The sequence below is a fragment of the Lathyrus oleraceus genome, chromosome 5 (genome assembly GCF_024323335.1).
Source record: "Lathyrus oleraceus cultivar Zhongwan6 chromosome 5, CAAS_Psat_ZW6_1.0, whole genome shotgun sequence".
Lineage (NCBI taxonomy): Eukaryota > Viridiplantae > Streptophyta > Magnoliopsida > Fabales > Fabaceae > Lathyrus > Lathyrus oleraceus.
Genome location: NC_066583.1, coordinates 143,243,345 through 143,315,433, shown reverse-complemented (window position 1 = coordinate 143,315,433; position 72,089 = coordinate 143,243,345). Strand labels below are relative to the sequence as shown.

The window sequence follows — 72,089 nt, the reverse complement described above, 5'->3', positions numbered from 1 at the left end:
CATAAAAGCTAAGCCTAATTCATCATCTATTTTCTGGATCAAAGGAAATAAGTTTCTAGATCTAAACTTTAATTCAACATAACTTCTTCATCTTTCATCCAAATTTCATGAAATTTATATTAGAATAACCAGTGATGAAAGCTCTACAAGTTTATGTACATAAAATCAAGATTTATGAGATTCAAATTTCCAACCTCTTGAAGAGCAGTGGATGAAAACAGTGTGTTCAAGCTTCCTAAACCTCCAAATCTCCTTCTCCACTCTTGTTATGAAGCTTGATGTAGAAATGGATGCTTGCCACGACCTAGATCTTGCTTAATTTGCACTTGCCATTGATGTGTTCATGTGTTGAAGGTGCACAAATCTTCACCGATTTCTTCAAAAAATGTATGGATCTTGCTCAAAACTCCATGATGATGAAGGATCTACCAAGAAAATGTGTGTTTGTGTGGAGAAAATTTGAATTCCAATGAGAGAAATTTGGAGGGAAAAAATTTCCTAGATCTAGAACTTGTGTAAAATGAAAATTCTGTTATGATTAAGGCTTTATACTATTCACTAATCATGCTGAAAAATTAATTAAGCAATGATTAATTAGAAGTTAATGAGAATGAGATGTTTTAGCAAATTTGGAAAAGTGTGGTGCATGGCCTAATTTGGATGTGAATAGTAACATGCAATGATCCATTTTCACTCAAAATCACCTAATGAACACAATGGGATTGGAATTAGGCTTGTAGCTTGCACCAAATTTAAATTCCCCAATTTCCCTCCAAAATGGACTTGAATTAACACATGGCCATGTGAACTTTTTTCATGCAATGCAATGCTTGATTTGGAAAATATAGGTCAAGACAAGAAATTTGCAAAAAGAGTGGCTTCATTTGGAGTTTTGAGTCAAAAGTTATGCCACTTTGAAATCTCATGCACACTTGGCAATCATTTGACCATATCTTCTCAACCATTCATCAGATGCTCATAATCTTGGACTTTATGGAAATGGGAGAGAAATATCTTCAACTTTCATGTTGGACAAAATTTCATTTGAAGCTTCTTTGATGATGTATAATCAAGTTGAATTTGAACCAAAAACTTTCCATTTTTGGAAACTTTCAATTACAGGTCACTTTCCATTTTTGGAAACTTTTGATCTGGCCTCAAATTCTTCAAGATATGTGTTTGCAATGACAAATGAACCTCTTTGTGACATGAATGAAGTGTCTCAAACAATTTCTGCACCTCCTAGCCCTCAGTTGACTTTCAGTTGACTTTTTGGTTGACAGATGATCTAGAAATGCTCTGATTAGCTTGAGACTCCACCTTTTGAGGAAATGGCTCAGAAATGAAACCCTAGCTCTTGTAAGCTCCTTGAGATAACCATATGATCCTCAACCCAAGAAATAACCTCATCTCTTTGAAAAACCCTGACTGGCAGACCGGCACTGATTAGGGTTGACAAGAGGTCAAAACCCTAATCCAAAGGAACTGGAGCATGCACAATGAAGCCCTGGCAGATGACATAACCATGATAATGGGGACATATCCTTGCAAACAAGATAGTGCTCAAACTCCTTGAAGGACCAAGAAAACCCTAATTGAAGCACAAACCCTCAGATGGTTGATGATCAATTTAAAGAAACCCTCAGGCTTGAACTATACAACTTCTCCATCTCTGACAAGACCTTAGAGGATGACTTGTTTATTTTCACATGATATGCAATATGCAAATGCCTAATGTCCTAAAACATGAAATGCAATATGCTAAGCTAGTCCCAAGAGAGGAGGGCAAATTTTGAGGTGTTACATGGTTTTGATGATGATGATGTTTTTTTTTATTATAAGTTATTCATATGCCATGTGCATGGATGATAATGATTGAATGAATGAATGATTTGGAATATGAATGATTGTGTGGGAATCTTTAAACATGAATGAATGGAAAATCTCAATGTGAAATGAAGAAAATATGAAATGCAAATTTAAAAATGTGACAAATGTAAAAATATGAAATAGTAAAATATGCGCATGAATGAAGAAGTATGTATGGAATTTCTTTGGATTATGAATGAATGTTTATTGAATTATATTGAATGGAATTGGATATATTGAATGAAGGTTTGAAAGTTTGAATGAATTGTATGGTTATGGTTGTAGTTTGAACTTGATTGAAGTGATTGTAAAGAATAAGAATGGTTGTAACTTGGTTTATGGAAATGGATATTTGGTTATAAAAATGGATATGGATCTTAGAAATAATCCAAGACTAATCAAAATGTCAATTTAAAATAAAAAACCAATAAAACCAATTAAAATCAAATTAATCTATAATTTGTTAAAATTACTTTGATATCAACTCTAACATTTATTTGGAAGTTAAAATCAATTAGAGTTTGAATCATTAGTAAAAACACAATTAAGATTAAATTGAAATTTGGAATTAGACTTAATTTGAAATTAAAATCAAATTGAAAATTAAAAAGTCAAATAATTAGAATCCATTTTATAATCAAGAACACCATGATCAAAAAGCTTAGATAATAATCAATGTTTATAAAAAATAAATACTGATTTGGGAATGGACGGTTGCCTTTGGTCATGAATGTATGCAAATGAACTTTAGGCCAAGTGCCAAATGAAAAATGAAAAATGAAAAAAAATTCAGGACCAAAATCGGGATATGACAGTTGCCCCTATTTAAGTATCTTCAACTAGAGAATATGAAGCAGGGCACTCTTCATATGATCATAGTGGGAGATAGTTAAATACTAAGAAGACCCGAATTTTGATCCTGAAATGCAAATGATAGGATATGATATGCATGGATACAAGACTTTCTTTTTTGTAATTTTTATCTACTAGGGATATGGTGAACCCTTAACAGGAGATGCTACTAGGAAGACCAATCTGTGGGGAATGCTGATGGTCCACAGAAAGACAGACAAATGGTAAAAAAACAACTTTACTGGGGAAAACAAACCTGCTGGAGAATCAGACACACACTGGGGAGTACTCAAAGTGAAATTTGATAAACGATACTTAGAATACAAGGGATTTCGGTAGTAAGTTCACATATGACTTACTAAACCCGAATAAAGGAAAAAATGCTACAAAAGGTTCATATATGACCTGACAATACTGGCATAAAGCACAACAACAGGTTCATATATGACCTGACAATGTTGGGGAATATCAAGAAGTTCTGACAGCAGGTTCAGATATGACCTAACAAACTCAGCAAAATACAAGAAGAGTGTATCAACAGGTTCATATATGACCTGACACTGGAATAAGGTTCAACAACAGGTTCATATATAACCTGAATAGTATTGAACAACATAGTGAAAAACTCTTCAAAACAGGTTCATATATGACCTGACACTGGAATAAGGTTCAACAACAGGTTCATATATGACCTGAATAGTATTAAACAATGGGTTCATATATGACCTGACAATGGAATAAAAGCTCAACAACAGGTTCATATATGACCTGAATAGTATTGAAAAACAGGTTCATATATGACCTGACAATGGAATAAAGCTCAACAACAGGTTCATATATGACCTGAATAGTATTGAACAACAGGTTCATATATGACCTAACAATGGAATAAAGCTCAACAACAGGTTCATATATGACCTGAATAGTATTGAACAACAGATTCATATATGACCTAACAATGGAATAAAGCTCAATAACAGGTTCATATATGACCTGAATAGTATTGAACAACAGGTTCATATATGACCTAACAATGGAATAAAGCTCAATAACAGGTTCATATATGACCTGAATAGTATTGAACAACAGGTTCATATATGACCTGACAATGGAATAAAGCTCAACAACAGGTTCATATATGACCTGAATAGTATTGAATAACAGGTTCATATATGACCTGACAATGGAATAAAGCTCAATAACAGGTTCATATATGACCTGAATAGTATTGAACAACAGGTTCATATATGACCTGATAATGGAATAAAGCTCAATAACAGGTTCATATATGACCTGAATAGTATTGAACAACAGGTTCATATATGACCTGACAATGGAATAAAGCTCAACAACAGGTTCATATATGACCTGAATAGTATTGAACAACAGGTTCATATATGACCTGACAATGGAATAAAGTTCAATAACAGGTTCATATATGACCTGCATAGCACTGAACAACAATTGGATTTGAAAATGACTGCGAAAATCGGATGTTGGTTTAAGGGCACCAAATACAAACTGGAATCAAAGGTCAAGGATATAGGATCGACAACAAGACCTGGGTTAATGCAAAATGAGCACGAAGAACATTTCGGCTATGCATGATTTGGATTTTTTATGCATGATATATGAATGATCATGATATGCAATGCTGACAATAGGCAGACTGGGAGTTCGTATGGCTTGTTATGGAAGCTCATGATTCCTTAACACCGAGAACTCAACCAAATATTTTATGATAGATGTTGTCAAAGGATAATTCTATCCGGCTTGACAACCACAACTTAGCCAATGGGATCCTTTTGGAGGATTAATGAATCATGCTATCATAATTTACGGGCACTCGTCTTAAACTCAAAAGTTGTTGACATATGGCAGAATTCGTTTGGTCAATTGATCAGTACCTAAACATGTTTAGACTGTTGAAGTCTAGATGCTTTACTCAAGTCCCTGAGCATGAGTTAGTCGAGATAGCCGCGGGCGATTTAGATTATTCTATCAGAAAGAAATTAGATACCCAATATCTGAGGGATATGACGCAATTAGCTGATAGAGTTCAACACAATGAACGTCTGAAAGCTGAAAAGACAAAAACTGGTCGATACCATAAGAAATAAAAAGTGTCCTACATCACAGTTGAGGAATACTCTTCTGACGATGACGAGTTGGTCGACGAAAGCGAGGTCAACGTGGATGAACTCAAGCCTGGACCTCCTTACATGTGTAAAGTTTTAAAACCATCGACTGGGAAAAATGCCATAGAAGCAAAAAAAAACAGATAAATACGTTGCAAAGACTTACACGTTTAATGTATTTAAGTGCGACGAGATATTTGATATATTGGTTAAAGATGGTCAAATCGTTGTTCCTCAGGGTTTAAAGGATCCCCCTCTAGAACAGAAAAAGAAAAGGGGATTCTGTAAGTTTCATTATTTTCTTGGTCATAAAACTTATCAATGTGTTCTTTTCAAGGACTTGGTGCAAAAAGCATTGAAAGAATGAAGACTTTAATTTGGCGAAAGGCCAAAGATGCAAGTGGACTTTGATCCTTTGAAGGTTGAAGAAACCTTGTATTCTAAACCTCTTGAATGCATGATGGTGGAGACTACTGATGGTCTCATGGAGTCTTTGGATGTTGTGTCTGTAGCTGAGTCTTTCGAAGTACTAATTGTTGAAACTACTGATGATTTCGATAAGAGAGCTGAAGATGGACTGGAATCAACTTATCCCCAAGCATGCGAAAACCTGACAGATTTCCAAGAGAAATGAAAAGTAGGTCAAAAGCGATACTATGTACGAAGTGTAGCGATGTGTTCGACGAGAAAGCCGCTGAAAGATTAGAAGCTGATAAAAAGAAGGCATTGGAAGAAGAGAAGTCTGTCTTCCCCAGATTCGTGTTCGATAAACATGAAGCACCACATCGAAACAAAGAATACAGGAGGCAGTTCCAGCAGCCACGACCAAAGACTTTCCTTCCGCCATCAGATATCCCACAAGAGAAGTGGGTGGAATCGATGCACCAGAAGGGGGGCAAGAGACTAAAGTGGAGAGTCCTAGATTTAGAGAAAGAAACAACGATGCCAGAAAGGAAGGTCGAAGCAAAGGGTTATGTAGTCTCTCCCAACTACAAGGGAAAAAACCCAATGACCAAAACACAATAGAGGCGCTACTAAAGAACAAAAAAGTTGGTAAAGAGGCCCCAACTTCACAGTTGAAGCCTTTCGAAACCACTGGATAAAAGAGGCAATTCCCAAAAGCAGCGTGGGTAGAAAAAAGAAAGATCGTGGCTAATCAGACAATTGTTATGCTTGTTGATCCTACAGGGAAGAAATGAGTGGTATCTTCCTAAAGTATGAAATGTTCGCTTCAAGTCAAGATAGATAAAGAGCCAGAGGACGTGCTTAAATTGAATAAGGAGGAGCCTGAATACCCCCCTCAGTCGGAGGAGGGGGAACCTGAATACTCTCCCCAATCCAATGAAGAGTTCGACGAGGATATGTATGATGATACTAATGATGACACTTATGGTGGCGATTTCGTCGTGAACTGCGGCATTATATCAGTGTTGCCTGCTGAATATGATATGGTGTCAGAAGTCTCCAAAACAGAGGAGGACTTTATGCCAGACGAAACTATTGGAGGTAAACCATTGTGTTATTACATTATGAATAATGGCGTGGTCGAGGAGCAAAAGGCCATGTTCGAAAGACCTGGCCCCGAGATGATGTACCATCTGAAGCCTTTATTCATAAGAGCGAAGGTCGACGAGATAGAAGTGAATAAGGTATTCGTAGATGAGGGTGCAACCGTAAACTTAATGCCTTATAATTTATTCAACAAGATGGGGAGATGCAAAGATGATCTCCGACAACACAATATGGTTCTATCCAACTATGAGGGAAAAACTAGTAATATACTTGGTGTTATCCAGGTCGATCTAGCCGTTGGCATGACCACAACTCGATGCTTTTTATGGTAATAAATTCCAGAGTAAATTTTAACCTACTCCTAGGACAAGAATGGATCCATGGAATATGAGCAGTACCCTCAACTGTACATCAAAGGCTCATAATCTGGACAAAGTACGATATCATAGAAAACATCGAAACTAAACAGGGTTGATGAGGCCAAGGGCTCGAAGAAATATTTCGACCAACATTTAGCAAACATCGCGCCTTGTGATGACGAATTAGATTTCTATACTTTAGTCAACACCGGTCACATGTTGAAACTCGATCCCGACTACAGATTCATATGGGATGTTGAAGAAGAAATGGGGCCAAATATGGCAATTCCACCTACGGAGTAGCCCGCAGTCGATGGAGATGACTGCTGAGACGGAATGTTTGGCTCGAATTTCGGCCTATTTGGCTGAAGATAAAAGAAAGTCGGCCCTAGAAGGGGAGAAACTTCAGAACTTGGCTTTCAAGGCCAAAGAGGGAGAATATGGCCAACAGGACCAAACAACAACTTCAAAAAGTCGAAGACTCAACTGCATCTATGACAATGTGCCTTTGGGGTTTGAGAAAAACCCATTGAATGAGTTGCAGAAAATGCAAGCGCAAGACCCACTCGAAGAAATTGATCTAGGAGATGGAGTCACAAAATACCAACATACATGAGTACTATAGTTGGGTCAAAGATGAAGGTTAAACTGATCGAAGTGTTAACATAATACATAGACTGTTTCTCTTGGAACTACGTCGAAATGACTGGTCTAGATCGAAGTGTGGTGGAGCACCGATTGCCTATTCAACTTGGGAAAAGGACAGTAAAGTAACATCCTCAACGGTTTGCTCCAGAGATCACTATAAAGATTAAGTAGGAGATCGAAAGACTTCTCAAAAGTCGGTTCATCAGAACTGCAAGGTATGTCGAATGGCTAGCTAATATAGTACCTGTTATTAAGAAAAATGGAACTCTCAGAGTCTATATAGATTTTCGAGATTTAAATATTGTTACTCCAAAAGATGAGTATTCGATGCCCGTGGCGGAGATGCTAGTCGATTTGGCCACATGCTTCGAATATTTGAGTATGCTTGATAGCTATTATGTCTATAATCAAATTCTCATAGCAGAGGATGATGTCCACAAGATGGCGTTTCGATGTCCTGGAGATTTGGGGACATATGAATGGGTTGTGATGCCGTTTTTAAAAAAAAACACTAGAGCAACCTATCAAAGAGCCATGAATGCCATACCCCATGATTTCATTGAAAAATTTATGCAGTTATACATTGATGATATTGTGATAAAATTGTCATCTGAAAATGATCATCTTGATCACCTTTGACGCTCATTTGAGAGAATGAGAAAATATAGATTAAAAATGAATCCATTAAAATGTGCTTTTGGTGTACATGCAAGAGACTTCTTAGGTTTTGTGGTACACAAGAAAGGCATCGAGATCAACCAAAATAAGACAAAAGCAATTTTGGATCTCAAGCCTCCGTCCATAAAGAAATAGCTCCAATCTTTGTTGGGGAAGATAAACTTCTTGAGAAGATTCATATTGAATCTAAGTGGCAAGACGAGGGTTTTTTCGCCATTCCTCAAGATCAAGAAGGAAAGTGATTTTCACCGGGGACAAGAGCAACATGAGGCTTTCGACGCCATCAACGAATACCACACAAAGCCTCCCATTTTGTTACCTCCCAGTAGGAATAAGAATATGAGTTTGTATATTTATGCTTTGGATACGACCATAGGAAGTATGTTAGCTCAAGAGGATGTCAGTGGTGTCGAAAGACCCATATACTACCTCAGTCGAATCTTGATAAATGCTGAAACTAGGTACAATATGATTGAAAAATTGTGCTTGTGCTTGTACTTCTCATGTATGAAATTAAAGCAATATATAAAACCAATTGATGTTTATGTTTCGTCTCATTGTGATGTTATTAAATATATGTTGTCTAAACCCGTTCTGCCTAGTCGAATTGGGAAATGGGCGCTAACATTAATAAATTTTATTTAACGTATAAGCCTTTGAGGGCTATGAAAGGCCAAATAGTGGTAGATTTTATTGTGGATCATGTCGTAGTCGAACCTTCACTAAACATGGTTGACACAAACCCTTGGTGGTTATATTTCGACGGGTCAAGCCACAAGAATGGAACAGGAGTTGGGGTATTAATATTATCCCCACAAGACATTCCGACGAATTTCAAATTTAAAGTCGACAAAAATGTTCCAATAACGAAGCAGAATACGAAGCCCTAATAACTGGTCTCAAAATCCTAAGAGATTTGAGGGCCAAGAAAGTAGAGGTTAAGGGAGACTCGGAATTGGTGATTAGACAAATCACACAAGAATACAAGTGCATTAAAAAAATCTATTGATGTATTTCGCAATGGTGATTATACTATTGAAATGCTTCGAGGTCGTCAACATTACGCATGTGCCAAGAATGGATAACCAGGAAGCCAACGAGTTAGTCCAAATCGCCTATGGGTACAAGGTCTCGAAATAAAAACTCAAGGATTTTATTGAGATAAAGGAAAAGATGGTGTTGACCGTCCCGCCGCCACCTAATATGGCAATCCCAAAAACCGAGGGACTCCGACAGCAGCTTCAGCTGCGACGAATGTGTTGGTGTAAGCCCTAGAGGCCAATACTTTTGGTACTTGTATCGAATTATTTATTAATAATAAAAGGATTTTTTTCTTTATTATCTTTGTTTGATAAAATCCCTAGAATAGCTAGTAAGTTTAATGTATCAAGTGTGACTTAATCATGAGATCCCATTAAACAAAAGGACACTATTCTTAAAGTATTCGTAGTTGAGCTTTATTGTGAAGTGAGATAACATTAAAGCATTAAGACTACTATGTATATAGACTGATGATCACATCTCATGGATCATGGATAAGGAGTTATCAAGTCTTAAACATATATATGAATATTAGGAGTAATATATATACAGGATTGACCCGCTATGAGAATACTATATAGAATGTTATGCAAAGTGTCATAAGTTATTCTCATGGTGATAGTGGTGTATACCACCCTTCGACCTAAAACCACTATGACCTTAGATGTAGAGTCGAGTGCTTTATTGCTGATCAAATGTTGTCCGAAACTGGATGACCATAAAGACAGTTGATGGGTACTCCACGAAGCATGATGAGGGACATGAGTGACCTAGATGGGATTTGCCCATCCTGCGGAACAGGATGAATGTATAAGGGCCCAATATTGAACTGGACAAGGATGACACGATTTATGCCTTGTGTTCAATATAGACATAAGGGAAAAAGGGTAATCGTACACATAAGTATTATCACAAAAGGATTTGTCATATCACATGACATTTTCGTGTCTTAGGTAGCAGTGATGTGTTGCTAGATACGACTCACTGTTTTTTATGTTAAATACGTGATTTAATATAATTGCCAATGTCGCAAAAACCTATAGGGTCACACACAAAAGGACGGATTGATGAGAGATAGAGTAAATAAGGAACACTGTAAAGTACAATATACTTAAGTGAATTGTAGAACATCGTAAGGTACAATGCACTTAAGTAGAATACGAAATATGGTAAGGTATCACGTGCTTAAGTGATTTTGGTATATTATAAGATATGTGCCACATACAATTAAGTGGGCTTTTTAGATTGCAACCCACACAAGTGGTTCTATAAATAGAACCCTTGTGCAGAAGCATTTGATTAGATGAAATTTCGTTTCTATCTCTCTCTCTCTCTCTCACTCACTCACTCACTCAAAGTCTTCATTCGTAGCAGCTAGCACTGGGACTGAAGGAATCCATTCGTATAGAATGAGTAGAGGTGTTGTCACCATTCAACGTTCGTGATCACTCCTTAGATCTGCATCGAAGGTTTCAATCGCCACAAGAGGTAATGATTTCTATCACTAATCATGCCCATTCTTAAGGATCACTAAAGGAGAAATTTTTAATTTCTGTTGCGTTTTGGATCACTATTCTCCTTCAGTGGTATCCGAGCCACTTACGAAACCATGCATCTAATAACTGTTTATTTTCTGTATTAATACGATTAAAAGACAGAATGAATTAAATAATAAACGAGAAATTAAATTTGGCATCATCTGTGTATGATTTGGATGATTGATGTTGACTATGCTTCGGAATCTGATGTTAGTATGGTTAAGCAGCGATACATCGATCGTCCATAGGTTACACAAATGAGATCGATCAATTTATATATATGATATAAGTAATTCTGATGCAAAAAATATGGTATATATGATATATTGTTTCTATTTCGTTCATTCAAACACTTAATGATTGTTTTCCTTTGAGCGATCAATGGTCATTTGCTTCAGAATTTGACATTAGTATGGTGAAGCAATGACGTGTTGATCAATCAAACTGAATTAACAACCGAGGTGTATTTGGCGGTATGAAATTGCTGCATTAGGGTTCATGACGGTACAAGGGTTGTGCTGTCATAGAGTTATGCGATTAGGGTTGTGACTGTGCAAGAGTTGTGCTTTAAAGTATCAAGTGTTGATGCGAAAACCGACGTCGATTTCTAATGAATTATTAATTAAAATTTTGTGTAGTGTGATCAGTCGCCGAAATTTAATTTGGTTTATTTAATTAACAGAATTTGAATTAATAATAATGTGTTTATTATTATTATCTTGTGGTGATCGGTTATGGCCTTAGTTTTCCTTTATTTTGTTTTTGGGATTTTAAAATACGACATGCGTGTCGTGCCTCTCTTTTAATCTCTTAATATAACTTCTTTTCTCATCTCAATCCCTCGTATGTACATACCTATAAGGCTAACATGGATGGTAAGGTACATACCTATAAGGAAAGACTGGTTGCAAAAGGATATAAACAAATTCATGGGGTTGACTATGATGAAACCTTTTCACCAGTTGCAATGCTTAAATCTGTTCGGATTTTACTTGCTATCGCTGCATATCATGATTATGAAATATGGCAGATGGATGTCAAAACTGATTTCCTTAATGGGAATCTTCTTGAGCATGTGTACATGACACAGCCTGAAGGATTTGACATACCAGAAGAAGCCCAAAAGTTATGTAAGCTACAAAGATCAATCTATGGATTGAAGCAAGCTTCCAGAAGCTGGAATCTTCGTTTTGATGAAACAGTAAAACAATATGGATTCATCAAGAATGAAGATGAGCCTTGTGTCTATAAGAAGGTTAGTGGGAGCATGATTGTCTTCTTATTATTATATGTAGATGACATATTACTCATTGTAAATGATGTCCCTACCCTGCAACAAGTAAATTTTTGGTTGGGGAAATGCTTTTCTATGAAGGACCTAGGTGAAGCAGCCTATATATTAGGAATCAGGATCTATAGAGATAGATCACAAAAACTGCTTGTCCTAAGTCAGAGTACATACATAGACAAAGTGCTAAGACACTTTAATATGCATGATTCCAAGAAAGGATTCATACCTATGAAACATGATCTGTATCTATCAAAAACACAATCCCATTCAACTAAGGAAGAAAGGGATCGCATGAATAAGATTCCATATGCATCTGCAATAGGATCTATCATGTATGCCATGTTATGTACTCGAGCAGATGTCCCGTATGCTTTAAGTGCAACGAGTAGGTACCAATTTGATCCTGGTGATGCTCATTGGGTAGCTGTCAAGAATATCCTTAAGTATTTGAGAAGGATTGAGGACTCATTCTTGATATATGGAGGTCAGGAAGATCTTGATGTAATTGGATACACCGATGTTAGCTTCCAGACAGATACGGATGACTTTAGATCGTAATCTGGTTATGTGTTCTGCTTAAACGGTGGCGTTGTGAGCTGGAAAAGTTCAAAGCAAGATACAGTTGCTAATTCTACAACCGAGGCCGAGTATATTGTTGCCTCAAGTGCAGCAAAGGAAGATGTTTGGATCAAAAACTTCATTAGTGAACTTGGCAAAGTTCCTAGAATTGTGGATCCCATTGATCTCTATTGTGATAACAATAGTGCTATCGCACAAGCTAAGGAGCCTAGATCTCACCAACGCTCCAAACATATACTTAGGCGTTATCACCTCATTTGATAGATAATAGATAGAGGAGATGTGAAAATATGCAGAGTACCTACACTTGACAATATTGTTGACCCACTGACAAAGCCTCTTGCGTAGCAGAAGCATGATGGTCATACTAGATCTATGGGTATTAGGGGTAAGCCTGATTGGCTCTAGTGCTAGTGGGAGATTGTTGGTGTAAGCCCTAGAGGCCAATATTTTTGGTACTTGTATCGAATTATTTATTAATAATAAAAGGCTTTTTCTTTATTATGTTTGTTTAATAAAGTCCTTAGAATAGCTAGTCCGTTTAATGTATCAAGTGTGACTTAATCATGGGATCCCATTAAACGTAAGGATACTATTCTTAAAGAATCTGTAGTTGAGGTTTGTTGTGAAGTGGGATAACATTAAAGCATTAAGACTATTATGTGTATAGACTGATGATCACATCTCATGAATCATGGATAAGGAGTTATCAAGTCTTAAACATAGGTATGAATATTAAGAGTAATATTCATACTGGATTTACCCGCTATGAGAATACTATATAGAATTTTATGCAAAGTGTCATAAGTTATTCTCATGGTGATAGTGGTGTATCCACCCCTCGACCTAAAACCACTGTGGACCCTAGATGTAGAGTCGAGTGCCTTATTGTTGATCAAACATTGTCCGTAACTGGATGACCATAAAGACAGTTGATGGGTACTCCACGAAGCATGATGAGGGACATGAGTGACCTAGATGGAATTTGCCCATCCTGCGTAATAGGATAAATGTCTAAGGGTCCAATATTGAACTGGACAAGGACGACACACTCTATGCCTTGTGTTCAATATAGACATAAGGGGAAAGGATAATTTTACACATAAGTATTATCATAAAAGGATTTGTCATATCACATGACATTTTCATATCATGGGTAGCATTGATGTGTTTTGCTAGATACCGCTCACTATTTATTATGTTAAATACATGATTTAATATAATTACCAATGTCGCGAGAACCTACAGGGTCACACACAAAAGGACGGATTGATGAGAGATAGAGTAAATAAGGAACACCGTAAGATACGGTGCACTTAAGTGAATTGTAGAACATCGTAAGGTACGGTGCACTTAAGTATAATACGAAATATGGTAAGGTACCACTCGCTTAAGTGATTTTGGTAAATCATAAGATATGGGCCACATACACTTAAGTTGGCTTTTTAGCTTGCAGTCCACACAAGTGGTTCTATAAATAGAACCCTTGTGCAGAAGCATTGGATTATATGAAAGTTTCGTTTCTCTCTCTCTCTCTCTCTCTCTCTCTCTCTCTCTCTCTCTCTCTCTCTCTCTCTCTCTCTCTCTCTCTCTCTCTCTCTCTCTCTCTCTCTCTCTTTCTCTCTCTCATCCAAAGCCTTCATTCGTAGCAGCTAGCACTTAGATTGAAGGAATCCGTTCGTATGTACTGAGTAGAGGCGTTGTCACCATTCAACGTTCGTGATCACTCCTTAGATCTGCATCAAAGGTTTCAATCTCCACAAGAGGTAACGATTCTATCACTGATCATGCTCATTCGTAAGGATCACTAAAGGAGAAAATTTTAAATTCCGCTGCGTTTTGGATCGCTATTCTCCTTCAGTGGTATCAGAGCCACTTACGAAACCATGCATCTAATAGCTATTTATTTTCTGTATTTTCTATATTAATACTATTAAAAGACATAATGAATTAAATAATAAATGAGTAATTAAATTTGGCATCATGTGTGTACGATTTTGGTGATTGATGTTGACTATGCTTCGGAATCCAACGTTAGTATGGTGAAGCAGTGATACATCGATCGTCCATAGGTTACACAATTGAGATGGATCAAGTTATATATATGATATAAGTAATTATGATGCAAAATACAGTATATATGATATATTGTTTCTGTTTCGTTCATTCAAACACTTAATGGTTGTTTTCCTTTGAGCGATCAATGGTCATTTGCTTCGGAATCCGATGAAAGTATGGTAAAGCAATGACATGTTGATCAATCATACTGAATTAACAATCAAGGTGTATTTGATGGTATGAAATTGGTGCATTAGGGTTCATGATGGTACAAGGGTAGTGTTGTCAATGAGTTATGTGATTAGGGTTGTGACTGCACAAGAGTTATGCTTTAAAGTATCAAGTCTTGATGCGAAAAACAACGTCGATTTCAAATGAATTGTTCATTAAAAATTTGCGTCGGGGCGCTGCTCCCTTGACCCCCGTTGTCTAACTCTGAGTAGTGTGATCAGTTGCCGAAATTTATTTGGTTTATTTAATTAATAGAATTTAAATTAATAATAATAATGTGTTTATTATTATTGTCTTGTGGTGATTGGTTATGGCCTTAGTTTTCCTTTATTTTGTTTTGGGATTTTAAAATATGACATGTGTGTCGTGCCTCTCTTTTAATCTTTTAATGTAACTTCTTTTCTCATCTCACTCCTTTGTATGTAAAACGAGTTTCTTTTATGTAATGTAATGTTATGAAGAAAGAGAAGAATACAATATCAAAGGAGGACAACCTTGAAGATCTTGCTTGGAGAAGCTTAGATCGTTATTAGGTTAGCTTAGGTTCTCTCATTGGCTTAGGAGAACAATTGCGCTAGGGGCATAACTGTTTCATTTTGTATGTATGCTGATGCATGTGAGAGACGATTTATATGATAAATAAGCCGGTGAGATCAGAATAATTGCAAATTCTCTCAAATTAAATATTAAGTTTATGCTTTCCAAGTTTTAGCATTCACCAAGACTAGTATCGAATAATGTAGGTTTCGCCTACGCGAGGTGTATGTTCTATATTAGTAAGGTGAGATGGGATAATTGTAATATCCAATTTCTAAAACAATGGGTCAAACTTAACTAAACAAATTATAATAAAATTATATACGTTTAGAAGCAAGAGTATGAAATGATCCATGTGATGGATTCGAATAAGGAGTTATTCATCCAACTAAAATATATGAGAATTGTATTAGATACAATTGGAAGGAGTTCCTACCTAAATAACCTAGTTTTGTGTAATCCGCCTACCCGGACTTAAAACAAAGTGAAATGTGGATCTCGACCCAATAGAAAATCTTTCAACGGGATTTTCCGAATCAAATGGTGAGGGTCATTTGTTTTGAGTAAAATAGTGGGAGCATATTTAATTAAAGGCCTAATTAAATATGTTATTTTAGTGATACTTATATTTTCATTATTTTTCATATAGATTATCATGCCAACAAACACCTCTAACAATATTTTACGATCAATCCTTGATAAGGAAAAATTGTCTAGGACAAATTTTATGGATTGACACCTAAATCTGAGGATTGTCCTCAAACATGATAGAAAGTTGTATGTCTTAGAGAAACCTGTTCCTGAAGAGGAACCTCCTAGTTTTGCACCTAAGGCAGAAAGAGATGCTTATAAGAAGCATGTCGATGATGTCAATGAAACTGCTTGCCGCATGCTAGCTACCATGAACTCAGAGTTGCAAAAGCAACATGAGAACATGGTAGCGTTTGATATGATCGAACACCTGAAGATGCTCTATCAAGAGCAGGCAAGGTATGAAAGGTTTGAAGTTTCAAAAGCCTTTTTTCAAGGCAAGTTAGCTGAGGGAGCCCATGTAGGTCCCCATGTGCTCAAGATGATTGGGTATGTGGAGAACCTTGAGAGGTTGAATTTTCCCCTCGGAAAGGAACTTGCGACTAATTTGATATTGCAATCGTTGTCAAATAGCTTCGGTCAATTTGTCCTTAATTTCAATATGAATGATATAGACAAATCTCTTTCTGAACTGTTAGCCATGTTAAGAACTGCTGAGCAGAATCTGAAGTCAAAAGGGAAGTTCATTCCGATGATCGAAAATGAAAAGAGACAAAACAAAAGACCCACCAAGCAGGGTGGTAAAGGGAAAGACAAGGATTTTAAAAGGCAAAAGGATTTTAAAATCCTCTAATACACCGGCATAAAAATGAAAATATTCATCTTTGACTCCTTTAGGACGAACTATACAAACACGTTCCTCTGGGATGCATGGCTCCAACACAACATTAACCTCATTTCCAATAGAGGAGATAGACATCAAAGATCGGAGTTTAGCAATCTATATTTCATCAATGGAGTTGTGGTCATAGCTCATCACCTTTTGATCAAAGGAGTCGGCGATCTCCATTAACACTTCTACTGATGAACCTGATGAGGAAGGTTCGGAATTAGTATTGCTAAAAGAGGCGTTAATATCACCGTAAAACTCCTTTACAATACGACCGAATTCAGCTTGGCCTATGACATCCTTACATTCTCTCATGCGTAAGTCCCAAAGATCTTTCTTTTCTTTGATACTTAGGATTTTTATCGCATTTCTATCATTATTACATTCATGTACAATAATCATTTCTTAAAGAGAAAGAAAAGTGGATGAAAAGATAAAAACAAAAATACCTATAATTGGAGAATGGTTGGAAGCTCAGAAATCTAAGTGAAAGAGGAATATGTTACTTCAATGGAGGAATAGCAAGAAAAAGAAGAGATGACTTTAATAAATGAAGACCGCTCTCTGCAAAATATGAGGCGTTTGATTTCTGAAGAAAAACAATTCCCCACAAAAATCATTGTTACAGAAGAAAGAGAAAATCTGGCAAAGATTTGTCTCCCCATCTGCCTTAATTGCTTACGATAATAGGTCAGGTCTATAAAATAGACAAAAGAATATTAGGTCTGAGTCATACCTCGACTATATGATAGACAGAAGAATTTTCGGGCTTCTTTTGTCCAATGAGGTAGTAGTAATGTTCGAAAAAAAGCCTAATGGGCCAATGTGGAACATGGATCTACGAAGTCATCATATGATCGAATTAAAGGTCCTAATAGGCTGATATGGAGAGTATCTTACCGAGATGACGGTGAAACGAAGGTCTCCATCTAAAAACGATTTTGAAAAATAAAAGGCCATAACATCTACATAATGAGAGTATCTTATCAAGATGACATTGAAATGAAAGGTCTCCATCTAAAATCGATTTTGAAAAATAAAAGGTCATAACATCTACATAATGACAGAAGGTTACAAAGTAGAAATTCCATATTCTCTCCATGAAAGATGTGAAGAAGCTCCCCTTTAAGGACCATTGATAATTAAGAAAGTATAAAAGGAGATTTTCCTTCGAGAGGAAAAAGGATGAACAAGAACGACCTAAGAACAACCCTTACATACACCTAACCAATTATTTGAGACTTTCTCTGACTTGATCGGAAAAGTAAACTTCTTAACATTTTTTATCAAGAACGGTATCAGGGAAGTGATCATTTTAATGTTTTTTTAACAAGAATAGTACAAAATTATCAGAATCTGCTTATAATGTTTTTCCACACTGGGTGGGATAAGCCATTCCCAAAAAATGTCTTATGAGACCAATCCTTTAAATAAATTTCTAGCTGATGGTCAAGACAATTATTTTTAATACTCTATCTATCTATATATCAATAAAAGTGCCTAATTTTGCAAGAGAAAAAAACGACACAAATCACGCCTTGCAAGAGAGAAAAAAAACAGTATCTAATTTTGTTAAAAATAAAAACAAGTGTGCAGAAGTTAGTTGAACCTAAAATGATGGAAAAAAGTTGAACAAAAATTACAAAAAAGAATAATTTTGGATCAAGGATATATTAGTCAAAAAATACATTATGAAAGGGGAAAAAACAATACATGAAAAAAGTAACCTATCCCAAACAAAAATAAGACAAAATTTACTAGATAATAAATAAAAACTAGGGAGAAGGCATTCTTCTAATACACAAAAGAAGATAACTTAAAAGCATGACCATCACAGTCTGCCTTGTAGTAGTCAGATACCCTTCGATCTTCTGTCCTAGCAAAACTTCCAGGAGGTAAGGCCAACACTTCTTCAAACAAAAATCTAATAGCAAATGCATACCCTAAGAGGAAGTAAAACATAAAGTGATCCCGATGATTTCTAGAATATTTGGTATCAACTCCCTCAAGCACTTGAGAAAAAACCAAATCAATTAGTTTTCTTCTCTTCTTCCTTTACTGCGACCGTCTCGGCAGAATCGATAGCCTGTTCATCCTCACCTCCAAAACCAAATTCATTAACACGCTTCTTATCCACTGGATAAATCCACCTCTGGTATACATATATAAGGAAGATAAGATCTGCAAGGAAAGGAGAAAAGAAATCAAGTCAGAGATCACATTGGAATACCTTTTTCATAAATATATAAGTGGAGTCAAAATTGTTCAATGATGGAACAAATGCCTGCATTTGAATGGTGATAAAGAAAGACATTTAAATGCCAATGACTATGTAGCTTAGTTATATATAGCTTCGGGTAAGTACTTGACCCAGAGTTCTATGTAGCTTAGTTTTAGTCTCTCAAGTCAAAGGGAGAAGAAAAGGCAGAAAAGACAACATTGCATACATTACAAGCATATTAATGTTAAAAGGAGGCTACCCTTAGTATCTAAAGCAATTGCTACTTGCAAATAACAAGAGGTCATGGGTCACAATCTTACCATCACGGAAGACAGAAAGCCGATGTAGAGTTGGCATTTTAATGACGAAGGCAAAAAGATCATCAATGATGGTGTTGAGAAACTTGTAAGTCATCTGCCTCCAAGGTAGGTGAGCAACAGATTTGAGCTTGTAGTTGATGAACAGTTGAGGGCACATCATAATAAAACCTGTAAAGGTTTTCCAGTACAAAGAGTATGAACACACAAAGTTTACCAAACTAGAATTTCAAGATCAACGACTTGTTAAAATTGGTCATATATGTGGTCGTGAAAAGCACTTCTTAGTAAGTAGAAATGGAGAAAATAATACAAGAACTAAGAAGACATTGATAATATCTTTTACAAATAAAAAACAAGTATGCTGCCAAGGAAAACAGTAAGCAAAATTCCGATATTTTTTCTAATTAACTTCTCCTAGGCAGGCAATAATTTTCTATTTAAGCAGTTCATAAAAATTTCTTGCAATAAGGAGGTTTAACTCAATTTACTTTTGGATTTTGCTACTATAGCAGCCCTTGTAATTCAAACCCATAACAGAGAAGGATCATCTCATTTCAGGACAATCTTACTCAGGACGCATGAGCTATTACAACTGAGAACTAAAAGCACACTAGACTAAGCATTTCTGTTAACTCAGTTTTATAGTCATTAGACACGATCACAAATGATAGTGTCACTTCAAAACACAGAGAGCCTAACCAATTTAGAAGGGAGCTTACCAAACATGTATACACAACTTGTGAGTGAAGACAGAATCCAAGAATACCAACTCTTGTGGCGTTCGTACATTAGTGAGTAAGCAGCAAAGCCGGCAGCAAGGAGAAATAGAACATATGTTAAATACTTCATTGCAATATCATCATACTCTTTTGTCTTATTCCCGGCATATGACTCTCGATCTCGGAACCTCAACATAGGTATCCTTCCTGTTCTATCAATCTGGGGGGAAATTGCAGATTTCAGATAAAAATAATTAAGCATAGAATTTGTGGAAGTGGGCAAAGCTAGAAAGTAACGTCAGCGTGCATATGCCTCACTCAAAGAAGTGATAAAACAGTAATAAGAAAAGGAGTGCCCCAAAAAATATACTCTACATAGCTACAGAATCAGTAAACAAGAAAGGTCTCAGCAAAAACTAGTTTCTACACACAATACATGATAGTTAAGGGGCAAAAGCCTACAACGTTGGTAATAGCAATAATTGTATTAGGAACCATATTACCTATTACATCAGAAAATTCAAAATGCACTCTCATTAAATACTCTATGCTCCCTCGGTAACAAATTATAAGCAAATTTTAACCAATTTGCTTGTAACAAAATATAAGCAAAAATTGACTTAGAAAATTATATTTATTGCTCTTATACCAAAAATGTGTTTTATTCAATTTTAATTTTTTTTCAGAGGTATTTACATAATGAATTATATATACTAGGGCTGGATAAAAGAACCGTCACTAAAGTTTGAATATGCAATGTGGAGAACCAATTATAAATCAAAGCACCTGAATATAAAGCAATGCACTTTTAGGTAAAAAAATGAATTTTTAATGGAAATTATCATTATTTAATGTAAGCAATTATTTCTCCTAATAAGTGAAATTTTGATTTTTGCATATAATTTGTTAGAGGGAGTAGTTTCATGCACTTTTAAAAAAAAGGCTAGAAGATCACAAATATTACCTCTATGTGCATGGCTTTTCCAATTTTCCAGAACTCGATAATCAAACCAACTCCAGAGCTTAGAAGAATCATCCAAGATGTGTCGTTGTCAAGCAAATAAAGGAAGATGATGAGCTGACAAATAAAGCTCACAACAACAGTCTTCGCAGAGAGTCCTTCCATGGACTTATTTTTGTTCCAAAATTGAATGTCTGGGCAGAAAGAAAATCATTAAATTATAATCTATCTTCTAATCATATCAATAAGGATTTTCTTGTCAGAGCTACTGTCCTAAAGATTGTCATGCAAAATAACTTACCATTCTTAAAAGCCAGAAAGTCAAATACTGAATGAAGAAGAGAAACAACCATGGTAATTCCTAGGAGGTAAGGATTTCCTTCCAAGAATACCCTCTGATACAATAGTAAAAAAATCAAATTGTCAGACAATTAGAAAAACAAGGCACCTCTTAATTAATACAGTGGGAGACTATGCACAAAAAACATGAGTATCTTAAAATCTTTGAGTATCAAGGCCCCGTGTGTTTAACTAAAAAAGAAAATCACTCTTCCAGGCTACCAAGAGATAAAGCCAATAAAATAGCATAGTAGAGATAAGCAAGGTGAAATTCTGGTAGGGTATGATAAGAAGTACCCAGAGATAGGTGTGCATTCAATGGAGGACTATGAGAAGATTTTATTTAAGAAAATACAAGAACACATCCGTAATTAGTCCAGTCCATTATAATTATTTACTAGGGGTGTTCGCGGGTTGGGTTAGGTCGAATTTGATCAAATCCAATACCCAACTCAATCAATAGTCTTTGGGTTGGGTTGACTATTCAACCCGTAATTCTAAGACTAAACCCAACCCAAATCAACTCGTTCATCAATGGGTTGGGTTGGGTTCACGAGTCATCCACCAAATATAATTTTTAAATTATAAATAAAATATCATTTCAATTAACATATTTATTTTACATAAACATTAAAAAAATCATAAAATTTTTGTATTTAATTTGAATAAAATGCATCATTTAATATCTAAAAGCTCTTTCACAATGTGAATCAAGTCCAAAAGCAAATGCAAATTGGGTAAAGTATCGTTCAACAGTATGATATATTTCTCTTTCAATAAAGAAATTTGATCTCTCAAATTTAATATAGGCTTAGATTTTTACAATTAATTAAAACTATAATTTTGTTAAAAATTGATATATACATACATAGTAAGGATTTTGCTAGATTGTTTATAAAATAATAAAATAAAAAGAACATGACATGTCAATCTCAATGTGTTGGGTTTACGGATTCGCGGATTCAAAATTCCAAACCCATTACCAGAACCAAATACCAATGGGCTTGAATGGGTTGGTTTGGATTGGAACCTTACATGATTGGGTTGGATTAAAATAAGGATTAGGTTGATTTGGGTGAGTAGGTTCACGGGTTGACCCGTACCCATAAACACTCCTATTATTTCTATTATTTACTACCTCCGCCAACCCCAAAATATAAGACCCTCTAAGTTTTATTTTTTTTTCAAAAGAATTTAATTAAAATACACCGACAATGTAAAAGAATTTTAACTTTCAATTAATCTGAGACGTTGGATGTTACAAAGAATTTGACTTTTATTTTAACCACCTATAAAATAATGCAAACGGATGATGGTGATGAATTGACAGTGTAAAATTGTCTACACTAACACTGTATATTAATTAATCCCTTTTCAAATATCTCTAATTAAGTTAATATCATTTTTGTACCGAACGATAATTAAACGATAAACAATGTGAAGATAAATTAACATCTCTCATGTGGCATGTATATTTGAAAAATTATGTCAATTCTTAACAAATTTAATCTTATTTTCTGTAATAGTCACCAGAGGGCAGTAGAATTTTGCAAGTTATAGAGAACATACCTTAAGTTCATCAGCCTCGCCTTCAATCATGCTTCCGTAACTACGGTGAATCTGGAAGGACTGATCAACTTGCATGAATAATTGCCACTTCGTCATGCTAATAGGACCAACTTCCAGATTAAGTGTCAGTTCAGTAACTGTCTCATTCAAAGCTATTAACTTATCCCGCAGTAACCAGAACTCATTGAAGTAAATGGTTGGATAGTAGTTCCCAGTGATAGGATCAATGTTCAAGTCTGATCATCAAAGTTAAGGGAACTAATATATATGATCAGCTAACTTGCACAAATACAGCAGTAATCATTGTCAACATATTGTAAGGTCAAAAAAGAAACTTGTTCAAAATATAAGAGAAAAGATATATCCCTGACTCGCACAATTAAGGAATATGTCAGTGCTAGATAAGTTCTCCATTTTTCAACATTAACCTTGCATAAGATGGCCATTATTATTATTGGGAAACGCCCCAAGTCCCATGTCGAAAATAGATGGAGTTAATAACGATTGACAGTTACCTTACAAGCCATTTTTGTAAGAATGAGTTAGGCCCAATATTAAAAAATTAATATGGTATTAGAACTTATTGATCTAGGCCACCTACCAAATTATACACACACCGGACCCAATAGTGTTGGGTGCAAGAGAGTGTATTTGGGAAAAATTCAAATCCCACATTGAAAATAGATAAGACAGAGTTTATAAAGAGTGATAGTCCTCATCTTACAAACCGGTTTATTAAGGAGCTAAGGATGAGGTAGACCAGTATAAAAGCCTAATAACAATATTATTTTAAAGATAATATCTTGAAACCAGTGCCAAGAAACTACAATAAAAAGGCTATAAAAAAATAAGTAAAAGGCAAACAATGTTAATGGAAAGGATACGTGGAGCAATGTTAGGTGGTATTCCTGTATTTGGGTACCTGCAAACAGGAAAATTATAAAATTAGCAAGGTTTGAAAGAATATTAACTGGGTTGGCAACATAAAAACTTAGATGATTTTAAATGTGTTTTAGACAATATCACATCTACTGGGGCTCTCAACCATGGTTAACCAAATAAACCTTCTGCACACCCACCATACATTGTAGAAAGTTAAAGCCTCATTCACCCCAAAAATAATGGGTGAGAAAGGGAGAAGAAAAATTATGAGTAAGGTAGCTAGATATTTCAAACTTCCAACGATCTCTATTACTGCAAAACTAAATATAAAAGTAATTCCCCTTAAAAGAAGGTCAATTAATCCAATAGTCTCTTTCATCTCTGGTATAACTTTTGATATAAAATAGCAGTTACTAACTGAAGGTTATGACGGGCCAAAAACCAGAGCATATAGATAAAAATAGTGCACCAACAAATTTAATGAATTCCAAGAACCATACTGAGTGAAGTCGGCAATCAAGTTAATTGTTATATTTGGTTTCCAATATGCAAGCCACTCCACAGGACCATCATCTTTAGAATCATCTTCACTATCATCAACGACCTAGCACAACCAAAAGAGATCAATACTACGACCACAGTGAAACAAGTAACATATCTTGGTGGCAAGCACTGAACACTAACCAATTAAATACTACCTCCGGTTCTATTTATAAGAGAAAACTTACTTTTTAGGTTCATTGAATAATCAATGTATTTGGACTATATAATGAACAGATATATTGATTATTCAATGAATCTAAAAAGTCAACTTTCTCTTTTAAATAGGACCAGAGGGAGTAATTAGAACATTATTGATATAGACATAATGTAACAGCAACAACAATGATATAGATAAACAATACATCCTAAAAAAAATCTGTGGACTGGTGTGAGTAGTTCCATGCTCAAATACCTATTCAAAGCATAATTATTAGATCTATGGGGTGCCTCTTCTGGACCCTTTGGAAGTAGGAATAAGATTTCGGAATCATATTTCAATCATTATCAAAACTTCTAAAAGATGATTTGAAGCCTAATAAATAGGAATACTAAACTATATTCTCTGCTCGCAGGCCAAATAAGGGGGCAATGGGGCTGACCAATTTTCAATTTGAATTAATTGAATTGCCCGCCTCACATAAATATTCTAGCATATACATTCTTGATGAGATGGCCTACGCCAGCATTTGTTATTTATAAGCAAGTGTCCATGTTTTTCCGCTCTCAACAAGTGTCCATGTTTTGCCGCTCTCAACAAGTGTCCATGTTTTGCCGCTCTCAACAAGTGTCCATGTTTTGCCGCTCTCAACAAGTGTCTATTTTTCATAAAATGAAAAAGAAAAGAAAAAAGCATTTCCTCGAGATACAAGGTGTTATGTCTCACATATGGTAAGATCACTGTAGTACCAGCTTGCATAGAGGCCAAAATTGCAAGAGAGAAGCTTAAGACATTGCTTTGAAAGATCCTCCTAGCATTCAAGTTATGATGATATATGTTTTCTATGAAAATGTCAAGATATATGATGATATATGTTTTCTATGAAAGTGTCAAGATAGGATTATGAAGAAAGCCTTAAGAGAGAAAGTCGAAGAAGTACTATTTGTATAAAACATATGATATGATACTCATGGCTTAGGTGCCTTTAGCATGTGTGAAGAATACCCATAAAAACACTGGTTATGGGTATAAATGAGATGAAGGAATAATTCAAAAGTTATTGATGGATGAAGACTTACAATAACTATAGGCATCACTATTGGATTTAAACTGTAATACAGTGTGAAGAATACCCATAAAAGCACGTGTTATGAGTATAAATGAGATGAAGGATAATTCAATAGTTATTGATAGATGACGACTTGCAATAACTATTGGATTTAAACCGTAGTGCGGTTAATGAATAATGATAGGTTATCATGGTAAATGTTTTGGCTGTTGTTGATCTAGACATTATGCAAAATATAATAGTTCTAATACTAAAAACTCAACAAGAAATATCTAGAACTCAACCAAAAGTAACATCATAAAAAGTTATTAAATAGCTGATAACAAACTATGTGAGCAAATAACAAACCTCGGGTGTTACTTGACTCTCACTTGAATCCGGTACACCTCCCAACAGACTCTTCTTTTTATCTGCTTTTGACTTTGGCGAGTATACCACAACAGCTGAAGCCCATAAAAAGAAAGGCATTTTGTAAATAACTTCACAATAGTTATATATATTTAATATTACTAGAGCGTTATTAAGAAGGAATAAGCATACGAAGCGTCCTTCCAAATGCTGCTTGAGGCTGGTATTCGGGATCACTAGGGTCAGGCGAATATCCAGATTGTGCAAAGAAAACATGAGCATATAGACTCCCATTGTGCTTCAAAGACTGTATAAAGAAGAAGTAACCATAAAGCCCAATTTTAAAGTAACAAACAAGTAGTAAATAACCCACACATAAGTAGCAGTAGCAAATTCAGAAAGCCATACCTCAGTTGGGGGAAAGTTTAAAGTAAGAGTTCTGGTACTCTCAGGTACCCACACGGCGTAGGGAATATTAGTTTCATGCCATACAAGAGCACTTTCACTACCAAATTCATTGAACTTCTCGTTCTCAGTAAGATAAAGCCACATATCCTGAACAATTTGTCATCCAAAAATAACTGGATTGAGTTAGAAAACAAAAAACAACAATAACTATAACCTAAAATTAACATCAAACTTTCCACAATTAAGTAACCTAAAAGCATCATAAAATCGAAATAATATCAGAGAATTTAGAAAGTGAAGAAAAAAAAGTGATAGTAGACGTTTTAACACGTAACATAACTTAACCTAATTGAATGCATCGAAATCTGAATTAATAAATATAATTAATTCGGGATCGATCGTGGAATGGAAGTTGAATTATGAATAGAAGGAGGAGAGAGTTTACCATAGGCTGGCCTTTTTGGAAGAGGTTAGAGACGAGAGCGGAAGGTTCGGTAGGTTTTTTAGCAGGAGAAAAGAATTTGGAAGCGAAATACCAGAAAACAACCATACGAATGATTCCGGTGAAACTAAAGCCTCCGCCGCCTTGTTGCCTCCCTTGCGGTGCCGGTGCAGCACCTCCGCCATCAACTACTGCCGTTGGCGTCGCCATGTTCGGCAGAGAGAGAGCGATGGAATCGAAGATTTGAAACGGATGCTGCTATGAAGACGGTGTTGTTGTTGATGCTTTGTGATGTAAAAGGTGATATTAATAAAGAGTGAAAGAAAGGGTTTGGGTTGCTAGTGGCCTAGTGAGTAAGAAAAGGAATAGTTTAGCGAGTGACGTATAATTAGGTTGCCACGTAACCTCCCACCGATGCTATTGGATTAAGATGTCTTATAGTTTGTTTTTCAACCTCGAGGATCTTGTTCTCAGCCCTTAAAATTAAGATTTACTTTTAAATAAATGGTGAGATTTGAAACCGCCTCGCCTACACAATACTCCTCCTAAAGTGTCGAGCTTAAAATTACCTTATAAAAAAGAATTAAAGAATAATATATATATATATATATATATATATATATATATATATATATATATATATATATATATATATATATATATATGTATATGTATAAAATAAGACTTCAAAAATATTTATTAATTTATTTTCAATTATTTAATTAAAACTATAAGTTCAAACTTATATATAATTATTAAAAAATTCTCAGTAACTTGTGTCCTTAGCACACAACTTAATACTAAAACTAGAAAACGCTATCCTGCACACCATGTGATTCAGCACAAACTATGGCTAGATATTATTGTCATTTTCATTTATATAGCATAATGATAGGTGACTTAGTGCACAAATTACTATTTCTTCTACTACTCTTTCATAAGCTAAAGGAGGGACAAATGTGAGGATTTTGAGCTTGGTGCTAAGGTCTTGAAATACAATCGTGTCATGGGACTTCGTGAAGGTGTCAACAAGTTGCAAAGACTTTAGTACATGTTGAATCTTCATTCTCTTAGAAATAACACACTCACAAACAAAGTGAATATCAAGTTCAATATGCTTAGTGCACGCTTAAAGAATTGGATTATGAAACAACAAAAATGCACTAAAATTATCACACAATAGAGTATGAGGTAAAAAAAAGGTATTGTAAGTTCCTTGAGAAGGGGCTCCAACCATAAAAATTCATAAGTAGTATGAGCAAGAGCCCGGTGTTCGACCTCAGTACTTGACCTTGCCACAAGCGGTTGTTTCTTAAAACTCTAAGGCACAAGATTTGGACCAAAGAAAATGCAGGACCTAGAGGTAGAATAATTGTCATCTGGATCACTGGCACAGTCGGAATCGTTATAAGCACGTAAAGAGAACTTTTGTGACACAAGTGTTGGAGAAAGAAGGAGACCATGAGTGATGGTTCCCCTAAGATATCACAAGATCCTCTTCATTGTTGTCCAGTGAGACTCTAATAGAGACTTCATGAATTGGCATGCTTTGTTTACGCTGAAGGCAATGTCAAGTCGTGTGATTTACACGCATTGAATAGCGTTAACTATGGAGCGATATAAATGAGGTTTTGAGAGGGTAAAGGTGTCATGTTTTTTGAGTCTACGGTTAATTAGCATGGGAGTAGTAACTCCATTTGTATTCCACATTTTAACTCGAGAAAGAAGATCATTAATATATTTTCACTACTACAAATAAGGCATTGTATGACGAAGTTTTCACCTCGAATAATCAAAAACCGAGGGGATATATCCTATGAGTGTCATGTTTTATTTTATTTTTAAAAAATATATATAACTTATTCCCTCGGTTTTTTTTAAAACTGAGGTAATATAACTACAAGGGAGCTCGCTTTGAATTACAATATTTTATGATTTTGTTTTCAATGATTTAATTAGTATTTCTCAGTTGGCCCCTTTTCAGCTTTCCTTTTTTTCTTTATTAATATTTTTTATTTTTTATTAGTATTAATCTCGGCAACATGGTCTAACTGAGAGGTAATATATTTTGCATTAATACTTTCAAATCATTTTTTTCAAAAACTCTTTTTAATTTTTTATTTTATATATTCAAATCCCTCTTTTTTTTCTCAAAAACCGATGTGATAGATATTTTAAATGTATTCCCAGAATATGGCATTGTGGTGTTTTTTTATATTTTTTAATTTTTAATTAATACATACACTTCGGTTTTTATGGAAAACCGACGTGATTCCTCTTTTGCATGAAATACTTCAGAGAACTAGACTCTAAATTTCCATTTACCTATCAACGCTCTAACTTCATATTGTCATTCTCTTCGCAAAAATCCTAGATGATTTTCATTGTCACTCTCATCAAAACTTTTCAAACAGTAGATGATATTCATCAACACCCGGACATCAAAAGTCATCACGTTTGAGGTACGTTTATTCTTCATTATCACGTTTGAGGTTTATATCACTTAAATGGATTTAGTACCACCATAATATACCATAGTTTATCTTGATCATTTATTTTTTCATTTTGATCATTTGTTTCGGCACCTATTAAACCAATGTCTTTTATGAGTGAGACTTGTATTTGTTTTTCACTAAAATATTGTTAGTTAGTATGTTTCTATGTGTTGTTTGTCACTAAAATGATGTTAATTAGTATGTTTCTACATGTTATTTGATTTACATTGGTGTCTCTGTTATTTTTCTTTATTTAGATAGTCATGGCCGATTCTACAAGCACCTCACATACAAGATTTGTTGCAACCCCTGTTAATACAGAACGTACAAGAAAAATTAGAGGTGTCATGATGTATACCAAGGTAAAAAAAACCCACGAAAATGGTGTTTGTTACCCAATTACAATTGATGTTGCAATCGATAGAGCTTATGGTGAACATGTTGGGGATTTTATGAGTTACATTGTGTTACAATGTGTCACGGTGAAGAATCGAAGACCAATCTATTAATTAGACTTGACTCATGAATCAAAATATCACCATCGAACTTTAATTTATCCAAGGGAAGGGGAAAAGATTCAAAAACAACCCAATAAGTATATGCAAAGCTAGAAGATTAAACTTAAGTTAAGCAAAAGGGGAGAGATTCTAAGGCATTGGAGTGTGTTATAAAAAGGGAAGGTATTAGCACCCTAATCATTTATAGTACTCTACAAGAACCTTTTAAATATATGTGTTTGGTTTAAAATTGTTTGCTATTTGATTGGGGAGATGATAAAAAGAACATCATTTTATTGTTTGATGATTTGGAAAGACATTGAGTCTTATGCCTACTTACCCGTGAAGGATCAAAACCTTGTAGTTCGGGTTCAAAAGTAAGAAGGGATTTGTTGGGGTTTATTTTATGAGAAAGAGACAAATTGTCATCTTAAGGAGAAAACTCACTTTTAAACCACCACAAACATGTGGAAGATAGATCTTTGCATCAAATTGGAAGAAAGGCTCTCACTTGGATATAGAATAAACAAGTATGCCACATACCTCTTCCAAATGGAAAAGAATCAACATCAATCTCAAAAGAAGGTGAGGGGATTCCTTGGACGTTTGAACTATATTTAAAGGTTCATATATCATATGACTGCTACTTGTGCTCCCATTTTTAAGCTCCTCCGAAAGCATCAGGGTTGTGTTTGGACGAATGATTGTCAAAAAGCCTTCGACAGTATCAAAGAGTATTTGCTAGAACCTCCTATCTTGTCCCCGCCAATTGAGGGAAGATCGTTGATTATGTATCTGACTATGTTAGAAGAATCTATGGGTTGTGTCTTGGGTCAACATGATGAAATGGGAAGAAAAAAGTATGCCATCTATTATTTGAGCAAGAAATTCACTGACTGCGAGTCCCGATATTCCATGCTAGAGAAAATTTGTTGTGCTCTGACTTGGGCTATCAAGCGTCTCCGTCAATATATGATAAATCACATAACTTAGTTGATATCTAAGATGGATCCGATTAAGTATATCTTTAAAAAGCCTGCATTGACCGGAAGAATTTCTTGTTGGCAGATGCTCTTGTCCAAATATGACATTGAGTATCACACTCTGAAATCTACCAAAGGAAGTGTCTTGGCCGATCATTTAGCTAACCAGCCAATCGACGATTATGAGTCTATAAATTTTGAATTCCCATATGAAAATGTGATGTACTTAAAAGCCAAAGATTACAATGAACCACTTCCAAATGAAGCGCTAGAGCCAAGTTCTCAATGGGGTTTAATATTTGGTACATGGTAAACACAACATGAATCAATTTAGGTCAAACATGCATCACATTATAAGTCTTCACAAAATAAACATTAAACATGAATCAAAGTTTATGATAAGACCAAGCTTAAGTGGAAACCCTAATCATGCATCAAGATGCTTCAAAAGATTCATCTAAACAAAACCCTAAGTTTCATCTAAATAATCAATCACTAATATTTTAAAATAAGGTTATTTAATCATGGTATAATCCCCAAAATATGATCATGTTTAAGCAAACAAAATGTTGCTAGCATCAAACAAGACCTAAATAAATATGGATTGATCACACAAACATCTATGATCACTTAGAACGAAGAAACAATAAAAGAAAATCCATTAAAAGGCCTAAAAACAACATAAAATGCAATAGTTTTCTACCTAATAAAAATGGTCAAAATAAATATTATTTTTTGGGATTTTTTTGTGGATTCATAAAATATACATTCTCATGAACACATGGCAAAAAGAATGGGTCAAAAATGTTAAGGGATCATGAAGTTATGGATATTTGAAGTTATGAAGAAAAATGAACATTTAACAAGTGAGAAAAAAAATAAACATTACATTGTTCAGGTTCGAACCCACATCCTTGGGGTTCCATGCACTGTTTGGAAAAGTAAAATAAAAAATAAATCATGGGGCGAGGGGGATTCAAACCCCAGACCTTTTGGTTGTAAGTGACTTAGAGTGCACACTTCTACCACTAGGATGGCTATACATCCGTTCATGATAACACAAGGAATTATATATATTCTAAAAACGCGTTTGGTTTGACTTTTCCATGCCATGTCAGCATCTTCTTCAACCTCTAGCTTCTTGTTTTTTTTTTCTTTCATTATTTTTCAAATCTTCCATCAATCACATCTCTCTTATTTATCAATCATTTTTCATGAAATAAAGATCAAAATTGCATAGAAAAATGTAAGGAACACAATGGTACGATAAGTTTTAGCTAATACTCAAAGATGAAGATGTACGAATGCCAAAACTAGAATTGAAACTTTAGGTTTCATGCAACTTAAATTCACATAAACAGCAAGATAAATGGCATGTGAGTTAACGATCAACATTAACACAGTAAATGCTACATATTTGCTTCAGAAATCACATGGAAATGATGCATCTATATTGAGTTTCGAAGTGCAAGAATATGCATATTGGAGCAAGGTCCAATGCCTCTTCAATACCACTTCTAGCTACTGTTTGATGATTCTCCTAATGCTTATGAACTCCCAGAAGGTGATTGGAACCCTTGGTTGGCAGAATGCACGAGCAAGATGAGAGAAATGGAGGTTAAGGTCAAAAGATTGCAAAAATGAAGTTTTGCTTGGTGAGCTTGGTGTGTGGATATATGAGGATTTGTCCTCTATTTATAGTGATCCTTGAGGGTTCAAGAAGCTTCAGATATCATAAAATAATTGTGGCTTATACTGGTTTGCTTGCTTGGTTGGTTCTTGCACAAAACACCAAGTGGGAAGCATGGCAAAAACATGGGGTGCATAGAGTGTTTTGTTGAGCTTTGTCTGAAGTGTAGGAGTTGACTTGAGGTTTAGAGTTGGTATGTGTCAGAACCAAAGCCATTTGGGAACTCAATGGTACTTAATGTAGGGTTAAAGCCACTTTACACAAATGGAAGTGTAAACTTTATGCAAAAAAATGGAATGATTCATTGTGTAATGGCTTGGTTGCTTGGATAATGGCTCAAAAGTGTGTGTGATCTTCTAATTAAAGTGATATTTAGAAGCAAGATAGCCTGCAAAGTAAGATTATGTAGCTTTAGCTCAAGGTTGCATGATGAACTTGCCATGAAAATGACCCAAAATTCAGATTTGGAGATCCAACTTCATCTCTTAGAAACTCTTACATATATGTTAATTTAATGCTCTTGGACTTTTTGGAAAGCTAAGACCATACTATACAACTTTCATGTTGGGAGTTTTCCTTGAATCAATGTGAATCATGGTGAAAAATGATGATAAAGTAAGTCACTTTTTGAAGGCATATTTGGTTGGAATTATTTCTAAGTGATTCAATTTTATGGTACCAACTTCATGGCTTCATAACTTGAAATCCTTGCTTTTTTTTGGAATCAATCATAAAGGACAAAGTTTAAGTATGAAGTAAGACCTTTAATATGATCATTGGAGCAAAGAAAATGGTGGATTGGATCACAAGTTATGGCCTTGGAAAGTTGGGTACTTGAACATGTATGTTTTTCATAACTTAGAAAATTTTACAAAACCAAATCTTGCCCTTTTTGCAAGTAACCTCCAATTTATTGTTTTCTCTTGATCTAATGCATCCATCAACCATATTTTCATGATCCTTGAGTTGAGAAGTCCATGGTTGACCAAAAATATCAAAAGTCAAACTTTGACTTTACCTCAGTTGACTTTGTATCAGATGAATCCAATTCTTGCAATCTTTAATGAATGGGATCTCTTGGGCACATTGGATGATGTGAATGAATCACTTATGATGTATTTGAAGTCTTTTAACCATACTTCAAGCTTTGGAATCATGCCTTGGCTAAAAAGTCAACCAATTGACTTTGTGTTAAAACCCTAGTTGAGGGTATCAGATGAACTCTGTCCTTGATGAATTTGAGATGGAATGATCTTAAACTTGATTCTTGTTGATGGAAGTCACTTGATCACTTGGGAAGGATGAGGAGTTTGAAATGTTGAAACTCATGCCAAGTCTTGATTGATCAATCTTTGAAAGCTCTTGGTGCAAAACCCTAGCTTAAGACAAACAAAGTAGAAAATCTTTTTGTATTTTTAATAGGTTAGTAATGCAAAGATGTTAGATGTCATGCAAATGATACAAATGATGGTGGCATCTTAGAGTCGAAAATTAAAGTATGACAGATGTCCCTATTTAAGTTTCTTCAATATGGAGATATGAATATTAGAATTTTCATTGCGACGTGATTGAAGAGACTTAAATACAACCATGCCTAATTTTTGGCCCTAAGAGGCGTCCAAATGCTTATGATATGATATGCTTGCAGGACTCAAGAATTCTATGCGGAACAATGTCATAGGGGAGTAATATTAGTTAAGAAAACACACAGGGATAAAGGAACACCATTGTGGGGACAGACAAAAGGAAATTCCACTGAGGAAAAGATTACAACTTCAGCTGAGGAAGAAGATTTGCAAATTTCAATGGATTTAGGCTTCTTGGGGAATAGATCATTCCAAAGGATCGTGACTTCAACTAAGGAAAGGGTGATGGCTCCAAGGGGATAAGATTATCAACTATACTGGGGAAAGAGAGTATCGACTACCAATCACGGGGCAAGTTAAACAATAGGGTAGCTCAACGAGGGAGGTATATTACCTACTATTAAACATGTGGTAGCCTAAGCAAAGGTAATCATCTTGTTAAAAATATATTGGATCGCAATAGGTTTCTCAAAGGTAGAGATGGATTCCTGTTCAAATAACGAGTCCAAATAAAAGTATGTTTCACTGAGGAAATATCTTCGCAACAGGTTTCTCAAAGGTAGAGATGACCGCATGTTCAAATAACGAGTTATGGCTTTCGGAACAGGTTTCTCAAAGGTAGAGAAGACCGCTTGTTCAAATAATGAGTTATGGCTTTCGCAATAGGTTTCTCAAAGGTAGAGATGATCGCTTGTTCAAATAACGAGTCCAAATAAGCTTACATGATCAAAACATGATTCAACTTCTTCTTTACTTAAATATTCCACTTAGAAAAGGCAAAATAAACCTGTCCACGATTCGGGTCATAAGCCAGCGAACGGACCTTGGTTTCTTCATTAACCAAGTCTTTCTCTTGGAAAAGATCAATGAACAAGCTCCTAAAAAGGTGACCACTCTTTGTTCTATAGTTTCTCCTTTTTCATTATTAACAACTGTGACGCCTCTCTTCTTTGGTACGACATGTACTGGGCTGACCCATTGACTATCGGATATCGGGTAGATAATACCTGCTTCTAACAGATTTTGCACTTCTTTCTTTACTACATCACTCAGAATGAGATTTATCCTTCTTTGATGTTCTCTAGAGGTCTTACTGTCTTCCTCTAGCATTATGCGATACATGCATATGGAAGGGCTTATTCCTTTCAGATCTGAGATATTGTAGCCTAAAGTAGTTGGGTATTTTCTCAAAACGTGTAGAAGCTTTTCGGCCTCTATCTACCCGAAGTCTGCATTTACTATTACAGGTCGCTCAAGTTCAATGTCTAGGAATTCGTACCTTAGATTTTTGGGTAACGTCTTAAGTTCTAGGGTTGGTTTCTTTGGGCAAGGCATATGATCGGGCGTTAGTATTAGGCATTCACTTAGGTTGTCATCTTGGTATTCCTTACTCAAATTTTCATCTTCAAAAGTAGGAGGCCTTGGAATTTTCAGTATTTCGGAGTATGATGTTTGTTCATTCTCCATCTTTATTATACATTCGTCGATGACATCTAGTAGACAACATGTATCGTCTATAGTTGGTGCCTTTAGGAATTGCGTCAAAATGAATTCGACTTTTTCCTCACCAACTTCAAAGGTTAGCTTGCCTTTCTTAACATCTATAATAGCTCCGACTGTAGCTAGGAATGGTCTTCCTAATATGATAGGGATGTTGGAATCCTCTTTTATATCCATGCTTATAAAATCAGTAGGAATATAGAATTGTCCTATGCGTACCAGAATGTTTTCTAGCATACCTACGGGAAATTTAACAGAACGATCCGCAAGTTGTACGAACAACCTTGTAGGTCTTAGTTCTTCTATATTTAGCCTTTTGCATATGGACAAGGGCATTAAACTAATACTGGCTCATAAGTCGCATAGTGCTTTGTCGATGACAAACTTTCCAATTACACAGGGTATGGAGAAACTACCTGGGTCTTTCAGCTTAAGAGGTATATTGTTTTGTATTATGGCGCTACACTCAACAGTAAGTGTAACGGTTTTGTTATCTTCTATCTTCTTCTTGTTAGATAAGATTTCATTGAGAAACTTAGCATATGAGGGCATTTGAGTAATGGCTTCTGTAAAGGGTATTATGATATTCAATTGTTTTAGAAGCTCTACGAATTTTTTAAATTACCCTACACTTTTAGATTTAACAAGTCTTTGAGGATAAGGGATATGAGGTTTATACGGTGGTGGAGGCACATAAGGTTCTTCTTTCTCTATGGCCTCCTCGTTTTTGTCTTCCTCTTGATCGTCTTCCTTCTCAGATTCCTTACCAGGGTCTTGGTGCATGGATGGGTTTTGAATTCTAGGGTTGGTCAGTCCGTCTAGTTCTGTCCCACTTCGTAGTATAATAGCATTTGCATGACCTTTAGGGTTTGGTTGCGGCTGTCCAGGGAATGTGCCTGCAGGAGCAGCAGTAGGTGCTTGTTGTTGAGCAACTTGCGAGATTTGTGTTTCCAACATTTTGTTATGGGTGGCTAACGCGTCTACCTTGTTTGCTAACTGCTTGATTTGCTCACTAGTGTGTATGTTTTGATTTAGGAAATCCTTATTTGTTTGGGCTTGAGTAGCTATGAAGTTTTCCATCACTATTTCTAGGTTTGACTTCCTAGGAGCATTTTGAGTTTTTGTGGCAGCTTTATGATATCCTGGTGGTACAGCAGGTGCTTGGTTAGGTGCATACAATGCATTATTGTTTTTGTACGAAAAGTTAGGATGATTCTTCCAACCTGGGTTAGGTGTTTGAGTAAGGGTCTCCTTGAGCATAGTTCAACTGGTCTGTGGAGGTTCCTGTCAAGAGTTGACATTCTGGGGCAACATGCCTCGGAACTCCGCATATCTCGTAGTTTGGTGCTACGACAACCACGATGGTTGTGGGTGTTATGGTCAAGTTGTCTATCTTTTGAGTAAGAGCATCTACCTTGGTGTTAACATGGTTAAGACTGCTTAATTCGTACATGCCGCCTTTCGTTTGAGGTTTCTCTATAAAGGTTCTTTCGTTTCCCCACTGGTAATGATTCTGGGCCATATTTTCGATGAGTTGATAGGCCTCATTGTAGGGTTTATCCATCAGTGCGCCACCTGCAGCGGCGTCTATTGTCAATCTTGTGTTGTACAAGAGACTGTTGTGAAAGGTATGGATGATCAACCATTCTTCTAGACCGTGATGTGGACAAAGCCTCATCATGTCTTTGTATTTCTCCTAAGCTTCAAAAAGTGATTCATTATCTTTTTGTTTAAACCCGTTTATTTGGGCTCTTAGTATAACCGTCTTACTAGGTGGGAAATATTGGGCTAAGAAAACTTTCTTCAACTCGTTCCACGTAGTGACAGAGTTGGATGGTAGAGACTGGAGCCAAGCTCTAGCTCTATCTCTTAATGAGAATGGGAAAAGACGTAGTCTTATAGCTTCTGGGCTGACACCATTCGCTTTCATTGTGTCTGTGTATTGCAAAAACATTGACAAATGTAGGTTCGAGTCCTCCGTGGGACTAGCTGAAAATTGGTTTCGCTGTACGGCTGACAACAACGAAGGTTTTAGCTCGAAATTATTGACCTCGATAGTGGGGGCAGCGATGATGTTATGTGGTCCATCCTGCGAAGGGATTGCATAGTACTTAAGAGGACGGTTTTGCACTCCTTCAGCCATCTCTGGTTGAATAACTAATTCAGAAATAGGGATGTTAAGGTCGGGAAGATTTAGCTTGATACGATGCTCTCGTATCAAGTCTCGTATCCGGCGTTTTAATCTAAGATAACGCTCAGGTTCGTCGAACTGTAGCTTTAATTTCTCGCCTTAAGAGCGAGTACTTGGCATACACTCGACAAATGTATAAAGGGAAAAAGAATTGTTTGCCTTAGTTTATACTGGGCAACACTGAAGTTACGATATCGACTAAATTAGTCCCTGACAATGGCGCCAAAAACTTGATCGCGACTTAGTAAGTTTATGGGAATCGTGACTGCAAGTGCACAGTCCTATCACATAGTTTTAAAGATTATCGAACCCACAAGGACTAATAATTGAATGTATCATTGTCTAATGTTACTATGTAAATCTAAGGTTGTTGATCATTCTAAGATTGAAGGGATGAAGAGAAGTAATTATAGCGTAAATAAAATATTAATAAGGATATGCGATAAAGGGAAATCGGTATGTAACGCATCAAACTTCGGGGATTTGATAGATGTTTGGTGTAATTTTATTGGTCAAAATGTTCTTCAGTAGAAATTATTTATAGAAAGGACTTAGTCTCACACTCTCATTTTTATTGAGTCTGACCATACTTCTAAACCAGAATGCTTGGCTCTCGCGGTCTCATTTTGAATTTAAAAGTAATTTTTGAATACGAATAAAGTCTAATTAATCCTAAAGGGTTCTCGCTGTGTTTAGGATTAATGCCTAGTTTCAGCTATCCAGTTAAAATCCCAAACTCTCGTTCTTGTTGACCGTAACCTTAGTTTGTTTTGTACTCTCGTACGTAAAACAGTTTGAATAAAGTAAGAAACTAAGACCGGAAAAATAATTTTTATAAAAAAATCAACACCGGCCATCTACGAATCTTGTCGTTCTGACGATCTTTACATACCGATACCTAAGGGTTTAGCTGGACATGGATCCGGTAACAAACATGGTATTCGGAAAATCAAACATGCAATAAGGCATAAATAAATAAAATAGCAATCAAAATAAAACTTGGATTATGAATTGAGAACTGGAACCGAACCTTGATTCTTCAAATAAAATAATGTCGGCAGGCTTTGGCAATGAGTAACCGTTACAATTAAATTCAAATGTGTAAAATAAATTGCAATAGTCCCCGGTGTGGATAAACTATCACTGTTATAAAGTAGGAAAAACTGCCTAGGAAACTAAAAGAAAATAAATCAGACTAAAAATTAAGTGTAGACTGAAAGCTGAAAGAGAGAGAGAGTCTGCTGGCGGAAAACAAAACTCCTTTTATATATTTTCCACTCCCCTAAATTGTAGCAAAAGGTGAGTGGATTAGTGGCTAATAACTTGGAGAAATAATAGGGAAGACCGGGTTGTGGCGGTTGCCACAACCCTAGTGTTTGACTCCGTGGTGAGCGTCACCAATATAGGGTTGAACGCCACAATCTCCATTCTTTGTGGCGGGCGCCATCATCCTCTGTGGGTCATCTGGCGGGCGCCACACACCCTAGATGATGGGCGCCACAAGCCCATTAGGCGCGGTGACCCATTCTCTCTATTTTTCTCCATTTTCTTCTCTTTTTCTTTCCTTTTTGCTATTTTCCACTTTGCTTGCTTGTAAACCTTTTAATCGATAAACACCTGCAATAAACATAAAATACTGCGTAATAATAAGTGTTAATCAAGTAAAAAACAATGCATATGAAGCCAAAAATACGATACATTTTCGCGTTATCAGTACACAACTTAATAAAATAATTATTTCAAAAATTCATTACAAATTTAAAATATCGATAATACATATAATAACATAACATAGTTCTACACTTCATTTTAACATTCATTTAAGAATAATTGGACCAAATTAAAGAATTATAATAAACTAAGTTAAATTAATTCAAACCAAAATTAAAATAATAGAATATAATAACTAAAATAATGTTCAAATAATTAAGAATATCTAAATTAAATAAGATAAAATACAAAGAATAAATAATATAATATAATATAATATAATATAATATAATATATTAAAAAAACAAATTTGAGTTGAACTACGACAAATAAATCTTAATTGACAACAAAAAACAATATTGACTTGAACGGTAATCAATATTGAGTTGGATATCGTGACTACATTTGAAAGAGAAAGCGTGATGATGATGAAGTATGGTTGAAAGGAAAACTATAATGGAATGACAAAACTTTGAAGTTCGTATGATTATAAAAAAATACGGATTTTTTTTTTGTGATTGAGAATGTAGGTTAAATTTTGATATTGACATATTAAAAAATTAAAAAAATTAAAAAAATGGTCCATTTGATGCATTTTTTTGAACCAGACGGTTTTTTAAAATCGGCTCCAGTTCTTTGGTTCGAATGGTTTTGGACGGTTCAATCGGGTTTTACTCCGATTTTGACTCACTAACGGTTTTAAAAGGTTGACCCAACCGGATTAATCTCCGGTTTCCGGTCCAACCGGTTAAACTGGACGATTTGGTTCGGTTTTTAAAACATTGGTTTTAATATTGACATATTAAAATTAAAAAAAAAAATAAAAATGGTTAATTTGATGAATATTTTTTTGAACGGGGCAATTTTATAAAAACCGGCTCCGGTTCTTTGGTTTGAATGGTTTGAGACGGTTTAATCCAGTTTTTCTGGTTTTACTCCGGTTTTGATCCACTAGCGATTTTGAAAGATTGACCCAACCAGATTCATCTCCGGTTCCCAGCCCGATCGATTGAATAGTTCGGTTCGGTCTAGTTTTTAAAACATTGATTGTTGGTTCATTCCGTTAATTTAAAAAAAACGTTAAATGTTTCCGGCCTAGCATGACAACTTAGCAAAATCATGAGATTTTTTATTACTTTTTTTATTATGACCATCTTTAACATAAAAGATGGAATTTTCATTATTTATCTATCAAAATATCGTCCATAATTAAATTGGAAACTTTAAAATATGACTAATTTAAAGTTTACTCCAATAAAATTGGGTTGATTATAAAATAAAGGCATAATTAGTCAACAAATCCTTTAACTTAATTTAATGTTTTGTTTTAATCCCTTAATCATAAAACATTACACTTTAGTCCCTTAAAATTAGTTATGTTAGCATTGTTGGCAATATTTAAAAAATTGGAACATAGATCGAATCGGTGAAACTTACCGTTTAAGATTCAATTGGTTCAACCGGTTTAACCTATGGTCGAATCGTTTATTAAATAAACTAATAATATAAAACTAAATTTCATAAATATGTCACACATAATCCTATGTTCACAACTTAATAACATAAATATTTCAAAAATTCATTACAAATTTAATACAACAATATTGATAATAAATATAATAACATAACATAGTTCTACAATTCATTTCAACATCCATTTAAGAATAATTTGATCAAATTAAAGAATTATAATAAACTAAGTTAAACTAATTCAAGCCAAAATTAAAATAATAGAATATAATAACTAAAATAATATTTAAATAATTAAGAATATATAAATTAAATAAGATAAAATATCAAAAATAAATAAATAATATACTTTATTAAACAAAACAAAAACGAAGGTGAATTGAATTACGACAAATAAATCTTAATTGACAACAACCAATAAAATTGACTTGAACGACAATCAATATTGAGTGAGATATCGTGACTATGTTTGAAAGAGACGACGTGATAATGATGAAGTATGGTTGAAAGAAAAACTATAATGGAGTGACAAAACTTAGAAGTTTGTATGATTGTAAAAAAATATGTTTTTTTTTGTGATTGAGAATGTATGTTAGGTTTTAATATTGACATATTAAAATTTATAAAAAAAAGTTAAAAATGGTTAATTTGATGAATATTTTTTGAACGGGATAATTATATAAAAATCGGCTCCGGTTCTTTGGTTCGAATGGTTTGGTACGGTTTAATCCAGTTTTTTTGGTTTTACTCCGGTTTTGACCCACTAGCGGTTTTGAAAGGTTGACCCAACCAAATTCATCTCCGATTCCCGCTCCAACCGATTGAACCGATTAGTTCGATCTGATTTTTAAAACATTGATTGTTGGTTCATTCCGTTAATTTAAAAAAAAACATTAAATGTTTCCGGCCTAGCATGACAACTCACCAAAATCATGAGATTTTTTATTATGACCATCTTTAACATAAATGATAGAATTTTTCATTATTTATCTATCAAAATATTGTCCATAATTAAATTTTACCATTTCACCTCAATTTATCATCATCTCTAATCCATTATTATTTTTTTATGAATTTTGATTTGGTCACTTTATCAGATTTTCTTCAATCCAAAATATTTCTTAACAATTTTCTTCATCCATCAAAATCAAAATCATTTATTGTCTTCCACCAATCAAGAACCACAATAAGTCATAATAAATCATTAATTTATCATTGTTCTTCATAAACTCTCAGAATAAAAAAAACTCTGATCCATCTTTCTGAAAAATATTCTTGAACAATTTCACGTTTAGCGTGCAGAGAAGGTATATTCGGAGGGTCAACCAAAACATTGTTCTGTTGATCCAATCCTGATTTATCTTATTGTTGATAGTGTTGTTACTCGATGCAGGTTTTGAAGTCAGATTCAATTGCTTACGTGAAATTGAGTGTAAATGTTTTATGGTGAATAAACAGAAGCTTATTTTTGGTGGCAAAGAGCTTGCTCGAAATGATACACTTATTAAGGAGTATCGTGTTGTTTAAGGCAATGTTCTTCATTTGGTTTTATGCCTTTCGGACCTTCTTTTCATTGTTGTTATGACTCTTTATGGCAAGGAATTTGAGTTTCATGTTAATAGGCATATAAATGGGGGTATCCTAAACAAAGGATTAGGAAAATGAAGAAGGTTTTATTGATCTTGAGGAACAATAACTTTTTTGTAATGAAGAGAAGTGATCAAAGAGAGTTACAATTACAAGTAGAAGAGAATAAGAATAAGAGCAAACCAATTCAGATAGCAAAGTTACCATCCAATGTTGGTTTCTGGTTGGAACCTATTGTTGTGAACCCCAAGATCAGTTTTTTGTCTTTTCTTTGGGACATGATTAACTCCACATATGAGAGTTTAAAGAAATGAAATCATCCTATTAGGTCCTCGAAAGAAATGAAATCATCCTATTAGGTCCTCGAAAGGAATAAGAATGACTTATTTTATGCAAAATTCGACTGGCTAGGAGTGTGTTTCAGTTTTAAAACCCTTGAATGAGAAACCAATGGCTATGAATAACCTAAAACGCTTACCCTATTTATTGAACGACGGAGTTTAAAAAGAGGAACAAGGGTGGAAGGAACAAGAGATTTAAAAATAACTGTACATGTATTATGTTAGGGAGAAAACAAGAAAGGAGAAAAAGAAGAAAGAAGGATAAAGAGAAAGAAGCTGACAGCTATAAGTTTCATTAAAGTCATTAAAATTTGTTCTAAATAATGAATATAAATGAAAATAAATATAAAAATATAAAATATATTAAAAATAAAAATAATTGAAATAATAAAATTAAAAAATGACAAACAACAACCATGTTAGATTTTAAAAAGACAATAGTAATGGCATGTAGATAAGTATTTTTAAAATTTTTTTTTAATAAAAGAGACTGTTTAGGTTAACAACTCAGTTTTAAAGGATTAAATTATAACATCATTTAATTAAAAAAAAAACGAAATAATAAATTAAGGTAGGAGAAAAAAAATGAATTAAACTAAAATAAAATATAGATTTTGTTTTAAGGGCGTGGGAGTCACTGCGCACGGGTTTAAATGTCTTTCAACTCCATCTCTTTTTACGCAGTCTTTTCCCAGCGGTGCCACCGCTCGTCATGTTCCCGGCCCACGAAACCGTCTACGTGCCACATGGCCGGCGAAGACAAAACTCAACCTCGACTGCTTCTATAGTATTCCCGTTAGCCCATTGAACCGCTTCATCCAACGCATCTCTGGGTCTTTTTCATTTAGCACACCCACTGTTTGTGAAAATGCCATCCAACAACATTCTAATCCTTTTTCTTATACAAGAAAGAAGAAATTTAAAGCTCAAATTTTGAAGCTTTTTCGTAGCATTCCACGTGTTGTATTTTCATATGGCAGTATAACGTTGAAGTCCCACTGGTAGATTGTGGGCATGCTTCAGCACAGTTTCAAGACATGGGCTTCCATCATTAGGAGCTTATGTGTGGATTCCAGGCACAATGAAGCCTTGTCCTTTTTCCATCATTGCTTGAAGGATTCTGCAGCTTTTAAACCAGATCACCAAGTCCTTGCTGCAATTCTCAAGTCTTGTTCAGCCCTTTTGGCTGCCAACTTGGGAAAATGTCTGCATTGTTATGTTGTTAAACAAGGTCATGTTTCTTGCCATGTTACTGGTAAATCATTGCTTAATTTGTATGCCAAATGTGGTATGCTTGATGATTGTCACAAGTTGTTTGATCAGCTCAGTCATTGTGATCCTGTCGTTTGGAACATTGTCTTGTCTGGGTTTTCAGGGTCTAGTAAACATGATGTTGATGTGATGAGAGTGTTTAGGACAATGCATATGAGTGGAAAGGCTATGCCCAATTCTGTTACTGTTGCTACTCTTCTTCCGGTGTGTGCTCGTTCGGGTAATCTGAATGCTGGAAAGATTGTGCATGGTTATGTTATCAAATCTGGTTTTGAAGAGGATGCATTTGCTGGTAATGCTCTAGTGTCAATGTATGCGAAGTGTGGACTCGTGTCTTGTGATGCATATGCTGTCTTTGATAGTATTATTCACAAAGATGTTGTTTCGTGGAATGCGATGATTGCAGGCCTTGCTGAAAATGGGTTGTTAGAAGAAGCATTCTCGTTCTTCAGGTCGATGGTGAAAGGACCTATACAACCAAACTATGCAACCATAGCCAATATTCTGCCAGTTTGTGCTTCATTTGATGACATTGCTGCGTATTGTAGTGGAAGGCAAATCCACTCTTATGTACTGCAGTGGCCTGAATTGTCTGGTGATGTTTCTGTATGTAATGCTTTGATGAGCTTCTACTTAAAAATTAGACGGACGAAAGAAGCCGAGTCTTTGTTTTGGGCAATGAATGCAAGGGATTTAGTCTCTTGGAATGCAATTATTGCAGGATATGCATCAAATGGTGAATGGTTAAAAGCATTGTATCTATTTGGTAATTTAGCGTCTCTAGAGACATTATTATTGGATTCCGTGACCATGGTCAGCATACTTCCAGCATGTGCACAATTGGAAAATTTGCTGGTGGGGAAACAGGTCCATGCATATATTTTCAGACATCCTTTTCTTTTTGAAGATGCTTCTGTTGGAAATGCTCTAGTTAGTTTCTATGCAAAATGTGGCTATATAGAAGAAGCATATCATGCGTTTTCTATGATATCTAGGAAAGATTTGATTTCATGGAATTCTATTTTGGATGCCTTTGGAGAGAAGAGGCATCATTCAAGATTTATCAGCCTGTTACATTTGATGCTTAAAATAGGAATTAGACTCGATTACGTTACAATATTAACTATAATCCATTTTTGTGCTTCTCTTTTGAGAGTTGAAAAGGTGAAAGAAATACACGGATATTCAATTAGGACTGAATCTTTATTTAGTGCTACTGCGCCAACGGTTGGGAATGCAATACTTGATGCATATTCCAAGTGTGGTAACATTGAGTATGCAAATAAAATATTTCAGAATCTATCAGGGAAAAGGAATCTGGTCACGTGCAATTCATTGATATCAGGTTACGTGGGTTTAGGATCACATCATGATGCAAATATGATATTTTGTGGGATGCTAGAGACAGACCTTACCACCTGGAATCTAATGGTTAGAGTATATGCGGAAAATGATTGTCCTGAGCAAGCACTTGAATTGTTCTTAAAGTTACAAATTCTAGGGATGAAGCCTGATGTGGTGACTATCATGAGCCTCCTCCCAGTATGCACACAAATGGCATCAGTTCACTTAATAAGCCAGTGTCACGGTTACATTATTCGGTCAAGTTTTGAGGATCTTCATCTTAAAGGAACTCTCTTAGATGCTTATGCAAAATGTGGCATCATAGGCTCTGCATATAAAATATTTCAATCTAGTGCGGATAAGGATCTGGTTATGTTTACTTCTATGATTGGTGGGTATGCTATGCATGGAATGAGTGAAGACGCGCTTAGGATTTTTTCTCATATGCTAAATTTGGGAATCAAGCCAGACCATGTTATTTTTACTTCAATATTATCTGCTTGCAGTCATGCCGGACGCATAGATGAAGGACTGAGGATATTTGACTCCATAGAGAAAATCCATGCTATGAAACCAACTATGGAACAGTGTGCTTGTGTGGTGGATCTCCTAGCACGAGGTGGCCGCATTAGTGAAGCATATTCTTTTGTGACCAAGATGACAATTGAAGCTAATGCAAATATTTGGGGGACATTGCTTGGGGCCTGTAAAACCTATCATGAGGTTGAATTGGGTCGTATTGTTGCTGACAAACTCTTCAAAATTGAAGATAATGATATTGGAAACTACATTCTAATGTCAAATTTGTACGCAGCAGATGCTAGATGGGATGGGGTAATGGAGGTCAGAAAGATGATGAGGAACAAAGATTTGAAAAAACCAGCAGGATGCAGCTGGATTGAAGTTGAGAGGACGAATAACATTTTTGTGGCTGGAGATTGTTCCCACCCGCAAAGAAGCTTGATTTATAGTACATTGTATGCATTGGATCAACAAGTAAAACAACCAGTGGAATTTTAGCTCAATCTTGGATATGTGCATCATGACATTATCTACACATATCTTCAGGGTTTCACTATCCACCCAAAAGATCCTCCAATCGGCGACGGAAATTGAACAGACGATCTTTTCGGTGAGCCAACTCTTTACCAACTCAGCCAACTTTTGTTGGCAATTCAAGATTTTTGAAGTATGATATATACTTGTATAGAATATATCTTATTAAATTGAGTTGACTAAACTAATCAATAACAAACTAATTATCAAAGGTTTTTTTTAATAGACGGAGAAATTAACAAGAAAAGCTAAGAAACTAAATTAAAGATAGATCTCTCTCTACAATCATCAAACAATAATAACAGTTCACAACATAGATCACTCTCGTCTTTGATATCTTGCGTACGCCTCTCGTCTGCAACTATCGCAGGTCTCCCCATCTGATACGATATATTTTTCTCAATTGTTTTCATCTTTTCTGTTTTGCAATGGTTGGATTTTTAAAGAAATTAATACTGGATTTTTTAGAAATACGATATTATGTTTTTTGTGATCCCCAGTTATGTGTAAAATTGACTATTAGAGAAATTAGTTTGTGTTTTTAGACATATTCTTTTTCATTGGTTCTTGATTTTTGTGCTGTGCTTACAAATGGTTCTCATTATGCATATTCCTGTGATCACAGTTGGTTTTTGTTCAAGATTGTTGATGAGATAGATAAAGAAGATGAAAAACAATATAATGACAAGGATATTGAAGTAGAAATTACTCTGTCAACGTCTATTAATCAATCACAATTAATAAGAAAGCACGGACTCATGGAAATTCAATAATAGTTAAAAGCAAATATTAATTACTTGCACTGTATCTGAGTTGGGAAAAACTTTTGAGAATTTGTTTTGGAAAAAGCTAAAACCTGATATGAATTCATTCTGTCGGATTAGCCGTCTAATCTTGACCTGATGGATCAAAATAACTGATTTCATTTTTATTTTACAATTTTAAAAAGAGTATTCTTAAATCAACACGGTCTGGTTTTAATCGAACTGGCCTGACTGCGTGATTGTGGGGTTTAGTGACTGCAGCAAATAATAATTCCTATAAAATATTGAGTGAAGCTACAAACCATCAATATATTGATACAGATGTGTTTGATTATCATCGAGTTGAAGAAAATGGAGATAATAGAACAAGAGTGTTTGATTATCAACAAATTGAAGAAAATGGAGATAATAGAACAAGAGTGTTTGATTATCAACGAGTTGAAGAAAATGGAGATAATAGAACAAGAGTGTTTTGTTGCAGTCGTTTTGACAATTAAATATCTTAAACTCAACAATAAAATAGGTGGTGAATCTAGGATTCGAGTTTACCGACCAATTTCTTAAAAATTGCTTTACTAGTAATAAGACTATGGCATGAAATACTTGAATAAATAAATGCATTCTTTTTATCTTTGATTTGGAATTCAAATTAGTTCTTAACTTTAAAAAAAACATTTTGAGCTCTACAAATTGAGGCACGTCAATTCTTATAGGCAAAGTTAATCCATAAAATTAAGGGGCATTGATATGGAATATCACGTGGTTTAAATTAATTTTGTAATTAATTTAATGATGAAAAAATCGGTCACTAATGATTTGATTAGGACTTGTGTTAAATCTATGGTTTTCCCCAATGTCTGCTGCGTTGAACTCTATTTTTCTTTGAAAATTCTTCATCTTCTGTTGGAATTTGGAACCATAGGTTTGGTGAATAATTGAGTGTGGAGAGGGAGAGAGGGAGTGAGAGAGAATAAGAAAGAGAGTAATTGAGGGTGAAAAATATTCTCATTTTTCCATTAATAAACTATCCAAAAGGCTATTTATACAACTATCGGATGAACTACAATTATCAAACAAAATAAAACTAAAAACTCTCATATGTAACCGGTTGCACTATTATGCCAACCGATTACATTCAACCACTATAACTATCCAAATCATGCTACCATCATGAACTTTGATATTCCTAACATGGGAAAGAGGTTTAATGTGACATTTATCGCCACAATTATGACATGTTACTTTAGATGAAATATTCTTTCGATCTCTTTTATAAAAGTGAGAATTTTTCTTTAAAATATCCCCTCTTTCACTTGAAGAAGTAGTAAAAAAATAATAGATAGCGCAATGGCTTATGCCAATTGTCCTTTTAAGGTTTTCATTTTCAATTTTCAAAATCGGACAAGTGTCACATTCCATCTTAACTATCATTTCAACTAAAGTATCTGAAACTCTAAATTGCTCGCTTACGAGAGATGCGTGAATTTCTTTTAAGTATTCTAAGGCACTATTAAGATCACAAATCCGTTTCTCAAGTTTTGAAATAAGTTTTCTTTGATGAGAGATTTTCTTAAATGTGATTAATGCGTCTGCATTCATTTTTCTAAACGCTTATTACAATTGATTGCAAGATGGTTTAAAATCAAAATTATAATCATATACCTATAAGTCTTTATCCTTTGTGTGCACCATAAGCACATATTTGTATATTCATCATCTAAGGTAAAATAAGAAGACGTCTCATCTTCTTCTTAACAACATATATAAGTCATAAGATCTTTGTCACGATTACCCTTCGTCTTGTAGGAGTCTTTATCCTTCTTATTGTTGCGCTTGATGAAACTCATACATGTTGTAAGATAATGACCTGACTTTCTACAATCATAACATATAATATTTTCTTCCTTTTTCTTATCTTCTTTCTTATATGGATGAGATTCTTAAAGTTTATAGTGTTATATTTGTAAAATGCCTCACCCTTTGGACCACCATAGAAGAGGCGACGATAGAATTTCTCCCAAAAGGAGGTATCGCCTCGCCCCCGTGCCTTTCCCCTCGCCCTTACGTTGGAAATGTGGAATAAGATGTATTTGGGGCAGGGAGAAAGTCAATGTCATTAATTGACTTGTGACTCCCTTGGAAATAGGGGTTCAACTGTCCACCATTGATTAAGTGGGTGGTGACCCTTTTCAAGAAAACCCTAGGTCCTAGAGACCTTTATAAATACATCTCCTCCAAAAGAGAGAAGAGAGACCCTAGGTTATACACATTCTCCACACCCTAAAAAGCACAACGCTCACTACAGTCTTAACACACAACTGCATGTAACTATACACTTGTTACCAAGCATCACCAATCATCATCAAATCCTCTCACCTCACGTGAGCATGTCTTCTAAACTACCTAAAAATACAACGGTATAGGGTTTCTCGTCGTTGTGGGTAACCCTAACCATCATATCATGTTACAAACCTATTAAGACCTCCGAGTCTCCCTACCCTTGCAGAAGGAACATGCACAATTGTACTTTTTGACCAATACAGTGGTGCAAACCATGGGGCTCCAGTAAAACTAACATGTGTCACAATCCTACTCTAAATCTCTCCATCTTCCCCCTGAAGATGGCCATCAAAGCACAACTTACAATGCAAACACCATTGCCAGTGGTAACTATAGATCTTCCCGAAGGAAGTACGCAAGACATGTTTTGCAGCAAATGTAATATCCACTGCCTTCCCCAGAAGCCATGAAGGGAAAATAAGGCCAACATCATTTTTTTCTAGGAGTACGCCCTCAGACTCAGCCCTCCCGGTGATGATCCTCTGGTAATCACTGTGCAACAAGGGAACAACGACATAAAGTTCCTCTTGATAGACCCTGACAACTCTGCTAACATCCTATTTTGGGACGCCTTCCAGAACTGCAACTCAACCCGAACGACATAAAAACATTATATGGTTCTTTGACAGGGGTATCAGGCGAACAAGTATAACTAATGGACCATATAACCTTGGAAACCACAAGTGGAGATGGAACTAACGCAAAGGCGATGGACATCAGCTACCTCATTGTAGACGCTTTATCACCATACAACATCATTCTTGAGCAGCCAACTATCAACGCCCTAGGAGAGGTCATATCCATTATGTACCTGACCTTGAAATATATGCTCCCCAATACGCGAGTTGGCACAGTCTGAGGAGATCAACAAGCAGCTCACAAATGGTATTGGAGTAGCTTGGAGACAGCTAGAGAAAAGCTCGTCTTTGTTGATGTTCCCCCTTCTGAAGTTCCAAATACTGACTTTGAGTGTTGGGACCCCAGATTGGGAGCGGAAGAGGAAATGCTCACTCCCACTGAGGATTTGAAGGAGGTCCAGATAGGTCCTCACATCCATTAGGTGATAAAGATAGATACATTTCTGTTCGTAGAGGAGGAAAGGGAATTAGTCTACCAACTCATTAAGAATGTTAACTTGTTCGCCTAGGCTCCTTCCGATATACTAGGAATAGACACCAAAGTGGCGAGCCATCATCTCTCCATCCACCTTTTTGCCAAAACAGTGGTGCAGAGGAAGCAAAAAATTGGTGAGGAAAAAAAGGTCGCCGGGAAATCTATCTGACGTCGATTTCATCATGGAAATGAAGTATCCCACCTGGATGGCCAGCGTGGTTCTAGTAAGGAAATCTAACAACTGGTGGTGCATGTGAGTATATTTCAGCGATCTGAATGCCGCCTTCCCTAAAGATTCATACCCACTACCGTACATCAATCGTTTCATTGACGGATCATCAGGCTATTGTATGTTGAGCTTTATGAATGCGTACTCAGGATACGGCCAAATTCATATGAATCCCCTAGACGCGCCCAAAACAGCCTTCATGATAAACCATGGAAACTACTACTAAAATGTCATGCCTTTCACCGTCAAGAATGATGGCGCCACCTACCAGCGCCACATGGGTGCTGTTTTCGCCCACCACATATGGCAAGAACTAAAGGTCTACGTTGATGATATGATAGTTAAGACTATCTAGGGGTGCAATCATGCAGAGGATTTGGAAGATGCCATGTAGTCTATCAAGAAGTATAATATGTGCTTAAACCCTGCCAAGTGTTCTTTTGGGGTTCGGGCGGGGAAATTTTTGGGATTCATGCTCACACAGAGAGATATCGAGGCTAACCTAGACAAGTGCCAATCAGTCATAATGATGAGGAGCCCTACTAACGTAAAGGAAGTGCAACAGGTCACATGTCACCTCGCTTCCCTATCTCGCTTCCAATCTTGTGCAGGCGACAAAGCTTTCCTCTTTTTCGCCGCCTTAAAGAAGAAGGATAGGTTTGAGTGAACCCTCGAGTGTGAGGAGGCTTTAACCAAAGCCAAGAACTTCCTCACATCTCCTCATATCCTGACTCGCCTGAGAGAGGGTCATCATTGTTGCTCTAACTCTCAATCACTGATTAGGTGATAAGCTCAGTCTTCGTCCAAGAAATAGGTAGGATGGAGAAACATGTGTATTTCGTAAGTAAAGTGTTCTAAGGAAAATGAAGCACACTACCAGAAGATCGAAACACTAGTACTAGTTGTCTTCATTGAGGCAACAAAGTTGAGACCATACTTTAAGAGCCACAAGATCGAGGTAAAAACCAACTATCATGTTCGACAAGTCTTAAAGAAGCCCGATCTAGGAGGAAGGATGGTATCCTGAGAAGTGAAGCTCTTGAAGTACGACATCTAATATATCTCAAGGGGAAGCATCAACTCACAAGCTCTATCAAATTTTGTGGCAGAATTCATCTCTCATGTAGACGAGGAGACGCCCACAGAGTGGGTATTGCTTGTTGATGGCGCCTTCAACATAAAAATGGAGTGGTACTAGAATAATCCTAAAAGGACCTGGAGATATACTCATCGAGCAAGCCTTATAGTTCGATTTCATCGCCAAGAATGACCAGGTGGAGTACAAGGCTCTCCTCACCGGAATGATCCTCGCCTTAGAAATGAGAGCCTCTAGATTTAAGGCCAAAACTGATTCCTAACTAGTCGCCAACCAAGTCTGTGGGAAGTACCAAGCCAATGAGCCTCAACTAATAAGGTATCTATAAAACATACATAATTTATCTTCTTGCTTCCCCTTCTTTGAAATAGAGCACATCCTTTATGAACAAAACTTCAGGGCTGACCTTCTGTCCAAGCTAGCCACATCAAAAATGGTGGGGGTTCAATAGAACAATGATCCAAGAGACCCTCACCTCTCCCAACATAGAGTATACGAGGTGTATTCCTTGGAAGTCATCCCAGAATCTAGCTGGAAGTCATCCCAGAATCTAGCTAGATCGGAAAAATAGCAAGTGTACTATTTTTACCGATGTAGTAATAAGGAGTTTTATTTCCAAGTATCGATCTCAGGGATTGCGTAGGAAATACTTATTTAACTTTGATTCTATCAGAACAAAAATATAATGGTTTGGTTGTTTTAGGAATTTCAGCAATAAACACAAAAGACAGTAAATATAATTGATTAATATAAAATATGCTAGGGGAAGTGGTTGATTTAACCAGTTATGAATTCAGTCAAGATTTCCTTAATACATATGAAACATTCAATTACCTAACCTCAGAATGTTCTTCCTTAAGTCCTTAAGGAAGAAACTATTAAACTACCAATTCTTACTCAAATGTCCATTCAATTAATCCTTGGTTTTAATCATAAATAATATCAAGGTTTGCGGTGGTTTACAAAAGTTACTAGTCCTAGATGATGCAATCATAAACCTAATTGTGTGAAAACCCTAACAATCACAATCCTGTTATTGATAGTCATAGATCAATTTGTATTTGTCCGATATAAAAGCATAATAACATCACACAATTGAATTGAAATAAGTAACATAGTAATAAGGAAATCATTTATTCAAATTCATAACATACGATCAAATCAGGACCACCCCCCTAACATAGGGGGTTTAGCCTCTCATAGTAGTAAACGAAATCATAGTATGAAAATTAGACATTACAAAGAACTAGGAGATTTGGATCTTCAATGGTCGGAACCCTTGAATCTCGCCGTCTTCGAATCCTTCGTAGTAGCTATCTTCTCAATGCCGTGTTTTCTTTCGTACGTCAAAAAGTGCCTTCTCCTTTCTCTTCCAAGCCTTCTTATAGCTTCAGATCAATCTCTTCCAAGCAAAAGGTCCAAACTACCCTTAATGAGCAGAATCGGTTCACAAAGCAAAAGTTAGGGTTTCCAAGTTGCGCCCAACAACACGGCCGTGTGTCACCACACGAGTGCCCGTGTTGCTCTCCATGATAATTATTTTCAACACAAGCTACAGAGGCAACAACACGGGCCGTGCTCCTCCACACGGGTGCCCGTGTTAATGCACTGTTTTAAACAACACGGTCGTGTGTCACCACACGGGTGCCCGTGTTGATCTCTGTTTTTCTCCTCCCATTTTGCTCTGCCTGATCAACAACACGGGCAGTGTTGTGGCACACGGGTGCCCGTGTTGACCTGCTGTTTCTTCATATTTTTGCCTTTCTGAGTATCCATAGCTTCACCATTATTGCTTTTAAACCTGTGCAATGGCCTGTAACAATGACACTACCAAACGAAGCATAAACGAGATCTTTTTGACATAAACTTGTAATCGAATGCGATGCGATACCAAACCAACAAAACATGATAAATGACTCCGAAGCAACTAAAAACAAACATAAATCTTACCAAAGTGATGAAAATATGTCGGATTAACGGTGGGAATTCAATGGAAATGGTGACCGATCAAGCACATCCTTTATGAACAAAACTTCAAGGCTGACCTTCTGTCCAAGCTAGCCACATCAAAAATGGTGGGGGTTCAATAGAACAATGATCCAAGAGACCCTCACCTCTCCCAACATAGAGTATACGAGGTGTATTCCCTGGAAGTCATCCCAGAATCTAGCTGGATATCGCCCATACTGCACTATCTGCGGTTTGGCGAACTACCAATAGACAATGGAGATGCAAGAAGGATCTGTAAATAGGCTGCTAAGTACACCCTGATATATGGAAAGCTATATAATATGAGCAAAGTCGCTCCCATGTTACGATGTCTGGGCGAGCATTAAACCATCCTGGTTCTTGCAGAGGTACACAAGGGCGCTTGCAGCAACCACATAGGCGGAAAGACTCTCGCAGACACAAATTGTTAAGGGCGGGATATTATTGGCATACCCTAATGAAGGATATCATCACCTTTATCAAGAAGTGTGATCAATGTCAGAGACATTCTGACTTTCACCATGCCCCAGCTGAACTTCTCTAGTCGATGACTTTGCCCTGACCTTTCTACCAAGGGGCGTGGACATTCTTGGCCTGTTTCCCTTGGTGTAACACCCCAAAATTTGATTAATTTATTTAATCAAATATTTCGTGTTTTTATTTAATTAATTAGTATGTGGTATGCTATTGATTAAATATATATTGAGTTGTATGTGTATGTGGTGTATGGTGGGGTATAGAGAGAGCTTTGATGGATAAAATAATTAAATAATTAGAAATAATTAGAATTGATAGTTGTTTTAATTAATTAATTAAAATAAATAAGAAGATAGGTTTTAGGGTGAAAAATATGAATTAAGGGGATACAAGGGGAGTGGTGAGAAAAATAAAAAGAGTAGGGCCTAATTTTAATTAACCAAAGGTTAAATTAGGTTTAAAAATAAATAGAAAGTTGGTGGAGCCTTTGAGAGAGAAATATGTAATAAGGTGCAACTTTTTGGAGAAAGAGGAGATATGGCTTGAGGAAGGAGACCCAATAGAGATTACTTATTTTCTTTTGCTGGAATTACAAGGTAAGGGGGTGAAAGGGCTTCTATATGGGTGTTTGGAATGAAAGGATAAAGAAGAGAGACTCTTACTCTCATTAGGGATTGTGTAAATTCTATTTTGATTTGTTGTTATTGTGAGATAGTCTAAAACATTGATGACCGATTGTGATTTTTATGACTGAATTCATGTGTGTATTATTCTGTTTATGAGTATGTGATTCTCTGCCATTGTTGGAAATTTGAAAGCTTTGAACATGAACAGGAATTTGATGAAAGTGATGAATGAATTATGTGTGGAATTGCTATAATTCATGACTTGATATGTGTGTTGTAACATGTTTGATTATGATGATATTGTTATGTATTGTTCAATTCATGTTATGATGTATTTGAATGTTGTAATGAAAGTTGGGATGATGTATGAAGGATAAGAGATGAGGAAGATGAAGTTCGTGTGAGAAATTGGGAATTTTTAGATTCTGGGCTGTTGTCAATCGATTGACATCCGATATCAATCGATTGCATGCATGTTATTTTAGAAAAATATGAAAAAATTAACCATGACAATCGATTAATGCCATGAAACAATCGATTGCACGCAGCCAAAACGTGAAAATTTGAAAAGGCAGAATGTAAATAGGATTGATGTCAATCGATTGCACCTTGGTGTCAATCGATTGATGCTAGTGTAATTTTGAAAAATTGTTGAGTTGAATCACATTGTTTTGTCCGATTGTTTTCGCCATAACTTTAGTTCCTTAATGGTGTGGTTATAAGCGTTGGAAAACTAACGCGTACGAATATCCCATAATGATGTATTAAGAGGCTATATGAGTACTGGAAGTTGTGAATATTAATTGTTTTTACTTGTTGTGTAACAGTTAGCGTCAATGAACTCACGGTTAATCATTGTAACCAGATGAGTTACTAATAAAGTAATGTTAAGATGATTTGACATTATTGAGTGTTGTGTGAATGCATGTTCAATGTATGGATATATATTGTGAATTGCAAGTATTTATGTGAATTATTGTACATGCTTGCTGGTGAATTGATGAGATGAGTAGCTCGGAGTGAGAACTACTTGTGATGCATTGAATGCATTTGCTTACAGTCATAATGGGGTTGTATCCATTGTTATGTTGTTGTAGTTGTATGATTGCTTACAGTCAGAGTGAGGTTTTATTCATTGTTATGTTGTTGTTGTTACATGATTTTTTGTAGTTAGATGTAGGGTTGTAACCATCGTTGTGTTGTTGTCATTACATTATTGTATGTCATGCATCATATGTTGTCGTTTTTGTGAAAGAGACATGTTCGTTAGTTCATAGAGGAGACTAGTGACCTGTCCCAAGCTCAAATGTCAGGGCTTAAAGCTCAGATGTTGGGGCTTGGGGTTTAGATGTTGGGACCTGGTCCATACGAAGAATCAAATAGGCAAGTCACGAGTTCAGATGTTGGGACTTGTGATTTGTCCCAAGCTCAGAGTGGGGGCTCAGTTCGTATGAAGGACCAAATGTTAAGTGGTACTATCATACCCCAATTTTGCCCCCCGAATAATAAATCAACACATGCATCAAGACATCTACACATCATAACATGTATTTCTTTCTACATAATGCTTAAAGTTTCACCAGAAGAAACTTTCGATTTTACAGACAAACCGGTTGAATCAATTCTCAAATGTACGTAAAATTAACGGGCAAAAAATTTCGAAATCGGGTTTGCAGACATTAGTTTTATTGATCTACGATTCGCGTAGTTTAATCTGATGTGCTCGTTTTATGTTTTCGACTCCCTTTTCGGTCGCATTTTGATCAGCCTGAGTCTTTTCAACTGATATTTTTTACTTCAAAACATATATATTTTCTAAAAGTTTATTTTGCACTGAACATTTTATTGCATTTATTTTAATTTTTCGAACACTTTTACACTCGATTTTGATTCATTTTGAATCCTTTTATTTTTATTTTTTTTAACGAAAGATTCAAAATAAATAAATAGAATTGTCTGTGATTTCATTTTAATTTTATAGTGATTATTTAAGTTTGTTTCTTTTTTAATTGTTTTATTCATTTTTAACTCATTTCTACATTAATAAATTAAAAGGGCTATTTTGGTTCTTGAGTTTAAGTTGGTCACACCAATCACACCGGGACACGCGTCCCTTTTTCATCGGAAAATAAAAAAACATTGAGAAAGAGATATTTTCATCTTCACGTAACAAACACACATTGATCCTCTTTCAACATTTTTTTTGAAAAAGGACTAATAACAATGGAGCCACGCGGCGCAGAGAGAGGTTGATTTTTCCTGCTTTAGGCTTCACATGATAGACAATTGGAGAACACACCTCAAACCAGGTGGCGGTGCTCACGTTACAGTAAGAGATACTCTCTCATTCATGTCCATTTTGAAAAAGAGAAAAAACACTGAGACACCCTTTTTCCGCCTTACACGAACCCAATTCACCACTAACATAAACCGACACAACAACATTAACATTTCACACTGTCAATATTGCACATCACCTTATCGTCATCACCTCTCTCTTTCTCCGGTGACTCACGCAACCAACCACAACCGATTTCAAAGGTTTTAATGTAATAGAGGGAGGGATATGAAGAAGTTTGACCGCGTATGTGTTTGATTTATGTTTGTCTTCTTTCCTTGTGTATTTTGAAAAATGGGGTTTGATAAAGTCAAATTAGACTTCTATTTACTTTATTTCTTTTTTAATTTTGTCATAAAACTGAATTTCTATTTACTTTATTTTTTAGTTATTTTTATTTTATCATTATTATTATTATTAACTTAGGGGAGATTAATTATTTGGACCCTTACAATAATGAGATTTAGGCTTCATCACTATATACCCTCTATTTTTGCTTTTCCATTCCCTTTAAGTTGCTTTCATTTTATAATTTATTTTTCGTCTATATCATGTTTGATAATTGCAAGTTGTTGCTGTTTGGTTTCGATTTAATCCATTGCGTTGCATTTTAAGACTTTAAATTCAATTTAGTTTTTGAAAATCGTTTTGGAGAAACATATTCGGCTGCGCTTCTTCCTATAGAGTGATTCTCACATGAATCTACCTTAAGTTAACTTATAGCTAAATACAATACTTTAAGTTTTAGTTTATTTTTCCGTTGTAAATATTATATATAGTTTATCAGATTGCTGAATTTCTCATTGCGTTGCAAATTCAACTTTGTAATATTATTTTTGTTTGGTTTCTTATAGAGTGATTCCTATATAAATACACTTTAAGTTAGTTTAGAGTTAAACTTAGTACTCTAGATTTCAGTTTATTTCTAGTCCATTGAATTTCTCTTGGCCCTTCTTACAATGAGCTTCTTGTTATTTACATTTACTTGTTGTTATTTACATTTACTTGTTTAACAGACTTGTAGTTTCATCGTTTCATCGCTTTACATTTTACTTCTTTATAATAATTTTACCGCTTTCCTTTATCTTATTCTTATTCGTTTAGTTAATTATTAATTCAATATTAGCATAAAATCAACCATTTCCAAACAACAAAAAAGAATAAAAAATAAGCGATTGATCAAACGTCGAGCGTTTTTCCTAAATTAAACCATTTTCAGTATCAAATTCAAAACCATTTCCAAATCGGTTTCACAATTCGCATAAAATCATTTCTTATTTCATTTCGCAATGCAAATAAAAACCTTGATCTACATCGGACACCTTTTCCTAATTCAAAATCAAAACACTTAATCATACTTAAACACCATTTCAAAGGATGAAAAGGGAGATGGTCTAGAACCTGCTATTCATCTCCTTGATTGTTTGGTTACGAGTTGCCTTACTCGACCATTCAAGTGATCGTCATCCATTAAAAACCGCTAATTTGATTCATCTCAAACCATCTTTCATAATCATCTTAAGCAAACTCATTTTCATAATAACTTGGACGAAAAAGGAGGTGGTTTAGACCCTTCTATTTCTTTCCCCAAATACTTGGATATGAGTTGGCTTACTCGACCATTCAAGCATTCGTCATCCATCCAAAATACATTAGCATTATATAAATCCTTTTATAATTAAGGATGAAAAGAGATATGATCTAGAGCCTTCTATTTCTCTTCTAGATTGTTTAGATATGACTTGCCTTACTCGACCATTCGAGTAATTGTCATCCAACAAAATATTCAACCAATCAAACTTGTTTTCCGCCCTTGCGCGACTTCAAAAACTTTTTCAAAAATGAGTATGCTTTTATCTATATCAACGTGAAACAAATAAAGGCTTTCGTCTCCAAGAGTGAGCAACAAGCAAAGGTTTAACCACTTGATATATCTAAAGCGTCACTCCTTAAAAGCAACCAACAAACAATTCTTTGCCACAAAGAACTACATAGCCTTGAGTTCTCCATCGCACCTGGAGATATGTAGGAGTAGGGTTTTGAAATCTTGTCAGACACATTAATAAAAAACCCTAAAAAATATTTTATTTATTTTTCTCGCTCAATAAGTAGAAGATCGCCAACTAACATCACCCTAACCTTTAATCGCAAATCTAACTAAAATGTTCTCGTTGAGTACAACGAACATGAGAGGTGTTAATACATTCCCCTTGCGTAATTGACTCTCGAACCCAAATATGGTTCAAACTACCATCTTCTTTTTCTTTTAAGGGTTGTATCGATATTATCCCTTTCCATCTTAGGGAATAAATAAAGTTTGATGGTGACTCTGTTCGAATTATTTCTTCCGCGAGAGCACGAACATCCCATAAATGAACGTATTTTTCGAGATTCGATAGGTACCACATGCATAATGTCACGTCATGTTATGAGTCACATTGCATATATATATATATATATATATATATATATATATATATTTGCATATTATTGTGAATGGGTGTGAGATTATGGTGATGTTGGTTGTGTATTGAATGTATGATATGTTGTATGTTTCTCTATCTTTGCATTCTTTACACCGTTTAAATCGAAGTTTATTTCTCACCCTCTTTGCTTAATATTGTCCACCATGGATATTTTGCAGATACTCAGGAGTAAGGTTGTTGTTGTGTGTGGAAGGTGGTTTATTGGAGCTATTCATTGTTTTATTTATCGCTTTATCGCAATATAGTGGTTATAGTTGTAACACCCTAGACTGCTTTCAGGATTACCCATTGACCCCACAAACCAACACGAGTCTTTTTAAAATGCTTTGTCCTCTCTCACATGTTTTCCGAGAAACTTCCTAGAAGGTCACCCTACATAATACTACTTCAAGTCAAGTACGTTTAACTATGAAGTTCTTATTTGTTAAGCTACCAAAAAGAAGATGCATCTTGTTGGTATAGGTAGTATCATTCAATCCTTATAAGCATTCCTTCAAACATGTAGTCGCATCCTTGCACAACCTTAGGATCCCTCTCATTCCAAGGTGAATTATATGACCACTCTCCATCCTCTTTGATATCGGGTGCTACATGCCTACCCGTTTTCGCTTGGTTCATCCCCGAACCACATCGTACTGGGAGAGGTCTGACTCTAATACCACTTATAACACCCCAATCTACTTTTAGGATTACCAACTGACCCCACAAACCAACACGAGTCTTTTCAACATATTTTATCCTTGCTCACATGCTTTCCAAGAAATTTCCTAGAAGGTCACCCATCCAAATACTACTTCAAGTCAAGAACGCTTAACTATGAAGTTCTTATTTGTTAAGCTACCAAAAAGAAGATGAATCTTGTTGATATATGTAGTACCAATCAATCCTTATAAGTTTTCATTCAACCATGCAGTCTCATCCCTGCACAACCTTAGGATCCCTCTCATTCCGATGTGAATTCGGCGACCACTCTCTGCCATCTTTGGCCTCGAGTGTTACATTCATTCTCCGTCCTATTGGGCCTCAGGTGTTACACCCCTAATTTATTTTAATATTTTAATTAAATATTAGGATATTTGTTTGTTACATGTGGTATGCTTTATTTTGATTAATTGTGTTATTTTTGGTGATTTTAGAGTTATAAGATTATTTTGGTAATTAATAATTACCGAAATAGTTGAGTTGAGAGCGTACAGTTTAAAAATTAGAATTATTTGGATATTAGTAATAATTAGTTAATTTAAAATATTTAGTAATAATAGAAATAATTAGAGTGTTTTGAATTAGTGATAGATTTTAATTAAATAAATATTTAACCAAAATATTTATATAATTGAAATATTTTTAAATAATTATTTAATTGGAATTATTTTTTTATAATATAAAGAAATAATTTTTTTTAATGTTAGGAATGTTAACGGTAACACTTGTTGGGGGTGCGAATGTAAGTAGATGGTGAAATATCCAAATGAGATTAATTGAGACTATATATATTAATGTGAGGTTTAGAAATTAGGGTAACATAAAAATATTGAAATTTTGGAAAACGACGCATCTGAGAGTCGAGAAGGAGAATTTTGGAGAGTGAGGAACATGAATAATTTTTTAAATAATGAGGATTTTCTTACCCTCTCATTAGCACAAAGGTTTTTTTTTCGTGTTAACTCTATTTTACAATGATTGTTTCTATATTTTGTGTTTTGTTTGTATATCAGTATTTTGGCCAAATGGGATTTCCCTAAACTCTTTGGTCATTAATCTATGGTAATATCTCAAAAGGATTAATATTGTTAATTTGTTATAATATATATTATATATGTATAACTATGTTGTTTTTTTAGCATTGATCGTTGTTAGGATATGTGACCAAATGAGGTAAGTCCCATTTGGTCATTGTTTGTTGATCGATGAAAATTTTGGATGACCAAATGGGATTTCGGAAAATCCCTTTTGGTTACTGTACGATGAATTTGGTGCTTGTACTGCTGTAATTTGTTGATGATTATAGAAAAATGTTTTCTTGTAGAAACACCAAAAGATGGCTATATGAAATCATTTTTCTATAAAAATCACTTTTTTTGTTGGAAATTAATTTTTTCGTACGAAATCGCATGACGGTACGGAAAAGTAAAAAAATTAGAAAAAAGTTGGAGATCGTAAAAAGTCGAAAGTAAGAAATTATGAAAATAGGAAAATCTAAAAATCGTGAAAATCGGCGACCGGGCGATAAACAACGATAATCGACAACAGACGACGGCGGTTCCGACAGCGGGGGTCCGGCGAGTCCAGAAAATTTCCGGGCATTTTCGGCATTTTTCGAGTTCTGAGGTTCTCCCTTTGACTTTTGTTTAATATTGGAGCTAATTGCAACTTTTTTTTTAGATTTTTTTTTTTTAATAAAGTAAAATATTTATAGTTTTATTTTGAAAAATATAATAGAAAAAGAAAAATGAATGACTTTGGGAGCAATAAAATTGAGATAATTTCAAATTGAAATATTAATGAAACAATGATTATTTTTAGAGGCATGTATTGGTGTTATATGATTCATACTCGAAACATATTTATGGTGGTTAATTATTTAAACAACTTTATGAACACAGTCACATGTATTTCAACCACATACATTATGTGTATGCTTATATCTATCTATCTTTTTTTAATGTCTTCAATCTTCTTCTTAAATAGATGCGAAGAATATATCCGTTGAAGATTGATACTACTCATATTACAAGTAGTTGTTGAAGGTCTTTAGCTAGTGAACTATAAGTTGAACTATAAACCAAACTAGCATAAATATGTTGAGAGGAATAGAGTAGAGTTCAAAACAGTTGAAGAGATAAGGTCCTGATGATCGCTCGACTTTATGAGTCGAATTAGGGTACAAACTGCAAGTGCACAGTTCTATCGCGTAGTTTTAAAAGATATCGATCCCACAGGGACTTATGAATCAATATACCGTTATCTAAGGTTATTTCGTAAAGCTAAGGCAGATGATATTTTGATTGTTTGGGGGAAAAACTAAAACTGAACTAAATTCTAGATTAAATATCAATAAAGCGGATATCGGTATGTAATTCGTCGTAATTAGGGAATCAAATCTTCGTTGGTTTCTTGGTTTTAAAGTAAATCTTTTCAGTTGACTCTATTGGTTAAAAGTTTTATCTCAAACTCTCGCTCTGTTGAATAAACTATGATTTTATATTAACGTAGCTGTCACTTATAGTTAAGTCAAAAACCACTTTTTGAAAACAGTAGAATCTATAGAAACTCTTTTTAAGAAAACACTAATCGTTTAAACACCCTTATCTCAAACTCTCGCTCTGTTGACTCAGGTTATATAATTAAGTTCAAATGCTTAACTCTCGCCCTCACATTCAATCTTTAAAAATACTTTTTGAAAAATGTTAGAATTTAATTAACTCTAAAAATTGCTCTCGCCCTGATCTAGAATTAATGTCCAATTTACACTGTCCAGTCAAAAACTCAAACTCTCGCTCTATTGCTTTTAACTTCTTTATGTCTTTTACTTTCGTACAAAAACCTTGTTATTAAACCTGTAAATTGAGACCGTAAAAAGAGTGATTTTAATTTTAAACTTTAGGTAAACCAACTTAATTTTGATTCCTTCATTCTGCTTACTTTACATACCGATACCTAAATAAATTAGCCAGATATGCTAAACAGACTTAAATAAATATCATGCATAAACAGACTCATTGCAGGCAAACAGTATAAATTAATAGTAAAAACAAGCATATATAAATTCAACAAATAAATATAGAACCTGAATAATTAAATGGCAGTCTTGAACACTCCACCACAGACCGGTTGGATTTGTTCTTGAGTTCTTCAATCAGGCAGAAAAATAAAACGAAGGAATAAAAAAAACTAGATTCTAACGTAAGGTTAGATCCGGTAAAAGATACACAATAGCTTCCGGTGTAGAAACTATTGTGCGAAAAATTAATTAAGAGCTAGAAAAGAAAATAGAATTGCAAAAGGAAAACAATATAAAAATTCTGCAAAGTAATACTATAGAAAAAATATGCCTAAGCTGCTGGAAGAAGAAAAATGCGAAAACGGCAAAATCTGGAAAAAGCGTGGAAGTCTGGAACCCTGAGCTTTCCAAAAAGCTACTATTTATATGCTACCTCCTCCAACTGCCTTCCGCGTCAAAAGTCTTCAACGTGCAGAATAGTTGGGCGTGGGAATAGGACTCAACTCCCTCTCAACGTCTCTGAAGCGTTTCTTGTGCCTCAAATATAGGGGAATGGTGTGACGTCCGTCACACCATGTGTGATGCTCGTCACACAAGTGCATCTAGCGTGACGCTCGTCACAACCTCTGTGACGCCCGTCACAGGCACAACGCTTGTGCCTTCTTTGGGCTTGGCCTGGCCTTTGCTATTTGTTTCCAGAAACTTCTTTTTGCACCTCCTTTTCTTCCTTTTTTTTACTTTTGCTTCAAATAGATACCTGAGATAAATAGAAAGGAAATACCGCGTAATATCTGATAAAATGAAATAAATTAAAGTAAATGATAGTATAATTTAATTGAATTAAGTCCTAAAATGTGATATAATTTCATGTTATCAAACTCCCCCATACTTAGATCTTTGCTTGTCCTCAAGCAAAATACTGTATAGAACTTAAAAATTTTAGCCAGATGAAATTTCAAAACACACATCAATTCGTAATAGGTTGCAAGTGGATTTTGTTTAGAAGCAACTTGAGTTTAATCTTGACATCAACAACCACCGTCACAACCTCAGATAACCCCACCTTATGCAAATCAGTTCGAGTAATGCCATTATAGCTATCCTAGTTCCTTTACTCTTATTTCACCCGTTTTCATTCTAGCGAAATCACATTAAGCCCTTTATCTTGTCGCGCACATAGTGGAGTAACCGGTTAGTGATTCTGATCCCCTTTTTAGCTTGAAGCTCTGGTACATGAGTCGGATCACTTCGTTGTTTAGTCCATTGTGAATTGCGGGGGATCGGACCGTAGTCTGCCCTACCAAGTTCAGTACCAGATACCTACTGAACCAACTCATAATGGATCTCTCGTATTATGCTTTTGTATGATCTGCAACCTTTAGATTAAATGATCTGGTAAGGATCACCTAACTTAATTGGTGCATTTCCTGACATATATATTTTTTTTTATGTTGCTTTGGGAATCATTCACTTATATTCATCGGCTCTCCACGTAGTTTGCTATTAAGATGGTGCTGACTTCTCGTATAAACTACTTGGGGTTACTATAAAGTTAAAAGTCCATGGGATTGGTATAATAGGTACTTATCCTGATCTAACATGTTGAGGTTCTCAGAGCATTGTTATGGTAATAATTTTGTCTTGATTTCACCCAAGTTTTATAAAATAAGCAACCTTTATACTTACTGAGTGTGTTGAATTTTTGTTATGGCTCAAGAAAATTGAGGGGAATAGATAATAAGAATTTTTCACACTAGGGACTTGACTTAAAATAAATATATATTATAATAATTTTTTTTTCATAATAAGAAAGGGAAATAACAATGAAAGGGAAAATAACATACTTGAAAAGGGAAGGAAAATGGAGGATAAAAAGAACACGGTTTTCCCCCCCATACTTGAATAAAACATTGTCCTCAATGTTTGAAGGAAACGAAATACAAAAAGGAAAAGAAAAGGGAACTAAAATCAATATGGCCTTCCGCCTCTTGTTCTTGGGCCTGGTGATCGCTGACGTAAGTCTAAGTTGTCGAACCTGCTAAACAACTCAGTGAACCGCTGATCGGTTATGTTATTCCTCTCTTCCTGCTGTTGTTGCATTTGACGCATCATTTGCATCATCTCGACATTCTGTGTGTGCATACCATCAATATCATCCATGATGTCGTCGTTGGTTGTAGGCCTTCTTCGTCGACGACGTTGTGAGGATGGGCCAGTTGCATTATCGGAAGGGTTGAGCGGGACTGATTGTTGTGCAGGAGCGTTATCACCTTGCTCCATTTCTTCGAACTCGTCTGCAGACGGGTTTGTATGCGAAGGCTCGGTAGCTTCGGGAGCATTTAGATCATAGAGGTGGCGGTTGGGATTGGTGACATCTGTCAGGGAAATGTTGGGGAGAACAACGCTTGGGACGGCCTGGTTATTCACCATAAGGTAATATTTTCCGCCTACTCGGTTCTTGATTAGGCGGCTGGAACGACAGTAGGCTATATCCATAAATAGGGGAGGTAAAGATTCTAAAGTTTGGAGTCGGTCTCCTAGGTTTAAGCCAAGTGCTATGGTGCTTATTAATCCACCAATTACAAAAGGTTGACGGCCTCTAGCACATAAGGTGCGGATATGATGAAATAGGAAGGAGGCGGCGTTTACCTTAGCCTGCGGTTCGAAGACGCATTCGAGGAAGAAGAGTTCCTTTGCGTTGACCTTGCTGTTGTTCGGTCTTCCAAAGACGGTGTTTTGTAGGATACGGATAAAGTACCGGATAGTTGGGTTATGTATATGGGAAACAAGGAGCTCTTCCCAGTTGTTGGCATCTACTCCGGATATTTTCCTAAAGAGGTCAAAAGCAGCAACTGTGCTCCAGTTTAGGTTTGGAGGGATTCTGGGGTAGACTTGACCTTTTGTGGGGAATTGTAGCATGGTACTCAATTGGTTTTGGGTTAAGGAGTACTCGGTGTTGAACATACGGAAGGTTGCGGTACCGGTTAGGAATTCGTCCTCACCGGCTGGAGTGTTGTACGCGTATGAACTTAAGAATTCTAAGGTTAGGGAGGGGTAGGTGGGTTGATTATGAGTGCAAAGGAAGGTTAAGTCGGCAAGGCGGAACATCCACTCGATACCTTGGAGTAATCCTAATTGTTGTAAACAAGTTAAATCAGGATACCTGGTAGAGACGACGCCTCGCTGTTGGAAACGCTCGAATTGCTCCCTTTGATAGTTTTCATCTTCGGATCGAAAGATGATAGTTCCGAAATTCTGGTTTTCCGCCATAGTGATGAATGAATTGAAGGAGTAATTTGGAAAAAGAAAGAAATGTATTTGATATTAGAGAATGGTTTGTGGTGAATGAAGGGGTTTTGATGGGTATTTATAGGAAAAGAATTTGGAAGTGGGAAAGGGGGTGGTTGAAAAGTGAATAAATGTGGGTAAATGTGAATAATTGGGGAAGATAAAAAGTTGAAGGGTGTAACGTTCGTCTCCAACGGTACTGTAACGTTCACCTAGTCTGGAGGGTGTTACGCTCGTCACAGGGGCGTGACGGTCGTAACAGGTACTTGGCATGCCGTTCGTCATAGGTTGTGTGACGCTCGTCACACAGTCTTTTTGTCAAGGCTTCAGCTAGCGTTCTTCAGAATAACTTGGTAATTTATTTTTATTATTTTTTTGTTTTGTTTTGCTTTTGATTATTTTATTTTGCTATTTAATTTTCCTGCATGTCGTTCTACTTTGCACAATGATGTATAAATATATTGTTCTTTAATAATTCATGTAAGCAGCAACAGTAGAGAGCATAATAGATATTACATGATAAAATGAATAAATAGCTTCAATAAAATAATCATAATGTAACAATGGAGAAAAACAAAAATGCGAAAGAGAAACAAATACGAATATAATTTGAAATAACATTAAATAATTAATCTAGCTTAAGACTAAATAACTAAGAAAAATAAATAAGTTCTATCCATCTGCACGATCTCTGGCCGGAGGAGCAAAGGAGTTAACACGGTGTAGCAACTCGTGAAACTGGTTTGTCATACTGTTCATGTATCCCAGAAATTCGTGCCTCGGGCTAGTGAATTCTTCTCTGAGGGCATCTTGTTCTGACATCAGAGCTTCCATGGCAGTGTTATAATCAGTTCCGGGCATATGATGTCTAAGGTCGGGTATTGCCGATTCTTCGGTCTGAGCAGGTTGAGGAGGAGGATCAATATCATAGTATCCAGATGGTGTCTGGGGATCTGATTCAGCACAAGGAATCTGGTCATCATAAATCTCATAGTCATCACAAATCTCATAGTCCTGGATGGATTCAGTGGATCTAGCAGGAGAGGGGGTTTCGTTCAGGTTGTAGAGCCAGTTGTTGCGGTTATGAACACTAGTCCTAGGATCGGGCATGGTGAATAGGCAAAGAACTTGGTTATCAATAATAAGCTCAAACTCATCAGTCCCTAGGTTTGCTATAAACAAAGTGTTGAAGAGGAAGGGTATACTCATAGTAGTAATGCCACAAAAAGGGCTTAAGTCAAGCATAGTGTCATACGGTGAACTGGACTTTTTTGTGGTTTTAATCGCAATGTCGCGGTTAGCAAGAGTCGCCACCGACTTTTCTTTTATCCAATAAGGAAAGGTGGAAAAGAACAGGAAAAACCTTAATTTAGATTTTGGGTTCGGGAGGTACATTATACAAAGGGAAGGTGTTAGCACCCTTTGTATCCATGGTTATCCATGGGCTCTTAATTGCTCGATCACTTATATTATTTTTGTCTGAAAAAAAGTGTTTGTGAATTGTTTGGAAAATTGTTTTGAAAAGAGAATTTAACTTTGTAATGATTATTGTATGAATGTATACAAAGTGGTTATCCCGTTTTAGTTTTGAAAATTGTTTAGAAAAATATAACTCGGTAATGATTCTAGTATGAATGTATACCAAGTGGTGATTTTCTAAAGGCATTTTGAAAGGTGTGAGGTGCAAAAAAAATGTTTTAAGTTGTGAGCCAGCAATTAAGAGTTATACCGACCCAAGGTCTTTACGGGCATTTCCTATCCTTATGAGGGTAAAACTGTCCTTATTATTGAGAAATAAGTAGTTTTATCCTTTGGATGTAAAAGGGTCATCGTAGGGTCATCGATTGGTCATTGAAGGCAACAGTTATGAGGATACCTTAGCATTCGAAGGGACTATCATCATTTAACCGTAGGCAACATCGGAGGGTCATCGAGGGACAAAGTTGTATATTCGAAGGCAACATCCGAGGGACTATAATTTATTTTATGATGATTTAACCGAAGGGTCTTTGCTAAGGGTATCCCCACGTTCGCGGGACATGACCGTAATATCGTAATCGTAAGGCGACAAAGAGAGGTCCAAGATCACTTATTCAAAGGCAAAGTTTTACAATTAATTATATAATTAGGATGAAACTCCACATTAAAATTATTAAAAATAATATATTAAAAAATTAATACATTAGAAATTAATACATTAAAAAATTAATTTAGGGTGAAACTCCACAAGGGTATCCCACAAATAAAGTGGAATACCTAGCCAATAACCTTTTCCTGGGATATGTGAACCTTTACGAAACTCAAAAAAAAAAGAAACATGTCAGAACACCAAATCAGGGTGCAATCGAAGATTACACCGGAGAAATATCACAACAATAAATAGGATAGGATGAATAATGCATGGCTATGATAAAAACATAAAAAAAAACAGAATAGGCCACGGATTTTGAATTTGAAAACAGCCCCACGTTAGGAACTTTGAATTTTATGGCATTTTATCACAGGAATAACATGATCAAACATTCAGGGTATTCAGGCATATTTAGATTCCCATACGAAAGCAAATTATATATCAACATTTAATCATGATACATTATATATGTAGATATGGCCAATTGAAAGTATAAACAATAGAGATACGCAAACCTGTTTGCCAATTCAAGGTTGAAGGGATTGACCACTTGTAGTATCGGAATAAGTTAGGCAGCGGGAATTGGACGGCGATGGCTTCGGTGCAGATGGGCTGCCTTCAGGGTTTCTTTACTCTGAATTCTCCGGGTAGGCAGGGTTCCTATGCCAAAGTTTCTATCCGTCCTTCTCTGTTCTCTCTCTTTCTTTTTCCTCAAGGTTTTGTTCCAAGGAAACCTCAGAGTGTTTTGCTTCTCTTCCTTCTTTCTCCAGTGAATCTCCCAGTGTAACTCCAAGTGTCCTTTTCTCTACTGAAACTTCAGTATTTATAGACTGATTTCGTGGGTAATGGGCTTGGAATGAGGGAGACCCAAGTCCAAAATAATTTGTTATATTTTATTTATTTATTTTAATTATTTAATTAATTAATTAATTAATTAATTAATTAATTAATTTAAAAAAAATTCTTTTTTTTTTTATTTATTACTGAAGTGCTGGTATTTATAGTGATAATGGTGACCTAATGGGCTCAGAATGAAGCCCGAAATTTTTGTTGTCTGTCAGCTTCGCTAGGCGAGCGCGTAGCGAACAGGCCAGTTTGGGCCATTTTCTGGATTGGGCCATCCGTGAGCTGGGCCTTTGTTTCTTCAAGATCAGTGTTATATATGAGTCGGAATGCCTTGCAAAATGTCTTGAAATATTAATGGGCAAATTTTAGGGTATGACAGCTGCCCCTGTTCAATATTCTTGGACCGAGAGAGTTAGAATGGTGTGTACGCCATTCGTGGTCTGGAGGTGGAAGATTATTGAACACTAGAATGCCCCAAAAATTTGCACTTGAGAATCGACAGTTGGTCTTGATGGAGATGGGCTTAAAGGTGCCATCCGGGAGGTTTGATGACGAAAGCTTCAGATCGCGCCGTATATTAGGCCAATTTGAAGACATGGGTGCCACACTGGGTCGTACATTAGACCGTATAATGAGTCATCCATTAGGCTGCCGACTTCGCTGGGGAGTCGGAGTGTGTCATATGCTGTTGGGGATAAAGGGTCAGAATGGACCATACGCTAGATCGTATCTGAGTTGCAGAATGAGCCGTACGTTAGGCTGAATCTGATAACGAAAGGGGTAGTCGTACGTTAGACTACACTTCAGAAATGTACCGTATGTTAGGTAGCATCTGAGGGGATGGACATCCGAACGGGTCGTACGTTAGACCGTCGCAGAATGAGTCGTCTGTTAGGCCGCATCTGATGATGAAAGCGGTAGTCGTACTCCAGACTACACTTCAGAAATGTACCGTACGTTAGGTAGCATCTGAGGGTTGTAAGATCCAAACGGGTCGTACGTTAGACCGCGTTGGAGTTGCTGGAGTTCAGAATGGATCGTACGCTAGATCGTATCTGAGTTGCAGAATGAGCCGTATGTTAGGCTGTATCCGAAGAAGAAAGTAGTCGTACGCTAGACTACACCCCTGAACGTACCGTACGCTAGGCAGTATCCGAGGATTTGAAGGTCCAAATGGGTCGTACGTTAGACCGCATTGGAGTTGCTGAAGAAGTCATATGTTGGGCTGAATCAGAATGAACCGTACGTTAGGCTGTATCTGATAACCTGTATATGTTGTACTTGCAATAAATGTCTGGGATGGGCTTAAAGATGCCATCATTAGGAGGATATCGAAGTGTTGTCAGAATGAATGTTCCCATGAACTGTATTTGAAATATGTATCTGAATCTTGAATGTGATTGATAAAGGTGTCTGTCTGAATGAACCTTTTATTTTGACTATATCAGGAGGATAAATAACCTGCAAAGAAAAGTTAGCTTCATGCTATGTCATGATGCATGAGATGTTTCGTGTTATGCTAAAATAAATGTGAATGTTGTATGCATGCGTATACTGTGAAAGGATGTAATGAATGAGCTATGCGTATGAGAAGTTCTGCTTGGGGACTCTACTGGGGAAAATAAATCCCCATCTACTGATTTGAGACATTTGTGTCGATGACCCTTTCTCGGCTGGGGATGCTTGATTTTTGTCTGATGGTGGAAATATTCAGCAGAGTCGGGCTGGAGATGGATGAGATGATCAGCCTGTCTGGCGATGCCGACCTCTGTTGGGGAATAGCTGGCTGTGCCGGGGAATACTGCCAATTTCTTCTGGGAAAAATAAACTTGTTGGGGAAGAGAATTGGTAGCGGATTCATTGGAAGCATGGTTAGACCTTATCCTCGATCCTGAAGTCTTGTAGTAATTGCTATTGCTATTCTATGCATGTATTTTGGTAAACATTGGTCATATTCAAATGCATATATTAATTCAAATTAAATCAATGGACGTTTACGCAAACAAAACAGAAAAAGAAAAAACAAAAGCATCTTTTGAAAGAAGGTTGTATTGATTTTGAAAGAAGGCCTATAAACAGGCAATTTGTGTACAAGGAGACAGAAATCCTAGTAAGAGGAAATTGTCGAAAACAAAGAGAAAGCTATGTGGAAGAAGTCCTATTGATTTTAAGTCTACTACTGTCATTATGTCTT

At 35.7% G+C, this 72,089-nt stretch overlaps 2 protein-coding genes and 1 non-coding gene across 3 annotated transcripts; 2 read left to right on the top strand and 1 right to left on the bottom strand.

Moving 5' to 3' along the window:
• Positions 1-18,422: 18,422 nt before the first annotated feature.
• LOC127078768 (uncharacterized) lies at positions 18,423-27,074 on the bottom strand. Its single transcript, XM_051019203.1, has 12 exons — positions 26,733-27,074; positions 26,288-26,434; positions 26,072-26,186; positions 25,880-25,974; positions 24,263-24,366; positions 23,765-23,802; positions 22,881-23,116; positions 21,274-21,367; positions 20,976-21,166; positions 20,012-20,231; positions 19,293-19,460; positions 18,423-18,932 (listed from the first exon to the last, which is right to left on the bottom strand). The coding sequence occupies exons 1-12, from the start codon at positions 26,937-26,939 to the stop codon at positions 18,781-18,783; spliced, it is 1,767 nt and encodes a 588-aa protein (XP_050875160.1). The 5' UTR covers positions 26,940-27,074; the 3' UTR covers positions 18,423-18,780.
• A 10,058-nt stretch (positions 27,075-37,132) lies between these two features.
• LOC127088930 (small nucleolar RNA R71) lies at positions 37,133-37,239 on the top strand. The gene has a single exon (XR_007790732.1). It is a non-coding gene; the product is annotated as a small nucleolar RNA R71 (small nucleolar RNA).
• Positions 37,240-43,398: 6,159 nt separating this feature from the next.
• On the top strand, positions 43,399-46,662 carry LOC127078767 (putative pentatricopeptide repeat-containing protein At5g08490). Its single transcript, XM_051019202.1, has one exon. It carries the CDS (start codon positions 43,794-43,796, stop codon positions 46,413-46,415), a length of 2,622 nt encoding a protein of 873 aa, XP_050875159.1. The 5' UTR covers positions 43,399-43,793; the 3' UTR covers positions 46,416-46,662.
• Positions 46,663-72,089: the final 25,427 nt, after the last annotated feature.

Bases quoted from the DNA above. Each gene is read 5' to 3' on its own strand.
- LOC127078768 (XM_051019203.1), bottom strand. From the start codon at position 26,939: ATGGCGACGCCAACGGCAGTAGTTGATGGCGGAGGTGCTGCACCGGCA. The intron at 23,803-24,262 runs GTATGGTTCTTG...TCCTGTTTGCAG, and splicing joins TTGATTGCCGACTTCACTCA to GTACCCAAATACAGGAATAC. The intron at 23,117-23,764 runs GTATCCTTTCCA...TTTGATGATCAG, and splicing joins ACCACCTAACATTGCTCCAC to ACTTGAACATTGATCCTATC.
- LOC127078767 (XM_051019202.1), top strand. From the start codon at position 43,794: ATGCTTCAGCACAGTTTCAAGACATGGGCTTCCATCATTAGGAGCTTA.